Raw genomic sequence first — 72089 nt, 5'->3', positions numbered from 1 at the left:
GCTTATCTCAGCGATACTCAAAGATTACGGCGCAGAGGAGGTGTGGTGAGTGGGAATTGAGGGGGTTAGAATTGGCAGAGTCTCTGCTTTCCATGGCAGGGTGAAGTTAGGATGGCAGTGTTGCCACCTTCGTAAGTGGATGATTCTGTTCAGATTATGATATTAAAATATCCCCCTCCACCTGAAGGATTCAACACTCCCCTTGGAACATTACCGCAGAAACTGCCTAAATGTCACCTTTGTTTACCTGCATAACACCGCACTTGCTAGGTCAAAAACCGGCTCAACTCTCGGTACCGGTGGTCTGTCAAAATGTCAATTTATATCCTCTCCACTGTATAAATATTCACTTCTAAATATCTATATTCAAGATTTTTGTTGTATTTGATGATGATCTCGATGACAAATAAAATAGATTGGTTAATCAGATGAGGGATTAGCATACGTATGAGAGGAGATCCAACAATCTTCTACAATCATTGCCCACTAAACTTTCAACATTCCTCCACCTCTAATAAAGGGTCGATTTTACATTTTTTCCACAATTTATATTTTTTTTCTTTTAAGAAATTGACAGAATGGAGCTCAATGAGAGAAGAGAAGATGGAATGAAGGGACATAGGTACCTAGGACTTGTTGTGCGTTGAGTCTCCTGGTGATGTCTCTGCAGAGAATCTTGCGTATGAAGTCTTTGGTAGAGTGAGAAATTGAGAGCCATGGATATCTTCAAAAGTGAAGGCATCCACAGAGTACTACCATGAAGAAACACCTTTCTTGTAAAAATATTGATTTTTTTTTTTTTTCTGTTTTTTTTTTTTACACAGTGGGAAAACCTATCATAACTTAGTAGTCAAACTAGCAGTGAGAACAACCATCTCTCGATGCTAATCGCGAATTCAGGCTAACTCATCACCATTATTCAAGGAAAATCACCTCACCTAGAATACCCTGGTGGTTCGTAAGGGGGCAGACTTTCACTGTTGCCAAAGGCCTCTGGGTCTTGGGTCGTTAACTTGTTTCGTTATGTCTGAGGAAGATAACTAGTTTTAGGGCATACTCCACACCCTAAGTGTAAAAATATTGATAATGTATATATTTTGTTCAAAATAATTTTTATATTTAAATATTTAATTTGAGTAGTGATTTTATTATTAAAATTTATGTTGGTTTACATACTCTATCTTTTATTTCTATTGTGTTTTAAGAGAAAACATATATTTTTAATTATTAGGCCTACTCCATGTTATTGTGTCGAGAGGCACATTCTACAACGTAGTATGAGGGCGATGTCTAACACCATCTATGCTCATTGTGTCAAGAGGGAAATGTGTAATTTTGTATATGCTAAACGTTAAGTTGACACATGTCCCTTTCAAAATAAAAATTAAACATGAAGGAGACATGGTAAAAACATTTCACTTTCACTATAACAATCACAAATAAAATATTTCTGTAAGTGTTTAGAGAGTGAAAGTAATTTTCTTTTCTTTTCTTATATTTTGTTTCTAAATATTTCAATGCAAAATTAAATTGTTTAACTATCCATGTTACTTAATATATTTCAATATGAACTTCATTGAAATCGATAGACAACATTTCAATATCCGATAGACGCCTTGGTCTTAGTGGACTTTAGTCATCATCATCATCATCATGTGTGTGTGTGTGTGTTTTTGCTGATCATAGCAAAAATATTTGAATGCCTAGAAGGAAGAAGTAATAAAAAGTAAATTAAGTCATACTTCCTAATAAAACAAAGATGTGAAGTTCATTCAATTATTAATATAAAATTGATATGTGGTATTTAAATAATAATAATATTCAATGTAGGTCATAAATAAAATAATTCACTATGCATTATTACATAATATTGATATGTATTTAAAACTATATTGATAATAAAAAAACATTTTAATATGGACAACGTATTCCATAAATAGAATATATTGATGTCCATATAAAGTAAAATATTTCAATATCTCGGTATTTTGGATGTATTTATCTTGGATTCCTAAGGGGATCTTTAATTATGTTCACAAAAGTTGTTACAAATTTCTTTGGTTGGGTTCAAAGGAGGAACATGTTTTCCCATGGGTGAAATGGGACATAATTACCCTCCCTAAGAAGTGGGGTGGACGAGGTTTAAATAATTTGGTTGCTTTCCCCAAGTCATTTGCTGTCAAGGTTGGATGAAAGCTAATATCTTCAGAAAGTTTATGGACAAAAGTGGTCCACAGGAAGTACATTTATCCATACTCTGTTGAATATTGGATTAGATCCCCAATAAGCGCAAAAAAAATGTTTTTATAATTTGGAAAGCGATAATCGATTCTTTTAATATAATTGAACAAAGGATAGCTTGGAAGGTGGGGTCTGGAGAAAGAGTAAGAATTGGACAGGAATCATGGATTGGCTAGGGAAAATAATATTTTTTCGTAGGAGATAGTGGAGTTCCTCAATGCAAATGGGAGAAGAACCCTAAACCAAGTGGAAGATCCAGATAACACGTATATATAGGCTCAGGGATGGTTGGATGCAAACCTTTTAAATTTGGTCCCTTGGGCCCAAAAAGGAGTAAAACAATACCAAGGAGAAACTTTTAGTCATGTTTGACTAAAGTATTCATTTTTCATAAATAGTCAACTGACTCCGTGAAAGGGGTAAACTTACACTGGACATACGCCCTTTCATTTATTTTAATGAGTGCGAAAAAGACAAGTGCTTGATGATCTATTCATGTTTTGGGAGTCTGAAAAGAGCTTAAAGAAGACTGTAGGGGGTCCCTTTTTCGTAAATTTTAACGAGCCTGAAAAATGATAAAAGTGTGCTCATCTGCCAAAATGACCTGTAGTAAAAATTTTGATCCATGACCTGCACCATATCCTTCATATGTTATTGAACATGCTGAAAAGACAGTAAAATAATTAAAAATATATAAAAAAATGACATTAAATAGGTAAAAAAATATTAAAAAATGACCTATTTTTGACACAAAAAGGGATAAATGTAATTTTATTTTTACCATTTGTCATTTTACCATTTTGAGAGCTCTGAAAGGGGTTTTTTCCTTAAATCTTCAGGAGTTGATTGTGGCCATTCTTGTGGACGATTTTCAGTGCTGCTTGTTCCAGGTAAGAGATTTTTTTTCCTCTACATTTCCACTATTTCCATTTTTTATTTCATGCATTTTTCATAGATTTTAAATAAAATTTAGGGAGGAGATTTTGCCCTCGACCCATCGTAGGTTCCCTGTATCAGGAGGTGCGTTGTGAAATTTTGATTAGTACTGGAAAGTGTGAGTCATCACACATGTCGAGAAATATAACTGCGATGGGACACATAGCCTTTAAAATTAAGCGCGATGAGTGCAAAAGGGCTTGAAAATTTCGAAATTTTAGCTATCTTTTCCCCAATTTTTTCACACTTGCAATCTAATGCACTTCTCCTTTTTTGTAGGTGTTTAGAAAATAAAAAATGATGCTATCTTGGAGAGAAAGAGAACATGAAATTGAATATGTGATTGTAGAAAATAACCCACAGATAGTACAAGCACTTAGAAACTGTGTTTTGTTGAAATATTTCTAGATCCTAGGCATGAGAGCCCAGATGGATTTGCTGCAATATTTAGTGAGGGCCTAGGACGTACAAGGATAGTATTTTAGAATTGGTGAACACAATGTAGAGACCATAGGTGTTAAAAATATCTATTTTTTTACAGATCTCTCATGGAGGGGTGCCCATATCACGATATTGAAGGGGCAGAGAGTCAATGAAGTACTATGTTGTTACTTATTGTGATAACTCTGAACCCAACAACGATGGGAATATTGAGATCAAAGACATTTATGAGCTTCCTCTCAAAACTATCATGTTCACTATCACATGTTTGGTCGGTAGCGTTGCTCCTTGTCCGGCCGCTAAATCCTAGGTGCAATATGCATTAGAGTGTTTGGCACCTACAATTTTTAACTGACGTGGAGGATTATTGGCCAACTTGAAAGAACAGTTAAATAGGGTAAAAAATGAATAGTTAAACAACTTTCGATATGGTTCGATTGTGGTCTCATTCTCCCTAGAGAGGATTCCTCTACTACGACCCCATAGGATATCACTAGAGTTGCCTGGACTTAGAGAACCTCACATGAGGCAATAGGTAGACATGATGGCTTGCCATGGAGGAGGACCTATGATGAGTTTCACTCCTACATTCCTCAGATGGTTGGGATAGAATTTGATCATGATCGAGGACTATCTTTACGTTGAAGAAAATTTAACGGGTGATCTATAACATATTCTACTTAAGAGTGAATAGTGGGATGATGCAGGTAAAAAACACTATCATTTTGGGTTTTTAAGTTTTAAAATATTTATTTTGGTGTTTATGTGTGAAATACCAATGATTGATTTTTCATGCAGGCATTGGACAAGTGCGACTAGTGGGTATGTCACCACTCCATCGATAAGCACAACCACAACTTGGACATGGTGGAGTTGGTGGAGTAGAGATGGAAGATCTAGATATAGCAGAGACATTGGCCTTGTTCAAGCATAAAATAAAGGGTCTGACCCACAACGTTCCAGATGTAGGGATAGATGATACCTTGATCCATTTACAGAGATATACCATAATGGTGCCAACCCAAATTGGCAGATTGTTGCGATGAGTTTCCTATGCGATCATTTTTTAGCGTTATCATCATCACGATTATTCTCCTAGGGCTTTGAGCCACATTTGGTTTTTTTCATGTAATGGATATTATAGGCTATGAGCTATATGTGTCTCAAACACAATTTTTGGTAAAACCAAAACATTATTTATATTATCTATCTATGGATATTTTCTACTCAATTCACTATCTTGTGCTAGGTATAAATAATGTTCCTCCTCGGTAGAGGTAGCAGGAAGAAGTTTGACGACTAGTTTTAATGACGAAATTTCACACTTAATAGCGAGAACATGTTGCAGGCCATAAATAAATTGGAAAGGTGTGAATCTCGTTGCAGTGCGAATGAAGGTACGATATGCCTACAATGCCGAAAAATGATGGTGTTCCAATTCGATTTGTGAATTTCTACCAAACATTGAAACATTATTTTTAGAACTTTATTGACAACTTCCACCTAGACGCTAGCTTGCATGTAGTAGGGAGTTGAGATGTCATGACGCAAACCCAACTTGGTAGTCAATTCAGACATCATGTAATTACGAAAATGTTTTCAATAGTCCGTGACAATGGCTTACGGTGCACCAAATTTGACAATATCATGATTGAATAGGAAAAGTGTTGCAGTTTTTCCGCTGTTGTTGAATGTAGGCATCACCTCGAATCACTTAGTGAAATAATCAACCGTAACGATAATATAACCATGCCCCCCGACCGAGTGAGGTTACATGTCACAAAGTAGATACCCCGTTTAGTGAATGGTCCAACAACAACCATTATTGGCCAACTTGAAAGAACAATTAAAAGGGGAAACAAATGTTGGGGTCCAAGTATGAACAAATTATTCAATCCCATTTCCTACATTAATTCATCAATCTGGGTGTGTACACTTTTCAAGGTAACACACAAGGTATATGCAGGAGCAAGGTTACAATCTTACATTGACCAAGGGTTCATGAATAAGAAATTAAAGCATCGATGTAACATTAATGGAAATTAAATTGCAGAAAGAAAAGAATTCACAACAATCTATGGAAATCTGTAACAGCAATAAAGAAAATACAATAAGTAAAACAATATACATAAAAAGGACACACGCACAGCACCTGATCAGAAGAGTGGGCCCAAATCCTTGGTCAGGGCTGTGCTTAACTCACATATTGAGAAAAATATCAGAAGGCTGGAAATTTCATTAACAAGAGTGTCATTGTTACAAGGCTCAATTCTTACATCAAATAGCTCCCTTTCTCTTTGAATTGTGTCTTTTATATATACAAACATCCAAAGGAAACTTATAACAAACTGATATCAATATTCAAGATGAGATCTGAGAGATCTATCCATCATGATTCATCTAGAACACGTCGAATTTGGTTATTACAATTGGGCAATTCTGGAAAATGACCACAACAGCAAATTTGCAAATATGTCTTCCGAAGAACCTCGATTTTATCCCAATAAAAACCGAATTTCTGAAAATTGCTCAATAGGAAACTGATTTGGTCCATTCTGAACAAAACCTATGTCTCAGATTTTCCATATTCGCTTTCATTTGCCCAAAAACTCCAACGCAAAACTGTCACTTCTTATGCCAGCGAATTCCTAAGTTGGAATATCTAATTATTTGTTGAAGACCAAATTTGCAATCTAGAAGAGATCTTGGAGGCTAAAATCATGAGTGATGTTATAACGAATGAATAAACCAAAATCATGCATAATAATAATTAATTATTAAAAATAAATGAGATCAGATATTATTTATCCACAAGAGCATAAATGATTATGAAATGGAATTATATAATAAATTATGTTAAATAATGTAATGAAAGAATAGTGGAAATAGATGAAATGAATGTTAAGAAGTGGTAATAATAATGACAAATTAAGAGCCCAACATTCCCCCAAACTGAATATGTTGCATGCCCACATGCAACCCAATGCCTCTGTATAAAGTAGGGGGAATAATGGTTTGAAAAATATGATTGAATAATGCTCAGTGGTTTTTTTTTTTTTTTTTTTAATGACATTCTCCTAAACTTTTAATAAATCAAACATTCATGTTATTTTACCTCAATTGTTGCTTTCAACAAAATGACGTGGAATGACATCTATGGATTAACATTTGTTGAAGATAATATAGGTTGAGCTTGTGTAAGTGATGTGAAAGGTGGAAGCCATGCAAGCTCAAAGAAAGTAATCAAAAAGTGTAGCAGGATTTCCTTCCCCCAAACTGATTAGTTTCCATGTCATCAAGATTTCTATAGCACATCTCATGAGTATCCTCAATTAGTAATTCATTAGGATTCAAAATCAGAATTAGGCCTCTTCATCCTTCCCCAAAATAATAGTAGTGTTGTTAAGCTAGGATTAAATAGAGATTGATTGGGTAAAGCAACTATCTTTGGTTAAAGATATGAAACTTGTAGAATAAAGGAATGATAGATTAGATGATACAAAATGTCAAATATCAAATATCCTAAAAGTTTCATCCCTAACATGTAAAGTAAATATTTATAACTCAATAATAGATATAAACCATAACCATCATTATCTAGGAACTGATTAAATATTACCCCATGAACCATGAGTTCTAGCAAACCTTATATATGCAACAGTGGCATTATCGGCAGTTAGTTTTGAGAAAACAAAGTAACCAAGTAGATCATAGTATTGAATTAACTTCTATACCATAGGCATGGCCATTACTACTGCCAGCAGGCGTCCATAGTCTCGACAGGGATGCCTTTTTAACCCATTGAGATGCCAATGTCCCATCTATTAGAAATAAGTACATAGTTACAAAATCATTTCAATTTACTTAGATGTCTACTGAAGATCATTGTTTTGGCTTGGTAACTAGTTAATAACAATGCCATTCACGGGAACTAACAAAAGTGAACAAGTCGTCTCGTGATGAGACCTCTTGTCCTTCAGTTTTATGACCAAAGGCCATTACCCTGACTTGGTGACCAGTAGTGGTAATGTCACTCTATTAGGACCTATGATCATGGTAGGTCGGCTCGTGATGAGACCTCCTAACCTCCAGTTAACTATTTATGTTTAAAATTTAACTATGGTTATTGCTAATCAACAAAAGATCACTTAATAGATGGGGTGGTAAGCTAGCTCCTCAAGAGCTAGGGATGGCGTAAAACGCTTTACAGTAACTATTTTCAACTTGGGTAATTTTGCTTCTCAAATACTAATAACCTTCAAATGACTGTTGATAAATATATTTTGCTTTGTTAAGATTGGGGTTTGAGGAATAATTCATTAGATAGTGATGGAAAGATTTAAGTACAATTTTTTGGTAATCATCATAAATTTTACAAGATCAGGGACTTGACAAATTAGGAAAGTTGAAAGTTGCCATGATGAAATCATCTTTTCATAATTATTCCTTAAAAAATAAAATTATGTTTATAGATAAACAAAGATAAATTGACTACCCAATCATTATGTCAAAGAAGACCTAGACAATTAAATGTATTTCCCCATTCATCAAGTTAATGTCATCGTGCATGATTCAAGTTCCAATGTGTGTGGATAAGTGGGAGTTACGGATTGTTATGGATTATGGTGGTAATAATTGTGAGATGTATGAGTTAACATGAAATTTTAATAACAATGATGACATGACATCATTGATATTAAATATAATAAATTTTCTATCAAATGCAACACCTCCCCCCAACTAAGATATGACCGTCCTCGGTCATAATTGAAACATCAATCAAATACATGGAGTTGATTAGCGACATACCTGAAGACTTACCTTGGCAGAGTATCAACATGTGTAGAGTAACAGCACTGGGTACTTAGAAAAAATTTCACCACGGAGTAGCAGCACCGGAGGATTAACATCACTGAAAGAGTAACAGCTCCGAAGGAATAACAACACCGGGTACTTAGAAAAATTTCGGGAGTAATAGCATCAATGGAGTAACAGCACCGACGGAGTACCAGCACTGGCAGAATAACAACACCGGCGGAGTAATAGCAGTGATGGAGTAACAACAGTGATGGAGTAACAGCACCGACGGAGTAATAGCACTGGCGGAATAACAACACCGAACCGATGGAGTAACAACATCCAAGGAGTAACAACATCCAACACTTAGAAAATTTTCGAGAGTAACAACAGTGGCAGAGTAACAACACCCAATGGATCTGAGGAAACCATATACTGATAAGACTCAGGAACAAATGGATAAATATGGAGAGACATCATGAAACTTGAGAACTTCCTTCATTTATTTTGAGAAAAAAAACAACATCATAAAATAAATCAGAAAAGAAACAAAAATTTTATTGAAAAATAGTAAATAAATAAATAGTTCAAGTTGTAACGACTATGATTTTAATTACAGCAATGTTGTTCCTAAGAGAATATCAATCTATTTCAAGAAACAACAATATTTCAATGGTAAATGAATAGAAAAATGTTTTGGTGGAAATGACTTGGATCTTCAAATGAAAATCAATTCTCCATTTCTCCTGTTATGAATCCATTAGGTAATGAAAAAGTCTTCATGTTGTTGGTGAGAAATAACAGGAATAATTTGTAACAAACTCTTATGATCAATTTCCATGGCACCTCGAAAGAATCAAAATTATATGATATTATATTTCTTAATAGATGCTGGGATGAAAATCTATTATTTCATTATCATTGCCTTCAATAATCACTTGTTCAAAAACAAATTGACCTCCTTTATTCTCCTCGGACTTGCAAAAAAACGAGCGTCTACCTGTAATAAAACATGTAATCATGGAAGAAGAGAGGTGATCGGGCTCTCTAAATCCAATAAATATGAAAAAAATTAACAAGTAGTTACTCTGTAAAACTAATTCATCGAAAAGAAATAACAAAGTAGAGTTAATTTATTACCTGCGGAACAACGGTGGCCAACCATACTAACCAACAATGTTTTAATCATACCTTCTTTGTTTTTCGTCCGATTTGCGTGATTCCAAAGCCAAATGAAAGTGAATTAATAGGGATATCTCCAATTGAAACAGATTTTAAAAATTCCATGATATGATATGTCAAATTTACTTAGAACAACCTGCATAACAGAGTCATTTTTTATTTCCCAACTTAGACCAACAGTTGATATTTTAAGCATAACTTTTTCGTTTGATGACGGATTGAACCGATTCAAATTGGAGATTAAAGTAGATTCATGTAAATATATCCAATAGAAACAATTTTTGAAATCATGAAGAATTGATGGGTCAAATGTGCGAAGGAACAGTTGGAAAAACAAAGTTTTAAAGGTGTTGATTTACGATAGACAGTTAGTATTTTGGTCATAACTTTCTCATGCGATATCAAAATTAGGTGATTAAAATTGCATTGTAAACTAGATTAATAGGGTGATATACCATAGAAATAGGTTTCAAAACTCTAGTCATTTAGGCCTCCAAAAGCGGACTGTTCCAACTCTGTTCCTGAGCTGCCTACTCGACATACTGTCAATGTTTTGGTCATAACTTTTTCGTTTCAAATCCAAATTGAGTGATTCAAATTGGATTAGAAAGTATAAATAAAGGATTACTTAGGATAGAAACAAGTTTTGAAAATATTTCCATTTTGTTCCTCAAAACATGACTCTACCAACTGTGATTTCAGTAGTTTTATCAAGCCCACACGCCCTAAGATATGATATATTTTTTTTTTTTTCAAAATGATGACGAGTGTTTGTAGAAATCCGTTTTTAAATATAACACATCTACATACACAATTAAATTGAAATATTTACCATTGATATTGATATACTCAGCGAGTTGCAACAAACACAACTCATTCTACATATAACAAAAATTATTTATATACTTATTTATTCTATTTTCTACACTAACCTATTCTACCTTGACAAGTAAATCATATTTACGTATAAGAGTATTTCCAATGGAGCCATTTTAGAAATAAGGCCTCAAGTGTATACACACCTGAATTTGAGAAACGTCTGTCAATAAATACTAGGGTATAAGAGACCAACTTCCCTTGAAAATATGGTGTCAAAAATTGTTGAAGTATGGAATGACACTGTGAACAACTGATGGAGTGAAACCAATCTTCAATATATCCTTTACTTTCTTGATTTCCCATAGTTGTCATATCATGAAGTTATTGAGTTTCTAAAACAACTTGTTGAAGCAGACTAGAAGAAACCTCCTTTTCTTCCATAACTTCTACAATTTTTGGATTTGAAACATTTCCAATCTCGATATAAGTTTTCTGCAATTGTGTATGCGAGATAGATTGGGTGGGAAGGGTAGCTAATTTTTTCAATTCAACACTATAAGCATGTTGTACTGGTTTATTATGGTGAGGGTGCGGAATGAGTTGAGTAGGATATTGTGTAGGGCATGGAGGATTTTGATGATGTAGTTGATTGGGATGTGTGGATGATTTTGATACGCAAGCAAGGTGTTCTTGAAAAGATGGAAAAGAATATGGATGCTATTTTTGTGCTACAAGATGAGGGACAATAGTCATGTAATCATAGGATGAACCATGCCAAACTTGTGGACAATATTGATGGGGGTTATATTGAGATTGGCATGGCTTCCCTAACACATGAGTATTCCATAATAGATTATGCAAGTAAGACAATGGAGAGGAAGTGTTTTGAAACATACATGTAGGCCAAGGTTTCCATGGTTGTGAAATTGTTGCAACTTCTCCATCTCTTGGAAATGTTGTTTTCATCCCAGGTGAGAAAGAGAAACTATCCATGGGATGCTCCTTTTGGCATCGAGGAAAAATCACTTCTTCAAATTCTGCTTGACTTTTCTTAACTTGCAAAACATGCAATTGTGAATTTAGAGAGCTAATAAGATGAACTTTAAAATGTTCAAATAAATCATTGATTTCTTCTCTTATATCTCATGTTCTTGTAGCAGATTTGGAAAGGAAAGAAGAAAATTCTGTAGAATTCTTACCAGCCTTGGATATTCCTCTTGAATACCTTATGCATAAATCACAAACATCATCATATGATAGCTGAAAAACGTCACATTTTCCTATCAGATTTAAGATTTCTAAAATTTCATCTTTGATCCCTTTAAGAATGAGTATTTTTAAGATCTCTTTTTCCACATGCTTATGCTTTGATTTTTGAAGGTTGCATTTAAATCGCTCCAAATAGTCCTCCAAACTTTCATCTTCCCCTTGTATCATACTGAAAATATCTTCATTTTCCTTGCAATAGTCTTGGTACTTCTCCAAAAATACATTCTTCACGTCCTCCCATGTTTTGATGCAGTTCCCACCAAGGCTCATGAACCATCAGAGAGCTGCTCCTTTTACAGTAAGAGGAAACAATTTCAACCTTTGATCATTAGTAAAATAATCATATCCTCTACAAAGTACTTCAAACTCAAATAAGAATGTATCTGGGTCCTCATTATCCAAACCATGAAAATTTGGTAGAGAAGATGGAGGAATTATGTGCATTTGTGTCACTCCTCCTAGATCGCTGATAGGGAATTCAAAAGTAACAATGTGAGCCATTTCTTACCATAATAGAAGATGTTCTTCATGTGCTTCTTTGAGGTTCCTCCTTCAGATATTCCTGTCAATTTGTTAGTGGAATGGGTGGTGCTTACATCACCACTTGAGTGAAATGATAAGATTTCTTCAAATTTCTACCTTTTTCTTCCTAGTTATTCAAAAAAACAATTTGAAAGGAAATATAAAGCTCAAGACCTGGAGCAAGGTGTCAAAAGACCCTTCCCTCCCCAGGACAAGAAACCAAACAAGAAAAGAATGCACACAAGGAAATCTAAAGCTCGGGACCTGAAGTAGGGTGTCAAAGGACCATTCCCTCCCCAGGATGAGAGATTAGTTTTTCCAAAATCAAAAAAAACAGAAATGCAGGAAAAATTCTAAGCTCAGGACTTGGAGCAGGGTGAGAGAACTCTTTCCCTCCCCAAGACGAGAGAGTGGATCCTATAAAATAAAAACAAGCAAAAATGCAGGAAAAATAACTACGCTCAGGACCTGGAGCAGGGTGTCAAAGGACGATTCCCTCCCCAGGACGAGAGATTGACCCTCTGGTCGATACAGATCATGTCTTGCACCTTGTTAGCCTTCCCCGACAACGACGCCAAAATGTTGGTGTCCGAGTATGAACAAATTATTCAATCCCATTTCCTACATTAATTCATCAATCTGGGTGCATACACTTTTCAAGGTAACACGCAAGGTATATGCAGGAGCAAGGTTACAATCTTACATTGACCAAGTGTTCATGAATGAGAAATTAAAGCATCGATGTAACATTAATGGAAATTAAATTGTAAAAAGAAAAGCATTCACAACAATCTATGGAAATCTGTAACAGTAATAAAGAAAATACAACAAGTAAATAGTGTACATAAAAATGACACACACAGCACCTGATTAGAAGAGTGGGCCCAACTCCCTGGTTAGGGCTGTGCTTAACTCACATATTGAGAAAAATATCAGAAGGCTGGAAATTTCATTAACAAGAGTTCCATTGTTACAAGGCTCAATTCTTACATCAGCTAGCTCCCCTTTCTCTCTGAATTGTGTCTTTTAAATATATAAAAATCCAAAGGAAACTTACAACAAACTGATCTCAATATTCAAGATGAAATATGAGAGCTCTGTCCATCATGATTTAGCTGGAACACGTCGAATTTGGTTATTACAATTGGACAATTCTGGAAAATGGCCACAACAACAAATCTGCAAATATGTCCTTCGAAGAACCTTGATTTTCTCCTAATACAAACCGAATTTCTGAAAACTACTCATCACGAAACTAATTTGGTCCTGTTTAAACAAAACCCATGTCTCAGATTTTCCAGATTCGCTTGCATTTGCCCAAAACGTCCCACGAAAAACTGTCACTTCTTATGCTAGCAAATTCCTGAGTTGAAATATCTAATTATTTGTTGAAGACCAAATTTGCAATCTGGAAGAGATCTTGGAGGAAAAAATCATGAGTGAGGTTATAACGAATGAATAAACCAAAATCATGCATAATAATCATTAATTATTAAAAATAAATGAGATCAGATATTATTTATCCACAAGAGCATAAATGATTATGAAATGGAATTATATAATAAATTATGTTAAATAATGTGATGAAAGAATAGTGGAAATAGATGAAATGAATGTTAAGAAGTGGTAATAAAAATTATGAATTAAGAGCCCAACAACGACCAGATGATTAAACAACTTTGGATAAGGTTCAATTGTGGCCTCGTTCACCCTAGAGAGGACTCCACTGCTATGACCCCAGAGGATATCACGAGAGTTGCCTGGATCTAGAGAGACTGGCATGCAGAAATGGGTAGACATGATGACTCACCATGGAGGAGGACCTATGATGAGGTTCACTCCTAAATTCCCCAGTATCATCATTATGTGGACATAAGCGATCTCCCTAGGTTTAGTGACTTAACCTAGAAATGAATAGACAAAATATAATTTCTTTCCCTATTTGAAACATAAGAAGCATACTTACTTGGAGTCCAATGCAAGCTTCCTTCTCCTCTTCACTTGTTCCCTCAATCCCCAAATTTTCCTTCCAAAAGTGGAACATGTAAATCAACCAAAACAAGCAAAAAGACTCAAATAGACAAGACAATATGATATATTCAAATAACTCTAAATAAGAGATCAAGGAATCTTATGCTGCACATGTAAAAGTAAAGACATAATGTATGGGAAAAGCAATGCACTTTGTATTAATAGTAATAGACAAAGATTAAAACCCTTTCTAAGCCTTGCTATTGTGAATCTCTCCCAACTTTCTTGTCCTTCCTTTGCCACAATGATAAGCCTCCAATCTCATCAATATCTAAGGATGGACTATAGACCTCCAAAGTTAAACTGACAACATGACGGAAAAATCAGAGTCTCCAAAAACCAACCAAGACTTTATAGTAGGTAGTGTTGTTATAAGAAAAATGAAGAAGGTTTAGATCCAACATATTGGGACTAGATCCACTTTGAAAGGAGATAAGGTCCATGGGATAAGAGATAAATCTTTACTAGTAGGAATTCAAGATCCTCTTCAATAGTAAATGGAAAAATCGACTCCCGAAGCATCGAGAAAGGGAAGCTTCAAAAGTTTATTTTATTTGTGCTAATTTCCAGGTGTCATCGCACTTGTAGTAAAGGAAAACTACACTGACCAGTGGAAGTTGCATGTGTGCAACCTGCACCATCACAATTTTTCAAGAGAGTAAGTGCGATGGAGTCTTAAACTAGGGTTTCCAGACAATGTAATCTAGGATTCTTATATCTTTTGGAAATAGTTTTGTTTTTTTCCTTGCATGGGATTGATGCAAAGTGTAATGGATGGCGATAGATCTAGGTTTGGGGCCTGTTAACTGGGTGTGAAAAAATGGCCCGTAACAAGAAGGCTGAGGAAAGAGATAGTTTTATAGCCAAAACCCCCAACAAAAATAAAGAAATCCAACAACATCGACAAGTGATGGAGGACAGTGTCTAAACAGATGCAACAAACATGAACAGTGGAAGAAGGGAGAGTAAAAAGAGCTAATTGTGGATTCCGATAGATAAAGTAAAGAAAGAGTGAGAGCGAGGTCTTGCAAGTAGGGGGTTGGACACAGAAAGAGGAAGAGGTGTGCAAGAGAGGATGTGCAGAGTAGAGAAGTAGATTAGGGAGCAACCTACAATTCAGAATTGAGAGGAGGATTTGGATTTCACAACAACAACACAAGTGAGCATGGATGTCTGCGTGCAGCTAGCTCGAGGCGAGCCAATATTTTGTGTCGGGCTCCTGTCGGATCCCAAGTGTTAATAAAAAGATTAAACGTAAAATTTGAATGTAAAATGAGATGAAAATTAAATGAAATGAACTGTAAGTGTCGTGTAGGGTGCATTCCATGTGGAGGGAAAGGTAGTAGTAGATATTTTCATGGAAAATATTAAATATTCCCTCTAGGGTTATGGGTGTTGAGGAGGAATTAAGTGGGGATTCAAATCAATCTTTGGGGTCTCTCTCGTTGGAATTAGGAGAAGGTTGTTGTGAGCTGCGTGAAAGGAGTTGGGGAGGTTGGGCAACCTCCTTGTCGCCATAGCAGGGAGGTATGCGTCTTATGCAAATTGTTGTTTCAGTTAATAGAAGAATCCGAATTCAATATTGTGTTCTAATTTGCAGCAACCTGGTTCTTATGTGCTTTGTGTTTCATTTACAACAATTCATGTACACCAAATTTGTTATGAAATGTGGTGTAACGTGATGGTATATTTTGTTGTTGGTTTGCTTTGCTTATGTTCTACTTGTAGCAATTACTGGTTGTGTTTCCTTTTGCAAGGAGTTTTACCTTTCAGTTTGTTTCAATTTTTCTTTTGTTGGCGCTCCTGGCCAGAGTGTGGTCCAACAGAAAGCATGTACCAATTTCACCCATACAATGGAGTAACAAGAAACAAATCACCCTTAAGCTAGCTTTAGCATTAATTGTAGATAAATATCAAGGAATGACCTTGACAAGGTCTACCATTGATAATAGGTAACACTTAACATTAAGGCTTAACCTTCACACCAATGTGACGCACTAGAAGAAATGTGAATAGCACCATCATTCTCCTTAAAATACTATGAAAAATGAATGAAATTTCATATATATCACTAAAACACACACACACTTTTATGCTTTACCGCTCTCATAATTACAACACCCAAACTAACCGATACCATTTCTTGCTGCCATACTATGGACACAAAAACCTAAATTCATGTAAGTTGTAATTATAGTTCATAGAATGTTGGTCTATTATTCTACATTTAATAATACTTGGCTATGTTATTAATATGATTTTTATTATTAGACATACTTTTCCCTACATATTTTACCTATGTTCACTATTCCTTTTCTCCTTTAGATGTTACCTTTCCCAGTTTGGAAATATGCTATTTTATATAACAAATTATATATATTTAAGTCTTTAATAGATTATTTAAATTCAACCATAAATTTTAAAATTATTTCAATTTATTATATCAATGGTCAAAACTGAATTTAAGTAAAAGAAAATAATAATTACTTCTCATTATTAACCCAAAAAAAAATTCAATTAACTTGATTAATTTTAAAACTCATTAGTTATAATTTTATAATTCCAAAAATAAAATAAAATTATAAAAATTGAAATTTTAAATTATTAAACTTATAGAATTTAAAACAAAAAAAATGACAATATTAAGAGTAATGTTTAAAGTTTGAAACTACCAAGATCTCCCCCGACTCCCAACGAAAATCACAATTCCGTTCATAGCAACGTCACGTCACATCACATCAATCTCTTTGGTTTTCAAACTAGAAAGGAACTCACTTTTGTCTCAATGAAGGAGTAAGGAACGAACTAACTTTTAAAGGAGGAAGGAACTAGCTTTCGTAAGAATGAAGAATGGAACCAGCTTTAGTACGAAAGAGAGCAGGAAGCAACTCGCTTTTAAATTAGGAAGGAACTGCCTTTCGTCTCAAAGAAGATGGAAAACCGAACACATGACTCGTTCCTTAAATCTGAAGCGATGCCTTATCAATTCGGAACATTGAAATCCGCAACGCAAGTAGATAAAAAACCTTTGTTAAGGAGAAGAAGAAGAACAAGAAATTAGGATGGAGGAACTGTATCGTTTAATGGCAGCCTTCGAGATAATCAAGAAGCAAGCTCATGATGCCTCCGCGAGATTCGATAAACGAGCACTCCTGCAAATCCACGATGATCTCGCCCGTCGGAAAAGGGAATTTGCAGGAGAAGGAAATTTTCAAATATGCTGGTCTGTCACGGACCCAATTGGCAGCGCCGCCGCAGCTTCTTCGGTTCCGCTGGAAAGGCTGAAGCCCATTTCCTTCAACGAGTTGAAGGTCGGGGAAGTCCACCGCGGCCGGGTGGTGTACGGGACGCTGTGCGCGGAGGCCAACAGGATATGCGGTATCATGACCTTGCTTGAGGACGATAATGGACTCGCCGTCAGGCTGGCAATCTACAACGCCGCCGCTCCCACGCAGGCGGACATCAATAGGCTTTACCCCAAGGGTGCCAAGATGGGCGTCAAGGAGCCCTATTTCAAGATCGCCAGTGACGGCGTCCTTCTCATCCGCGTCGACAACCCCGCCAACGTTGTGAAGCTCATGACTGAGAAGAGAAAGCGGGCGGAGAGCCTGCTGCATGTCGATGTAGAGGAGGTCAGAAAAAAGGGCAATAGTTGCTTCAAAGAGCAAAACTGGGACGCAGCAGCCAAGCATTACACGAAATGCATTGATGCCGCTCTGCTTCAGCTCGAGGAGGGTTTCTCCGAGGGTAATAATAATATCACTAACGGCCTTCTGAATGCGTATTCTAACAGGGCGGAGACGTTGCTGCAGATGAAGGAATTCAAGCGGGCGTTGGAGGATTCCAACGACGCCCTTCGGATCGATGCCAGCCATCTCAAATCTCTATACAGGAAAGGTCGCGCCCTGCTCGGGTTGAGGCATTATAGGGCGGCATGCGAATGTTTGAAGAAAGCGGACAAGACCAGCCCCGGGCGCAGTGAAATACAAGGAGTGCTAGGCCAGGCCAAGATTTTGTACGCCCAGAGCCTGAAAGGTAAGTATGATATCTCTGACTACCTGCTCGGATTACCTAAATCTTTTCCCCCTGAAGTGGCCGACTACATAGGCCCTGTGGAGATCAAGATGACCGAGGACGGCCGAAGTCGGGGGCTCTTCTCTACCAGAGAAATTGAGACCGGGGAGCTTTTTCTGGTAAGCAACGCTGTCGCAATTGTTTATGAGGACGAGAAGAGCGCTTCCCCCATCTTGTCGTCTCTAGAAGATCTTGTCACCGTGGTTGTCCGTGATGCCAGAAATTCGCAGAGATTGCTCCGCCAAATTTATAGTTTACACAATTCCTCCACGCCTGGCAGCCTGGATGTTCCAGCCATTGATCTGTTTAAGACAGACGACCAAGAAGAGCAAAATGGAAATCTGCAGGTGGACGTTAGTCGCATTCGGGATATTGTGAGTTTGAATGCATTTGGTGGAGCCGTGCAGACGTTTGTTTCCAAAGCTAAATTACATGACTCCATACTTGCTCAGCGAGGCCAGGATTTTAGCGGTCTCTGGCTGCTGCCTTCCTTCATTAACCATTCCTGCTTGCCGAACTCGAAATGGTTGGAAGTGGGAAGCGCCATGTTTATTCATGCCTCCAAGCCCATCAAGAGAGGAGAAGAGATTACCTTTTCTTACTTTGATACCCTCGTTCCCTTGCCTCAGCGCCGAGCCATGTGCAGTGGCTGGGGCTTCAAGTGCAAGTGCAGGAGATGCATTCTGGAGCACTCTCTAGCGAAATCATTGGAGCCTATCATTAACACATGCTATGAGCAATTACATGACAAAGCCAAGGAAGAATTGGTTGCTGCGAGGTCTCGTCAACAGCATTTCGATGCGGATCTTCCAGCATGCGCAGAGTTCGCAAGGCTTTCGGCAGATGCAGAGGCGATCATCCGGAGTTCCCCCGTCTTAAAAACGGAAGAAGAGAAGAACTGGATTCGCGCATCTTTTGTGTCAGCCTATCTGGCAGCAGCAGAGTCTAGAAACTTCCTTTTGATCATGTTGAACGGTTGCTTTCCTTCCTGGCAGAAAGTCATGGAGGCCATTCAAAGCACTGTGCCCGGTGACATTCGGAACCTTGTCATGGCAGCCCGGCAGCTAAAAAGTTTGCAGACCTGGATGGGCGATGAAAATGCTGAATCTAATACACGATATGCATCAAACAAGGCGAGGGAGGCATGCATCAGTGTCTTTGGCAAACACACTGAAGATGTTCTCAGAGCGCTTGTGTTCAAGAATTCAAACCGATCTTCGTTTTAGTAATAGTACACCAGTCATTGCTTACCACTACCACTATAGGATCATATTCACTGGAGAACGTACGTCATAAGAACATTTTGTTTTAAGAATTGGATTGATTTAGTTGAATTATTTTGATATGAGATGCATTTGACAAAGATTCGTGTAGCTCTTTGGTGGTACTAATATGAAAACTGCGTAAATGATTAAGAAAAGGCGGGATTGAAGACAACTATAATGGTTTTGAAGCGTTTTATTCGTTACTGGGCACTGATGCCTATCTGATATTGGAAGTGTTTTATTCATTGCTTGACATTGATGCATATCTTATATTGGAATTGTATGGCATTGGTGGATACACATATTGAGATATTTAACTGCAATCAGAATTGTATGGCATTGATGGATACAGATATGGAGATATTTAATTGCAATCTGTGACAAGATTTTATTTACCAAATAAAATTTATATAGAAATTCTTTTAGTGCAGTGATACTCTCGCTCATCTACACTCTCAAACACACCAGAGTCTAATTTCTATCATTTTTTTTTTATATGTGGTCAATTTTAGAATGAATTTTAATTTGAGTTAAGATCGTATGAAAATATAATTAACACTGGGATTTAATGTATTGTATTGAGTTTCAAAACCACATCATTGATACACCTTTTATGCATAATGCATACGATTAGTAAATATGGCTGATATGTAAATATGGCATAAGATTAATAAATATGGCTGATATATTATATTAGCTATATTAATAATTATTAGTTGTATGGTAAAAAATTAATTTTAAAGTCATCTTTGCACATGATCAAATTATATTTACTAATATAATTGAGTATTTGTAATTATTAATAATTATTATGTCTAGAAACACTCTTTATAGCCCAGTGTAGAGGTAGAGACACTCTCTATAGCCCAATGTAGAGGTAGATGTGTAGGCTTAAATATTTGACATTTAACATAAACATAGCTCAATTAAAAAATAATAACAAGTTAAAAGTACTATAGAGCTGAGTATGGTAGAGATGTTGTAGTGTAAACATTTAAATCTTGGCTCAATTAATAATAAGAAGTTAAAAGTAATAACAATAATAAACAATTTGTTACATTGTAATTTTGTTTTGCATGGAAGTTTAGCCCCTTCAACTCAAATTATGCTTCGGAAAATTTGCATAAATAATTACAAGTTTGCATAAATAATTATAAGTTAGATTGGTCAACGCTAAATTAATAATGGTTGTTACACAAATCATCCTATAGTTTTGCCTTTGCAGTAACTAATAACTAATAACTTGTATAAATTTTGGCACTAGTAAGTCTACACATCAATTTTACTCCTACATAAGTGCCCAAAAAAACATAAATAATGGTGGGAAGTAACTACATATATTGTTTACATCTTATTCCTATTCATTTTAAAATCACTACACTAATATTGCAATGATATCCATAAATTATGACATAAAATATGTAGGGAAATTGTCCACATGGCATTAAAACCTTCAAGATATGGTCCAATGAAATGTTGAATTTTTTTAATAATATGAAAAACAAAATTTATTTTTCAAAATTAAACAATATAATTTGGTAATGCTTTAGAAACTAATAGTGATCAATAGTCAAATGAAATGTTGATTTTTTTTAATAATATGAAAAACCAAAATTTATTTTTCAAAATTAAACAATATAATTTGGTAATGCTTTTAGAAACTAATAGTGATCAATAGTCAAATCGATTATTAAGTTCTGCTTTGACATGGACTAATGTTGATTTCATAACTTGTAACACCCCTATGACACCCCTATGTTGATTTCATAACTTGTAACACCACCTTTTAAACATTTCAGGAATCGATTCCTGAAGGCAAGAAAGTCCGAGCTCCGGGGAACTGACGAGTACAGTTAACGGTTGGTGGAACGTGCTCGGCTCTTGAATATGTCGCAAGTGATGACTACATTCTGTAAATACATGGATTAGTTCTTTGCTCCAACCAACTAATTTATGTTGAATTATATATTTCTATCAATGTTATTATTGTTGTGAATTTCCGCGGAATGTTGTTGAAATTCTATAGCTTGTATAGAGAATTGTTATGATGGTTGGATAAAATAAATTATTATAAACAAAATTGTGCATGTGTAAATATAATAGTCATTATGAATAAATTTTACATGTATCAATTTACAAATATTATAGTTAATCAACGTGGATCCTGACACATCTAAGTTAGTTGAGATCTGCCTCACTACCACTTTTTTCTGTTTTGAAGGTGTGTTCTATGAACAAACATGTGGGGTTGCCATGGGTTCCCGCTGTCCCCTATCATTGCTAAATTTTTCATGGAAGATTTTGAATCCAAGGCTTTATCCTCAGTTTTATTTAAACCCAAGCTTTGGAAAAGATTTGTTGATGACCCCTGCACCATTTGGCAGCACGGGCCTGAAAAATTAGATCTTTTTTTCCAACATCTCAATAGTTAGTCTAACTCCATCCAGTTTACGATGGAGCATGAGGTTAATGGTTGCCTTCCTTTTCTCGATGTCCTCATTTCTAGGAAAGATGATGGATCTTTCTCCCATGAGGTATATCGAAAGAAGACTCACACTGAGCAGTATCTTCATGCCAGTTCCCATCATTTTCCTGCTTAAAAGATAGGCGTTCTCAGCACGTTAGCCACTCGTGCTTTGCGAATTTCTAATGAAGGCTACTTTTCTAAAGAAAAGTCCCATCTCCTTAATGTTTTCGTCCAGAATGGCTATAGTAGGCAGCAGGGTGTCAAAGCCTTCTTCAAAGCGAGCAAAGGTCCCAAGGTCAAGAAAAAACCCATCGACCGTAGTTCAGGAGTCCACCTACCCTTCATCCAAGGGACGACTGACAAGATTGCGAGAATCCTGAAGAAGCATAATATTCCCTCGACCTTTAGACCCCTCAGCACCATTAGAAGTTCCATTAAGTTTGTTAAATACCAAGTTAACCCTATGGATATGAAAGGTGTTTATATCATCCCTTGTTCCTGTGGAACCTCATACATAGGTGAAACTGGTCGTTCTATAAACCAGAGGATTATGGAACACACTGCTGATATTAAACACAGGAGGACCAAATCCTCAGCTTTATCCGAACATGCAGAGAAGACTAAGCATCATATATGCATTGAGGAGGCTAGGGTTATCGCTAAGATTCCTCATTTTCATCATCGTAAGTTTAGGGAAGCCATTGAAATTGAGAGGTCCTCTAGTAATATTAATAGGGATGACGACTGAAAAATTAGTCGCTGTTGGATTCCAGCTCTCTCTTCTTAATTCTCTTCATCCATTTGTTCTTCCCTCTTTTTTTTGGTTATCTATATATATTGATATATAAACAATATGTATTATCATTCGGATAGAATTAGTACTTGCATTATAAATATTTTTGTGGAAATATTATAGATTCATTATTGTTTTTAATCTTGATTATATATACAAAATAAAATAAAAAGAATGGAATTTTATTAAGACCCTAATCAGATAGTCGTTAAGTTGATTAATATAATATATAAATACTAGTAATTCTAATATTAATATGAATGTTTAGTTTCTAATATATATATATATATATATATATATATATAGTTATTATATATATTCAGTTTAATATTAATATTATTTATTAGTATGGGTATGTGTTTTACTAAGAACTCTTTATATATATATATATATATATATATATATATATATATATATATATATTATATTTAATCTTTATTATCAGTTTTAATCTTTAGTTATTGATATATATATTGATAAAGTAAAAAAGAATTGAATTTATTAACCCTAATCAGATATAGTCGTTAACTAGTTAACTAATAAAATATATATATATATATATATATATATCTTTCTTAATTTAAATATTATTAAACCTGTCCCCTCTCCCTCAGAGTCAAACATAGCCATTTTCTAAGTCTTTACTAAGAACTCTTATATATATATATATATATATATATATATATATATATATATATATATATATATATTATATTTAATCTTTATTATCAGTTTTAATCTTTAGTTATTGATATATATATTGATAAAGTAAAAAAGAATTGAATATTATTAACCCTAATCAGATATAGTCGTTAACTAGTTAACTAATAAAATTTATATATATATATATATATCTTTCTTAATTTAAATATTATTAAACCTGTCCCCTCTCCCTCAGAGTCAAACATAGCCATTTTCTTCTAGCTATTAGGTTGACTGTCTTCCTATTTAACCATCTTCCTAGATCTGTTTCTTCATCGTGTCCTGAAGATGAACCACACTTGTTGGTTCGAAACGCGTCGACCCAAATCTTCAATGTGACTTCTTCCGAAAAGCTCTTTATACATTATGGTTAAAAATGTTATATATATATATATATATATATATATATATATATATATATATATATATATTAAGTTAGTCTGAGGCTTGGAGTAGACTTTGATTTTTAACTCAAATAGTTAGAGTTTGAGGGTAACTGGCACAAAGAGTTAACAGGTTAAGGTGCAATGCAAAAATTATCAAGATGCAAGGCTTTATTGTATACACTAGAAGTACGAGTAAATCTAAATTAAATAAAATCATGCTCCAAAAAGAAAAAAGAAAATATTACTGAGTTGGGAGTTGAGAGTACTTAGAAAGTTGTTGGAAGAGGAATGAGATTTCTTAAAAAGTCTTGAAAATTGCATGCAAATGGAATTGAGAGATAAATTCCTACATAGTTTTACATTTCACTATTAACTCAAATAAAGAATTTGAATTTTATGATACGAGTGTAAAATAATTCCAACTATAATAAAGAATTTGAATTTTACCATACACCTGTAAAATAATTCCAATGATAAATCCAGATTTACTATTGTTGTTGGATATCTAAGAAAGGAAGAACTAATGTTTATAAAAAGTTCAAAAATGTAATCTAAGAGTAAACCATAACTATTTTGAAAAATTGAGTTAGTGGATATATGTCACATACCCCCTTGGTACTACACCACTAACTACCTACTATGCTTCACTGGATCCACGATGTGGACATTTAGTATTCATTAATAGACTTAATGACTACAACCAGAATCAACCCCTCAACATTTCCTATGCATACATTATGACTCAGAGGAAAGAATTAATCATGGGCATTCAACATGATGAGATGATGAATTCAGATCTTCAGTACTTTGATGACTTCGCACAAGCATTAAAGGAAACATTAGCATAAATAAATTGTATCTAGAATTGCCATATATCATGGTCATAATCCTACGGTCATAGTCGAAACAATACTGACATATATCTTATGCAATACGAGTCATAGTTGAACGAGCCCCAGTGGATGCAATTCACTCCATAAGTATAAATCATAACATAGATAACCTGAACCATAGTCTATACAATTTCAAGCCTGATAACATAATTATAGACATAGTGTCTCATGCATAATTATTCACCATCTTAAAAAAAACGAGATAGCACATAAGTTTAAAGATGTGACAACATAACAATTATGGCATAAAAACCACATAATATGCTCCTTCACCAAGTTTAACTTGGATTAATTTTTATATGCAATAGTTGCCACATTTGTTTATAAACAAAGTTAACACAGACAATTTCACTCATGCATGATGGTCACATGCAACCTATTCAATCATCTCATAAGCAAAGACAACCCAAGCTATTTCTCTCATATGCTTACAGAATTTACAACATAGAGAGTAAGGAGCCAACATACATAACATCTCATACAAACCAGATTATCTGAAAGAATGTCACTTGGAAAACCGAGCACCAACACCCAACCTAGAATTGGCTTCCTTCAGTTACCCCCAAGCCAAGAGTTCTTGCCATGGATCAATTGCATCTTGTTGATCTCTTCCATGGGTATTTAATACCCTCTTTCATGATATGGTTTCCATTAGTGGCATCCCACTTTTATTGATCCTTTTTATCCATTTTTGTAGGTTTTTCCCAGAAAAGCTTGTCTTTATCTCCTGCGAGGCTTTTCCTCATAAAAGCTTGCCTTTATATCCCTCAAGGCTTTATGTTTTTCTTCTTAACTTAGCATATTTCTCCAACTAAGTATATTAATGTATATTTATCTCCAAATCCATTAAGCTTATCTAGATTTGGATCTAGAAGTCTTATCATGAAATAATTATCCATTCCCATTCACCAATGGGATTTGGCAAGAATCTCATCTCTTGGTGTCTCGCTTTTCCAAGTGATTAAATTATTTTATTTAATAATAAAGTATTTACTTTCATTGTTACATATCAGACCTAGCTTTTCTTAGCTTAGGTCAATAGAGTGTTACATACAACGGAGGGGTGTTACATATTTCCCCCCTTAAATTTACACCGTCCTCGGTGTATTACTACATCTTACAATTTATTTCCTTGTTCACGGGTAATTGTTTCTGAATTTTTCAAGTTCCCAAGGCCTTGCCATCTGAATTAGATCTTCTGATACATCAGTTACAAAGGAGTTCTACCAACAATCTCCTTCCATTGTTGCTTGTGCATTTGTTTCAATCAAATTTATGAGAGATTTTCATATGCAAAAACTCAATTTTTGTTCGTCACATGAGCAACTATGGGTTAACGTTGCCCGCTGTTTAGCTTTAATTCATCAATTCCATATTATTTAAATAATAGGAAGAAATTCTTATCCCTCCAATATATTTGTGTCCTTGTCGAACAATTGCTTCCTGCAATTTCCCTGCATTAGTCACAACAAGTCAAACTAGCACATTTGACCAATCAACATGTACAAAATATCATATCAGGTTATCTCACACATAACCATCAAAAGCATATGTACCCATCAATTATAGATCACTTGTAATCCTCATAGATCATAATCATAATCACCTGCATACAAAACTGACATAAAACACTGATACTTATCCTTATTTTCCAATACCAATCCTTAGTTTCCACCTTTGACTTGCCTCTGTACGCACTCTGGATCAGTTGCCTTACCAGGCAATCTCCCAGTGCCTTCTCTTCTACCATGTGCACCTGCACACAGTGTGCATCACACACACACACACTATACATGAAATACATGCATCCATACCAGTACCATATGTACCAATTGTACATAGTACCATCTGTACATGTGTACTCAATATCAATGTCCATAGCATCACCTACATGCCATATGCTTCATCCACATGTTTTTGACCATGTTAGTATTATGCCAAAAATTGGTTCATTTATTTATATTACCTTTAGGTAAGTCGATCAAACCATGCTCAGTTTATCGATAGGAGAATGAGGAATTTCATGGACATGTTCAATTTATGCAACCAGTGAATAATGTTATGTCAAAGTATTCAAGTGCTTTTATTTAGCAAATCATTTTCATGTGTCTTGCGGTTGCAGTACAATGTCAGCAAAATAGTATCATATAAGTAATGATGCATACTACAACTTTATCATACCCATAACTTTGAGTTTTGGGATTAAATCTGTCACTTAGACAATGTTTTAACAACAATGGAATACGACCTCCTCTTAATCATAGACTATTGACTATGATAGTTAGTCTAGCATGGACTTCAATGTTATATTTGAAGTCTAATAATAACCTTAACTTTGTCTTTAACCAAGAAAATAATTGTTTGGTACTCAAAAGTACTCCACTAAACTAATCGTGCCATATGATTTACTGTTGCTCTTTTCACACTTCTTGCAACACCTTGTTGACCATGAATAATTCAGTGTATGTCTAAAACAAATTTAACAATGAGTATGCAAATACATACATTTCCCATACATGAGTTATAAATGAAAGTTACAATGTTTTCAATTCCACACCCTCTAAGTTTTTAGGCACTATGTGTACCAGGGTGTGATCCTAGGGTGTTTACATGTTAACACCTCATTAAATATCCCCTAAAAACAAAGAGAATATAACTCATTTATCAATTATCCAATTCATTAACATGAATTCCCATTTATGCAATACTTGTTATGTTGTCCTATTCAGAACCAGACAACACTATTAATGCAATCAGACAGGCATACTTCTTCAAGATTTTTGGATAGGAAATAGTGTTACAATATGCATTTCATATTATACGGTTGTCCATTTATTAGATACCCAATATCTTTGGTGCACAACAATCCTGATTACCAGTGCCACCTTAGCCATCATCTTCTTAATTTAGCAACAAGTTGTTGCATGATTTTTTATCCTCTTTCTTCCCTGTTTAGAACATTTTATATGTTCCATTATTTTACTACCAACCTAATATCCTTTGATTATCATAGGCTGTATTAATGTGAAACTTATGATTTACCAAACATTGGTTTATTAATTTGGACCAGTCATGTTCCGAATCTAGTGTAGAATTCCTATTAGTCATTAGGCTACTTTGAATTTCTCTAATGCATCAAGCACCACCATATCTAATCTTCAAGTATACTTTATTCATTTAAAGTAGAAACACACTAACCATTTTTACCTTATCACTTTCCGTAAGAAGTACATTTGTAAGATCTTCAATTATTCTACTGAAAGCATCTTTTTGAAAGGTTCTTATTTGTGAGATATTAACAAAACCCCATCTATATATGAATGGATGTGTCCATTAAGGTTGTGGAGTTTGTGGTTGCTTTAAGTTGCAAAATTTCTTTCACATTAGACTTTGAGTGAGCCTTGGAGAATATTCTCTTTAAGCTTAGTACTGTCTTTTTTCTATTAACTGAGAAGCACCAGGAGTTTCTCTTACACTCACACTATGTATTTACACTAAATGTACTTTTGGTGTCAGTCCCGTTGACCTTCTAATTAGAGCCATAATTTATTAATGTATGATGTCTCCTCCCACATGCATACAGTGAGTTGTACTGCATTTGTGCATTTCCTTCATAACTCTGACCCTAGTTCCATCTAGATTGGAATATAATTTGTGCTTCTTATATACTTTAGTTATAATTTTTGAGATAGATTTACCCAATGAAACCTGTAGGTTCCAAACTATGCATGTCCAATTAATTTCGCATATTGAGAGTGAATATATGAATATAAGGTTTAGTTCCCTCCAATACTGTATATTTGGAGCATTTTTCTACTAAGGGTGAATTAAATGATTTATCCATTGACAAACCATATCAAAAAATGAATTGCATCATTATCTATAGGTGCATCAATCAACACAACAATATTAAATCAAAAGACAATAATAAAATTACATAGTCTCTTACTTCATACGAGGACTTGTCTTTCATGAGTAAAATCTTCAAAATTTGTTCTAGGATGGAACCTACTTAATTAACCATCAATTTCGACAAATTTATGCTTTTATTTTAATCTCTCTTTGTTTGACCATGATCTATGGAAATGACATTTGTCATTTTATCATTTTTGTTTTCCATTTACCTCATAGGAGTTCACCTTTCTTCCCTTAAGACCTCGTATAAGTATAATATTCATTATATTAAGCTATCTCCTTGATTATACTACGCATAGCAATCATGCAAGTCATAATTTAGTTTTAATATGAGTAAATTAATATGGCGATGGTATGGTAGAAGAGACTTACAATAAAACATAGTATTCAGCGCTTTTTTTTCATTACTCCTAATATTTACATGTATATGATGACCACACCACTAGAATTCCTCATCCAAATTTTTAATAAAATAGTCATACCTTTCAATGTGTTCATTCATCAAGCTCAAGTATGAACATTTAAAACAAGATCTATCATGTATAAGTATTTTAAACCACTTTTACATCATGGTCTAGAGTCCTTGCCCCCTCCCAAGAGCATTCAACAATAACTTAAGTTTTGGGGGATATATAATGAAATAAAAATTTACTTTCCACATAATTCCCAACACAATTTGTCCATTTCTACTTATGGAAACTAATCAACATATTGATTGTTGTTACTTCTTTATATTACTCTCAATTCCACCACATCACTGCTTGCACAATTATTTATTCCCATATAACTTTTCCAGCTTCTTTTTCCCACAAAGCTACTATAACTATCTACCATGGTGTATGAAAATACCATATTTGGACTCGAGAAACTCAAGTTAAAAAGAAAGGATTTATTCCAACCTTGCTTATTCCTTAAACTCGACTCTAAATATCTAAATTTTGGTTTATTATGGGTAAAGCATATATATTTTTACCTTACACATCATATCCTAGTCTCTTACCCAAATTACACAACTCATCTCGATCCATTTAGTGCAGTTTTACATCTTCTTAGTTCACATGGTAATTCTCCCACTCTGGCATATTCGGTCATTTCCAAATGTCATTACCCCAAAATATATATAATTCCCGGCGTGGTTGTGGCTTTGTAAGTCTCCCATCCCAATACTACATAGGATTTTCATATCATGCTAATAAAAAAAAGTGATTCAAACATTTTCATAGAGTTGATATTTGACCACCTTAAAGATGTCAATTGTGTGACAATTAAAACATATAACCTTTCGACCTCAGCTAGGTTAACCACATCCTAAATAGACAGCAATTAAAATTAAATCTAGCCATGAGTTAACCTTACTTGTCGTGAATTTCCAATCAATGCAATTCACTATGACCGCTAATATGCAGTACCCAAACCATAAGTTTGGTATACTATGACCGACTAATTGCTATGTTTGGTCTCCATATGCCAAAAAATCTCGAGATACGGATTTATTTCTTACTCGCCTTTATGTAACCTCCACACGATCATAAGGGTTACTTTATTGTGCACCCTTCCTCCAATCGCAGATTGATGGAACGGTTCGACATATAGTTGTGCTCACCTAAAATGGTCAAAAATACGTTATATCCATTCAAACAGAGAGGAAAAAAAACAATTGCATATGACACAAAGATTTCAGGCGAGTCTTAACAACATAATCTCGCAACAAAAATCCAGTCAGAGCTTTACCTTGACGAACAATTTCTAGTTACTCGAGAAAAGTAGTTTGCATGACCAGTAACTGAAACATAGACTCTGTGAGGTGTGCAAGCTCACAGGGTTTAACTTCATTGCGGCCAATGGAACTGATTAGTACGAGAAAGTCAGACACGACTTCTCTCATGGAAATTATGATGTCCACATTACCCGTGGAACTTGGCGAATGACCAGCAAGAGGAATTATGCCTTTGAATCAGTGGTATGTCTATAACCATTAAATTGATCGGTTTCTCAATAGTTGAACACATTTAGCCATCACAGAGCCGAGCAATCTTGAAGGTCTTGGAATCCTTAAGAAAATCGTTGTTGGGGATCTCTAGGTGTTTTAATCCTTACCTGCTTTCTCTTTTAAGCATCAACGTCCCTTATCATTACGCGCAGGGAAGAGATTATCATTATCCACTAACTTCTTCTATAAGTCTATCCATTAGGATAGCCATTATCCACATTAGGATAACCATTATCGATTTATTATTGAATTATCTCTAGGTATAAAAATATGGTTTGAAAGGGAAACAAAAGTGGACGAGGAGCTTTTCTCTATTAATTCCGAATAGAAAGGTGCAATTATGCTTTCAATCTACCAGTGATAATAACCGCTTCCTAAAGCTTTTTAGGGGTGTGTGAGTTTTGTTTGGTAAAAATAGTGAGTTGCATAACAACAAGAAAGCACTTAAACCCGACCTTTCTCTCTCAGTTTGAATACGAACTTTTATACCACTAGTGCATGAAATATCATGGTTTCCTTTATTAGTCGGTACATGAGTTCCAAATCTAGCACTTATTCCAACCACGCTTGAATGAAATCATTTCAGTAATTCTCTTTTTCATTTTCATCCCCAGATTATCTATTTTCAATTATGAGCGGCTTAGCCTCTGCTTGCCGAGAGGATGAAATTATCCTATATACCGTTTTGGTTGGCGATGATGCTTCTCGTTTGTTCGATAATCAACAGAGCTAAGCAGGGATGAATGATTTTACTAAAATTGACTGGGGGATTTTTTTTTCGTTTCAGAGAGACTCAAATCGGTCAAATTAATTTGTCGAATCATTCGGTCATTTTTTTTTCAACGCAGGAACTTTGGAGAAGGTTATTAATTGATGTTTATAGGTAACTCAGTCATGGGGGATGATTATGATTACCTTAATCTTCACAATCGAGAGACGGTTAACGATTTTGCGAGCAGCTGATTACCTGGGGTTGAAAAACCTCAAGGATTTATTGTTCGACACTGTAATGTGACGCATGTTTGCCACAACATCAATTTTTAATTATGATTCTACAAGCAACAACTATTTTTAAATGAAATTCAATTTCATTTACAAAGAATGTTTTATCCATTGTAACATTCTGAATTTGGAATAGTGAACCAGGTTGCATGAAAATGATGTGCCTAAAACAATTTAAGAAGTCGCATGCAGCTTATTGTTAGTAGTACTTATCTGAGTGCAAAATTTCGTTGATTGATCTTCTCGTTAGAGTTCTAATGGCTGTCCAACTTGATCGAAGTGCCACTCAATAGGAAAAGAATGCAGGTACTGTTATGGCATTATTATTTCTCCTTTATCTCGTTCATCATTATTTCTCCATATTGTGGAGGTATGTTGCTATTCCTCAGCCATATATACGACCATAGTCAACGATTTCATAGTTACATAATTTTTATAAATTGTTTCATTTCGATTATTTACATTTTAATGTTAATTTATGGTTTAAAATAGTATTAATTTATGGTTTATAAAGTTAATTTAATGTTAATTTTTTTATGAATATGTGTTTATATTTTTATTAAATATATTGTTTATAATAAATATTTATGAGATTAATATAATACAAATTAAAATCTAGATAAAAAAAATAATAAGCATTTTTTTTAATTAATAAAACCAAACTCAATTATTTATGTATATGATAATCATTCTTTAATCCCCAAGGGTTAGTTTAGTTGGTGAGTTCTCGTTGCTAATTATCTTGCTAGTTGGGAGGTCACGGAGTCAAATCTCCTCGACGCCCTTGGGGTTAGGCCTCGCTTGTTTGGTAGGTAGATCCCTTCAGGTTGATATTCCTAGATTTTCTCGTGGATGTAGTGGTGGATGCCTTCGGGTTGATCTGCCTCGACCCTAGATTTTCTCGTGGATGTAGTGGTCACCCACTTCAAGTGTATGTGTTTATAAAAATATTTACTTAAAGTAGACATTTAGGTATTTATAAATTTTTAAATATCACATGCATTCAAGAAATTACACATCCAACCATTAATATATAACCTATTTAACATAGGCAATATAAAAACTAGTAACTTAAGAAATAAACCAAGTTCACAATGCAACTCTATCCAAAATTAATATGACTACAATCAATGGTAACATGAACAAAGATAATAAATAATAAATTCATCAAAGGCTGACGCAGGAAAAACTGCAAACACCCACAATATGCACATAAAATGCATAATCTCGTTTATCCTAGGACTTTCAATGACCCGCTTGGTCAAACCGTCATAACATTAAGGTTTAGGGGGCCTTAACTAATCTCATGCAGAACAAGTTAACAACTAACTCTAGTCTGGCACTTTGGAAATCTTTTGCCGCGGAACCTTCTAACTCAACAAAACTGTTGTTCTTCAATCTCTGCCATTGATCAACTTCACGATCCAATGGTCGACGCTTCATCGCATTCTCGGCTCATTACACAACGCAGTTTCCATAATACGCTAGCACTTAATTCCTACAAAATGCGAGAGTTAACCTCCGCCGTTCAATCAACCCTTTGATCTGACGATCCATAGTCCATCGCAACATCGCAAATCTCAGCTCATCGCAATATCGCAAATTTGGGTCTATCGCTAACCAAAATCTTTTACCGAAAGCGATTTGCGATTAAATCTCACCGTCGATCTGGTTCTTGATCCGACGGTTGTTGCAACATCGCATGAGAAGGTTAGCCACCCTTTCGGAGCCAATAGGACTTTAGATTACGATTTATAAATGTTCAGGTCCGGGTTTAAGACTATCGTTCGATCAACTTAAAACCCGATATCCATTAGATAACAAAAGCCATCCAATCTTCCAGTCTGCGACCCTTCATCTAGCATATGGTTTAACCAACTCTCAACCCCCGTATTTGACTATGACGTAAGCATTGACTCTGGGATCGATGGTTAGGATTTATTGCAACACTTCAACCAGGCTCAAGGACTTCCGCTCTCTCCTACTCCCGCTAGTCTACTGATCACCGTCGATCCACCATGTCGATCTGATAGTCCAGATCGATTCTCGCCTTTCACCTTCTGCCAGTACTTATATTGAATCTCCGTCATTCATTTCTTAGCTCCATCTTATGCCATTTAATCCTGGCCACCCATCATGAAAAAATCTCGTCTATTGATCTTCTAGATACAATGGTTACTGTGCGTCGACACTTCACTTCTTCGCTCTTCTCTTCACTTGGTTTTCACACCAATTCTATAATGTTCTTCTGTGGTGTTGGGTTTCTTCAAGGTTTCTGTTCCTTCCACTATTCCGTTGTGCGACTCCCTCCCGAGCTTAACTCTGTGAGTTTTTAACACAGCCACTCCAGAATCTTGACTGTGATCCTTTGAATGGATTCAAATGATCCATTAGGATTCTTCATATTTTTCTTCCTTCTTTGTATCTTGCTGAACTCCACCTGCAACCTCTGTTACACAGAATACTCAAGTTCCACAGAGATTATCATTGAATTACTCCACACACACACGCAAACTCAGAATTGAGTTGTTTGTATTAATAAAAAAATATTTACACAGAGAATTCCTTCTTGACCTGATCTTCTATATCAGTGGCCTTTCTTCTCCTGCCCGTAGGCTTACAATCTGACTAACTGACTCACTAACTACTTCTCTAACTACTGACTGACTGTGCCTTTTAGGCTTACATTTATACAAAAGGTTCTGTTGAACTAATTCTGGTTCAGATCCTTGATTTGCTGAACTAACTCCTGAATATCCTCTAAGTCCACTTTTAACTCCAATTATCCCTAAGAATCCTCTCTAGTTCCTCGAATCATGAGACATATAAGAGTTACAATTAATTTCCAACTCTCTCATCATCATTCATCACTCATGTTCTCCTACATTCGAGAGAATTTACAAATATCCTCACACTAATCTAATTAATTCCTACTTTAACCACTCAAAACATTAATAATTACATACATAGGAATCCAACTTCCTTGAAAACACAAGACCCCTTAAGTCAACTAAAATATAATGATGTTTCTGAGCCAATGCTCCTGCATCAAACTCCCAAAGTAGAAAACATCCATGATCTCCTAATCATGTGTCTTCATATGTTGATAGGATTACCTCTAAGGTCCCAAACTTTAGTTTGTAACTGCCCAAATGCCTTGTACCTTTGCTGTTGCTATATGTCTGTTGTCTTTTGTTTCATCTTCCTCTCATTGTCAATCAGGTTCAAGTTCTGATTGATCATACTTCCTATTGCTATCAATATTCTCCATATGGATTGCTTCATCATTATTTTCAATAACGTTTCAATCTCCATCTCCAACACATCCTTGGGCTGGTACGCACTCTTCCACTTACTATTATCTCTTCCTCTTTTCTTTAGTTTGTTGTTGCTGTCCACTAGCTCTTCAAACTGATGTTTACTATATTCTATTTAAAGTTGTTGGATCCTTACTGCCACCCTTTCATCCTTACCCTCTTGTTGTTTTCCAAACAACCTCTGTTCAATATCTGTAAATTTACTTTCAAAAAGTAAATTGTCATTCAATGTCCTTTGTACTTGATTCCCCTCAAATACATCACTATGTTGTTCAGCAATTCCAACATATTTTCCTTCTTCTTCCTTGACAACCCTCAATATTTTTCCTTCACATTCTTGACTGATTCTAACAATCAATTTAACTTCTTCAAGCATAGTATCTTCATGCTTTTCTTTTTCCTCATCAGGATGTTTGTCCTGGAAACTTCCAGTCTTCTTCAGTTCTAAAACTGACTCCTCAATTTGAAACATGTCTGTCTCATTTTCAACAAATCCTGTAATCATAAAACAATTATCAGAATTAAAAATATAAGGCCTCATTACCTTTTCTTCCTTTAGAAACACATCAGTATGCTGCTATGATTCTTCCTCCTCTGTCAACACATCAGTATGTTGATTTGAATTCTCAAAAGAATTCATGAGACTGTCAGCTAGTCTCTCCTTCACACAATCTGCTTCAATGCTTTCTTCCTGCTCTTGTCCACTGTAGTGGACTTCTTCATTCACATTCAGTTCTGATTTTACAACCTGAACACTTACTTTTTGGGTTTCTAGCCTTTCCTCCAAAAGACTTAACTCATGCCATAAATTTTCCATCTCACTTGGAATTTCTCCCAAAAGCTCTGTACAATCCTCACTATCTTCTTCTTTTTCACAAGTATAGCTTCTTGTTGACACTACTTCTTCATTCTGATCCTTCATCTCTGTGATAGTTTTAGATGTTTGTCCATCACTCTTCCTTTGACCATTTAAGAAAATCAATTCCTCTTTGTCCTCCTCAATAGAAAATTCTTTATCATAAGACATAACTATCTCATCTCCACTGAAGATATTTCCTCCACCAAGCAAGGTATTTATGAACTCCTTCAACCGTAATAACTCAACTTGATCTTCATTTGAAAGACAGTCATCATCATACTTTACTTGGAAAATTTCAGCTTCATTCAAGACAGTTCCATAGAATGGTTTGTCTTCTGCAAAACCTGCATTCACACACAATTTGTTAGTTGTAAAACCACAAGACCTCATGATCTCATTTGATGATTCAATCACCAAGTGCTCCTATTGTTTCGAGTCCTCTACATGACTCATAAATATTTCAATGGTCTTCCCTTCAGTCTCATCAAGTCCTTCACTTGATTGCTTGATATCCTTCTCTACTTCTTATTTCTTTTGGCCGTCATCATGAGTCGAAATTCCTTTGCTTTCAGTCCTTGCAATATGCTGAAAAGTAAAACATGTTCCCAACTGTGTACAGGTATTTACATGAGACCTATCTATCTCATCTTCCTTCAGAATAGAATTTAGATTCTGCCTATCTTCTTCCTTCTTTACGACAATACAACAAATTTTCCTTCTTCACATGTTTCACTTGCAAACATACACAAATGATCAAATTTAGAATTATGTGACCCTTCAGTCTCACTTGAAGTTTCAGTCTTCAAGTCTTCATCTTCACCCAAAACTTCATCTTGATCTGGTTCACAAATGGACACTTCCATTTCCAACTCAGCCTCTCTGAGTTCTTCCACCAGGCTCTTCACTTGCCTCTGTTGTAGCCTTATTTGTAAATTATGCCACTTCACTGGATTTTTCTTCAAAACCCATCCTATTCTTTGGCTTCCCTCAAGTATCATCATTAATACACTGAGTTTTTCTTTCATCTCTGCAATTTACTTGTCAATTTCCTCTTAACTCATTCTCTTTCCATTTGCTTTGGCATCCTCCTTCTTCAATTTTCTTCTGTTGTGGTCTTCCTCAGAACCTCTGTTATCTCTGTTATGACTATTAGTAGTCATATTCTTCTCTATCTTCATGAGTTCCTCACTCACTCACTATGAGTTACATTAAAGCCTCTACAACAGCAAGTCCTCCCTGCTACCTCTTACCTCACCAAGCTTTCATCTGTACTTGGTCTTTTGGCAAACCCTTGGTTCTCTATCTCTGGAACCTCTTTGAGAACTTCTCTCTACTCCTTTAGGCTTCAACTCATTTGCACCTTCTAAGAACACACTGTCCTCTTGTACTTCAATCACAAATGAAATACTAGGTTTTGACCACCTCTTCTTTCACTCAAAAACTTTTACCAACTTTTTTCATCTCTTAGAAATTCTCCCCACATCCTTTGTGGAATTTTCCTTTGTGAGCTGCAACAATACCTCTGCAGTAACAAGTCTCCTTCTTGCTACATATGCTTCACTAAGATTCTCTCCTCTGATCTCAGTCTTTTAACATTTCCCTGGTTCTTTCCTGTGGAACCAATTGAGCACTCCTTGCTCTAGGTTGCTACGGTCTTCTCAGCTTCACTTGTTGTCTTCCTTTATCACCGCTCTTCAGGCTGTGATCTTGTTGCTGAGATGCTTCACTAACTGCTGTTAGCTTAAAATGCTTCTGCTCAGCTCCTTTCTTAGAACACTCTTATCCTCTCTGTCCAACCTTCAGTTGGATTCTTCAGGTTCACTGCCACTTTTCATTCACTTTGTTCTTTAGAACACATAAAACCTTCCTTGTCTATCTGCTTCTATCAATCCTTACTCTGTCTTTAACTTGCAAAACTCAAACCAGAGTTAAATAAACAATACCTGCATGGCTTCACAAGCAATCCCCATCCATTCTTCACATTTGAGTGAACCTCCACTTTCCTCAAGAAAACAAACATCATTGTGCTTTCCTTATGCTTCTGCAATCTCTTCTTAAGAGTATCACTTACTCTCATCTTATCTCATGCCTTCTACTTATCAGATTCAAATAACCTGATCTCCTCATGCTTGTATACACATCTTTAAAACATAACACATAATTTCCTGATTCTGCTTTAATACCAATTTGACGAAGGAAAAACCTGCAAACACCCACAGTATGCATATAAAATGCATAATCTTGTTTATCACAGGACTTTCAATGACCTGCCTCGTCAAACCTTCATAACATTAAGGTTTAAGGGGCCTTAACTAATCTCATGCAGGACGAGTTAACAACTAACTCTAGTTTGACCCTTTGGAAATCTTTTGCTGCGGAACCTTCTAACTCAACAAAACCATTGTTCTTCAATCTCTGCCATTGATCAACTTCATGATCCAACTGTAGATGCTTCATTGTATTCTTGGTTCATCGCACATCATATTTTCCACAATCTTCCAGCACTTAATTCCTATGAAATACGATAGTTAATCTCCGCCGATCGATCAACCCTTTGATCTGACGATCCATAGTCCATCGCAACATCGCAAATCTTGGCTCATCGCAATATCACAAATCTGGGTCTATCGCCGACCAAACTCTTTTACCAAACGCGCCTTGCGATTAAATCTTTGTCGTCTATCTGGTTCTTGATCCGACGATTGTCGCAACATCGCACAAGAAGCTTGTGCTACGTTTAGCCACCCTTTCGAAGCCGATAGGACTTTAGATTGCGATTTATAAATGTTCGGGTTCAAGTTTAAGACTATCGTCTGATCAACTTAAAACTTGATATCCATTGGATAACAGAAGCCATCCAATCTTCTGGTCTATGTCCCTTCATCTAGCATATGGTTTAACCAACTCTTAACCCCCGTAGTTGACTATGACGTAAGCATTGACTGTGGGATCGACAGTTAGGATTTACTGTGGCACTTCAACCAGGCTCAAGGACTTCCACTCTCTCCTACTCCCGCTAGTCTACTGATCACCATCGATCCACCATGTCAATCTGACGGTCCAGATCGATTATTTCCTTTCACCTTCCTCCAGTACTTAGACTGAATCTCCGCTGTTCATATCTTAGCTCCATCTTATGTGACTTAATCCTGGCCGCCCATCATGAACAAATCTCATCCGTTGATTTTCTAGATCCAACAGTTACTGTGCATTGACACTTCACTTCTTCGCTCTTCTCTTCACTTGGTTTTCACGCTAATTCTGTAATGTTCTTCTGTGGTGTTGGGTTTCTTCAGGGTTTCTGTTCCTTCCGCTATTCTATTGTGCGACTCCCTCCTGAGCTTAGCTCTATGAGTTTTTAACATAGCCACTCCAGAATCTTGACTATGATCCTTCGAATGGATTCAAATGATCCATTAGGATTCTTCTATTCGTTCTTCCTTTTCTGTATCTTGCCGAACTTCGCTTGCAACCTCTGTTACATAGAATACTCAAGTTCACACACAGATTATCATTGAATTACTCCACACACACACGGAAACTCAGAATTGAGTTGTTTGTATAAATAAACAAATATTTACACAGAGAATTCCTTCTCGACCTGATCTTCTATATCAGTGGCCTTTCTTCTCCTGCCCATAGGATTACAATCTAACTGACTGACTCACTAACTACTGACTGACTGTGCCTTTTAGGCTTACATTTATACAAAAGGTTCTGTTGAACTAATTCTGGTTCAGATCCTTGATTTGCTGAACTAACTCCTGAATATCCTCTAAGTCCACTTTTAACTCTAGTTATCCCTAAGAATCCTCTCTAGTTCCTCAAATCATGAGACCTATAAGAGTTACAATTGATTTCCAACTCTCTCATCATCATTAATCACTCATGTTCTCCTACATTCGAGAGCATTTACAAATATCCTCACACTTATCTAATTAATTCCTACTTTAACCACTCAAAACATTAATAATTACATACATAGGAATCCAACTTCCTTGAAAACACAAGACCCCTTAAGTCAACTAAAATACAATGATGTTTCTGAGCCAATGCTCCTGCATCGAAGGCTACTACATTTTCTTGCCTAAATTCAATTGTCTTGTTATTGACAAATTAGACATATGCAATTTTAATTCTTCATTGTTTTTTATTTCAGTTTAACTATATTTAAACTAAGCATCACATACTAGCACTACTACATGTAGGGGGGTTTTAAGACAATATTTGAGTCAATTGTCTTAACTTAAGACAAAAATAAGCTTGTGTATTGTCTTAAATATTGTCTTTAAGTGGGTGTCTCAAAATTTAATGTCTCAAAAATTTGTCTCTATAAAGACAATATAGAACACATATTATTATTGTCTCTATAAAGACAAGAATTATTGTCTATTAAGAGACAATTTCATTTGTCTCTCTAGAGACAATTTCATTTGTCTTTGTAGAGACACTTTCATTTTTGTCTCTTTAGAGACAATTACATTTTTGTGTTTTCAGAGATAATAACTAAGATTAAAAACATATTGTCTCTATAGAGACTATATGTCCATAATTCAAACTATTGTCTCTTTAGAGGCAATATAAAAAAATATTTTAAAAAAATAAATAAAATCATTTTAAATGTTCTTTTAAGGTGGTTTCAACATTCAAAGTTCCCAAATAGTGATTTTAATTACCTTAAATCTCTGTTTTTTATGGATACCAACAGAATAAAAAATAAATAAATCCAGTATTTTTAAAGCTAACAACAAAGTCAGTTTAAATCTAAATGAAAAAACAATTCTCGAAAGCAACGTTGAAAATAATAAGGCAACACACTTATATTTTCTAAAAATGCATTCATGTCATTTGAGCATGCAAGATCCTCAATTGGAACTTCATTTTAAGACATATTACGAGGAAAAAGAAAAATGTTATAGATTTCTCCATCCTACAAGAGGGTTTACTCTCTAACATATAAATTCAAAGCTTCAATCACATTAAATGGTGGAAATTAAATTCATATCCAGTTGTTAAACCACAATTTCAAGACCCTTGTATAATTGGAATTAGCTTCCTTGATAACAAAGAATTGTAATAATGTATATGCATTTGAATCTACAATTGATTGGCAATTCTGTCTTCATGAAGGTTTTACAAAAGATGGAAAATTGACACAGGTCCTAGCAACATGATATAGGCCAATTCTCAATCTATTGGTGACCTACAAAATTATCTTCTCCACTACTGGCTTTCACAATTCGAGTTGGCTCCATCTCTTGTTTGCAGCCCGAGAATTGCTGCAATTGGTATCCAAATTGGTGGTGATCTAGTTCCCAAGGAAGCTTCATATCCAATGAATCTAATTCAAGTAATGAACTATTATGATCGACTTCATAGCAAGCTGAAGTTGTAGAGAAGTCTCTATCACTAGCTTTTTTTTGGGTAGTTAATCGTTTCTTGGAGGCACACCAAACCACCCATCCTTCTTCCCGTTAAGAATAAAATAATAAATTCTTGTAAGACAAGTTTTATACCATTGCTCAACCATTTCCAAGAGAGCTACTTACTGAAATAAAATAAAATAAATGTAGTGCGTACCTGAAATAGAAATGTGTGCACTCTTAGTATTTCTTCATTATCACTTTCCTTGCCTTGCCTGATTCCCCGGAGCACCTGCAAATGCAATAGTAGAGTCATTTTACTTTATTTATAATAAAAACCCCTACCATCTTTATAATAATTAATAATTGAAATAAAATTAAAATTCTGCAAACTTATTAAACTCTCAATATAAAAATGGCTCAAAAACAAAATCAATCTACTCTTTAATATAAACATAATTTTTAATGATGATACCATCTCTATTTTTGGTTGGTAGCACTGTTTGTTCCCATTCAAAGCCCAAAAATGTCATGAATACTAGTGAAAATACAAGGTAAGTTTCAAACCATAAATCAAGTTCTCATAGGCTATTGTCATTCACACAGCCATGGCGAGTAGACTCGTTGTCATTGGGATAACATTGCACAACCTCATAATATCATCTCCATTTGATAATGTTCTTTTTTGTGGTACTTGTAATGTTTCTTTATACTATTAGTAATGATCATTTACTCACTATAAATGGTATAAATATGTATGGTGTTAGCTTATTGACTGGGTTTAATTGTTAAGAACATCTTTTTTCTCTTATCAAGAAAAGGAAATTAAAAAAATAGAATAATATGTATATATATATATATATATATATATATATATATATATATATATATATATATATATATATATATATATATAGATATATATATATATATATATCTATATTTATATATATATATATATATATATATATATATATATATATAGATATATATATATATATATCTATATTTATATATATATATATATATGTAATACTTTAACATTTTGGCAGTCAAATCACTGTATCAAAGTGGATCTCTTGTCCCATAAACAAATGAACATTAAGCAATGAAGTACACAATCATAATCTTCAAACCCAATCAAAGCTAAATAAAAAGAGAGCACTCAATACCCAGATATTTCTTATAGTGACTTACACATTGCTTTACTGTGAGAGAAAAATTAAAATGGCCCTTTTGGGGATCAGAATATCTATCTTTTGATCAAAGATTTTAAAGATAAACTGGGACAAGGACCTTCTGGAACAACTTGTGGATACTCAGAAATTTCATGGTTTTCTTCTGGGAAAAGAGAAAAAAGATGAATAAAGAGCAATTATAGAGACAACAGAGAGAAAAATGACTCTCACAATGATTTGGAAGCTCGCCAAAAGAACGGGAGAAAGTTTTGAACAACCTCAATTGTTGGCTATTTGAGTAGGGTGAAAAATAATTTATACTCGGGTTGTTGCTATCCCTCATCGAGATTTAAATTTCCAAAAGACATGTTCAACATACCCATGTATACGAGCTAGGCTATATGTTCCAGTTAGAGCCAAATACAGATCCTGTGGAAATAGATATCTGCAGTAACAATTGCTTAGCCAACACTGAATAGTTTTCAGAACATCACATTCACTCTTCTTACCTGAGAAGTAGTCCTTTACTCAACTGAAAAGAAAAAATGGTCAAATTATTCAATGCAATCCTTCACTACTATACCTAATACATGAACATGCTTTTGGTTGTTTAATATGCCCCTCTGTACAAACCTCTAAATAAACTAAATGAATTCATGAATGGTCAGAGAACTGGAATGAAAAGGAAAAACATATGTCATAAGCAATATAAACTTACAATATCTTCAATATAACATAAGTCCATGCCTATTTGAATTGCAAGGAATGTAACAATTTATTCCTACAACAAAATCACTATGGTACAGAGTATATTCGCTACTCTTACCTGAGAAGATTACCCTTTCCATGTCAGACTTGTACATGTCCAGAATGACATCTCCATGTACAAATCACAAACCTCTTGATACACTAAAAATGAATTCATGAATGGTTAGAGAAATGGTATAAAGAAGGAAAAACAATTATGTTAAACAAGATAGGCTTACAGTATCTTCTTTATTTATAATATTTTGAATGCAAGAAATTATTATTATACCACAGATAATACCCATGTGCTCATTCCTGAAGCGGAAAATATGCTTAACGAATCTGCTTGAAATACATGGTTAAAGCACCAGTCGCATCTTTAATCTTGGTCCTCTTTAAGGTATCAAGAGCTCCAAAGACTTACCAAATACAAAGGAAAGGCTGTCATTGTGTCAAAACAAAAACAAAGGAAAGACTGTCAGCACAAAATCAAAAACTTTCAACACAAAATCCATTTAGCGATAGATCAATAGAATGAATACCTTTGCCAGATGGAGCAATCTAGACATGTGACCTATAAAGCTCTCTTATCTTAACCATATATGGATATTTCCATAAGGTCAGCTGGTTCTGGCTAAATCCATGTGAGCAGATAATACCCCTATGCTCATTCCTAAAGGAGGAAAATCTACTTAACGGATATGCATGAGATACATGTTAAAAGCACCAACCGCATCTTTACTCTTGGTCTTCTTTAAGGTATCAAGAGCTCCAAAGACTTGCCAAAACATAAGAGTCTCATCTCCTACAGCCGATGCAACAGTGTACCCATCTGGACTCTGAAAATAAAAAACAAAGGAAATATTGTTAGCAAAAAGGCTAAGACTGTCAGCACAAACCCATTTAGCGATAGATCAATAGAATGAATACCTATGCCAGATGTAGTACTCTAGACGTGTGACTAGTAAGCTTTGCTATCTTAACCATAGATGGATATCTCCATAAGGTCAGTTGGTTTTGGCTAAATCCATGTGAACTCCATAGCTCACGCTCATGCTTATTCCATAATAATGAGAAAACTTGAGAGTCAGTGTCAACGGTATTTAGGCAAGCTCCTGTATGAGTATTCCAAAACTTAATGTAGTGGTCAGCACTACCTCCACCAGATGCCAAAAGATTTCTCTGGAAAGGGAACCATGCCAAGGCTTTTACTGTAGCACAATGCTCATCAAGCCGGTGAAGATACTGAGTTGCAGCATTAGAGGATGACATGCTCTTGTCCCATACATGAAGTAAATTGTCATTCCCCCCACTTGCAAGTTGTTGGCTAGACATAGACCATTTCAAACCACACACTTCTTGCACATGTCCTCTGTATGTTTGAACAATGGAATCATAGATGCAGACATCATGATTAAATATTAAACCATCAAGGCCACCAGTTTTAAAAATATGACCATTCCAAACAAGCACACCTACACGGGATTGGTGACCTTTCAAGGCTCTGAGCTGTGTTCATTGAAAAACATTACCAAGTGAATGAGATTGCATCTAGAAACAAATAATGAAATTGAAAATATGAGAACAAAAATTAATTTAATCTACATGTCTATTAGATGTAGAATCCCATAGCTGTACAACAGAATTAGTCAAGCCAACACCAATATGTCTTCCATCAGGTGCCCATTTAACACTGGTTATTTGACCAACATCATCATCGACTGTCAGGAGCTCAGAAGTTGTGCTCTTGGAGGCATCCCATAAATACACCGTATTGCTGAGGGTTATCGATAAAACGTTATTGGCACTCCAGTCCAACAGATTCAAGTAATAATCATCCACAAGCTCAGGGGCATCCAAAGTTCACTCCGCAGACTGTAAATAAGGATATGAAAGTTAAAAATAAAATACAAATGTTAAAATCAGCAACTGTCAATTTTTAATTATCTAGGTAACATCCTAACATCCCACAGGAGTGTGGTCCTAGGGCAAGCAGTGAGGTACTCAAGGCTTGGGCTTGAATTAAGGTAGAGACCAATGTTCCATGGTTGAGGCCAGTTGCAAGTCGTAAGTGATTGACGACATAGATACATCCTAGGGTAGCAACTTTTCTATAAGCAGTATTTCTTAAAAGAAAAATTATCTAGGTGAAAAAAAGGCAGAACCCCTACAGAGATAGATATAGCAGTGGATCTCAATCATCTTGACTCCAAGAGAAACCCATTCAGAGACAAGGGAGGATTTGTAACTTGTCCAATTCTCAATCCCAACCTGGGTCGTTTGCTCAAATATCAAAATCTATCCATTACAAGCATTAAGAGACAAAAAACCCAAAACGAAACATGAAACTAACATGGAAGTGTAACATTGTAAGTTCAATATATAAAGAAAAAGTTGTAAACTGGGGTTGGATGAAGGATTTATCCAACACTGAACAGTTTTCGGAACATCACATTCACTCTTCTTACTTGATAAGTAGTCCTTTACTCAACTGAAAAGAAAAAATGGTCAAATTCTTCAATGCAATCCTTCACTACTATACCTAATACATGAACATGATTTTGGTTGTTTAATATGTCTCTCTGTACAAACCTCTAAATAAATTAAATGAATTCATGAATGGTCAGGGAACTGGATTAAAAGGAAAAATAGATATGATAAGCAAGATAGACTTACAACATCTTCAATATAACATAAGTCCATGCCTATTTGAATTGCAAGGAATGTAACAATTTATTCCTACAACAAAATCACTATGGTACAGAGTATATTCACTACTCTTACATCAGAAGATTACCCTTTCCATGTCAGACTTTTACATGTCCAGAACAACATCTCCCTGTACAAATCACAAACCTCTTGATACACTAAAAATGAATTCATAAATGGTTAGAAAATTGGTATAAAGAAGGAAAAACAGTTATTTTAAACAAGATAGGCTTACAATATATTCTTTATTTATAATATTTTGAATGCAAGAAATTATTATTATACCGCAGATAATACCCATGTGCTCATTCCTGAAGCGGAAAATCTTCTTAACAAATCTGCTTGAAATACATGTTTAAAGCACCAACCGCATCTTTACTCTTGGTCCTCTTTAAGGTATCAAGAGCTCCAAAGACTTACCAAATACAAAGGAAATATTGTCATTGTGTCAACACAAAAACAAAGGAAAGACTGTCAGCACAAAAACAAAGACTTTCAACACAAAATCCATTTAGCGATAGATCAATAGAATGAATACCTCTCCCAGATGCAACACTCTAGACGTGTGACCTGTAAATCTCTCTTATCTTAACCATATATGGATATTTCCATAAGGTTAGTTGGTTCTGGCTAAATCCATGTGAGAAGATAATACCCTTGTGCCCATTCCTGAAGGAGGAAAATCTGCTTAACGGATATGCGTGAGATACATGTTAAAAGCACTAGCCGCATCTTTACTCTTGGTCCTGTTTAAGGTATCAGGAGCTCCAAATACTTGCCAAAAACTAAGAGTCTCATATCCTTCAGACGATGCAATAGTGTACCCATCTGGACTCTGAAAATACAAAACAAAGGAAAGACTATCAGCAAAAAGGCTAAGACTGTCAGCTGGTTCTGGCTAAATCCATTTGAGTAGATAATACCCCTGTGCCCATTCCTGAAGGAGGAAAATTTGCTTAACAGATATGCGTGAGATACATGTTAAAAGCACCAGTCACATCTTTACTCTTGGTCCTCTTTAAGGTATTAGGAGCTCCAAATACTTGCCAAAACCTAAGAGTCTCATCTCCTGTAGCCGATGCAATAGTGTACCCATCTAGACTCTAAAAATACAAAACAAAGGAAAGACTATCAGCAAAAAGGCTAAGACTATTAGCACAAACCCATTTAGTGATAGATCAATAGAATGAATACCTCTGCCAGATGTAGTACTCTAGAAGTGTGACCAGTAAGCTCTGCTATCTTAACCATAGATGGATATTTCCATAAGGTCAGTTGGTTCTGGCTAAATCCATGTGAACTCAATAGCTCATGCTCATGCTTATTCCATAATAATGAGAAAACTTGAGAGTGAGTGTCAATGGTATTTAGGCAAGCTCCTGTATGAGTATTCCAAAACTTAATGCAGCGGTCAGCGCTACCTCCACCAGATGCCAAAAGATTGCTCTGGAAAGGGCACCATGCCAGGGATTTTACTGCAGCACAATTCTCATCAAGCTGGTGAAGATACTGAGTTGCAACATTAGAGGATGACATGCTCTTGTCCCATACATGAAGTAAATTGCCATTCCCCCCTGTCACACGGAATGAGTCGATCTTGGGGACAAGATAGACCTTCCTAGAATCTAAAGAGACCTAATGACAAGCAAGCCAATCATAAACTATCTTTCTCTAAATATGCATTTATAAACAAAGGAAAACAAGTGTTTTAGGCATACCTTGGGTCCAATGCAAGTTTGTGGAATCCTTGCTCCTTAGATCCAAATGAGCTCCCTTGTTGCAAATCTGCAAACACAAACAAGCAAACAAATTAAATAGCACCTGAAAAGCCAATATCATAAAACATATTTAACATGAAAGTCAAGGAATTCATGAAACAAATGACATAAGACAATTTGTTGAGAAAAATGAATCTGATGTATTAATTCAAATCAAAGAAGAACTTTACAACCTGTGCCTTGACGCTGTACAAGCTCCTCCCAGGGTCCAACAAGAAGTCTCCTCTACTTTGACAAGTTTCACTCTCTTCCCAATGAAGCCAAAAAGGTATGTGATCTCTCCTCTCAAGCTTAACTAGGAAGTCTTAATTCCACCAGCGTTTACCCTAAAAAATGTTCAGCTTCTAACCTCCCTAGCAACCAGCCCAATGCCTTAATTTATAGTGCAATGGAGGGAAGTTACTAGGTCCTCCTTCAAAGGGATAAAGCCCTCCTTCAAAGGGATAGCTCCTCTCATCAAGGGATTAGCTCCTTCTCTTTTGGGATGCATGAACCACCTAAGAACGGCCAATCCACATCCAAATTCCTCCTAGAATCATCTAGAATTAACCCAAAGTGACTTTTTTAGAATAAACTTGTGCCTTTTTGACTTTGACAGGGGTCCGCACCCGCTCCTTTAGGGACAGAGCGGGCAGGTCCACAGTTTTTGTAAACAGGAGGTGCGGGACCACAGGCAACAGTGAGAGAAATTGCGGAACCAGAGCTTTGTTGATTTTCAATGTCTTTCTCTCATTTTCAAAGCTTGACTTGAAGAGCTGAGGTCTGAGACTTGCTTAGGAGGACAGTACAAGTGATGATAGACCCATACTGACTGCAAATAATCATGGTGACGATATTTTTGTGTAACAGATTTCCCCCTAAAGTGTGAAGTCTGTAGTAGATGAGGATTTCATTTATCATTTAGGAAGAGTGAAGTACTTTATCATTTCGAGGATCATCTTGTGGAGAGCCCGGTCGGAACCTGTAAAAATATTCAATGCAAGATATAAATATGAGATCATATCATCGCTAAGGTAGGCATTCCCATACTCAGATCAAAACTGACTTAGAAAACTAACTACTGCTCTGATACAGGAATGATGTTGTAAGACATCACAAATATAGACTCCTGTGGACACAGTATGGACGCAACCATCTGTTTATGAATAGTCCATTATATAATTAATACAAAATTCCTCGCAGCCTGGATTGTGGAAACTAGATCCAGGGTCTTCATTTCTACTTCCCAAAAAAGTACGATTCTATCCATGCGAATGAATGTGTTGAAGTCGAACATGCTAGAAACCACTTGATTACCAGTCAATGATGTAAACTGTTAACAAGTGTGAGAGAAACCACCAGTGATGTCAATGGCTCTCAAAGTACCCAGTACAATCCATGAGATGTGAATAAATGTGTTGATGTCGAACATGTCACGGAATCCTTTGATCGAAGGTCAATGATGCAACTTGTCATCAAAGGCGAGAAACTTGCCATTGAGGCATGCAGATACCAAGGTACTGACGATTTCTGGATCATCTTTCTAGATAATGAGCTGAAGTCGATAGAAAGTGATCCGTCGCAGGCAAGCCTACAACACGAAATCATAGATCAAGTTGAAGAAATTTAGTTGCAAGGACTGGCTCAGGGATGGTCAAGATGGATGACAGATATTTTGCAGATGAATGGCTTATTGGCAGTGACCTCTTGAACACATAACGACACAATAGATGGCTTGGTGACAATTGACCCAAAGTTAATACCCAAAAACCGGCTGAAGACTTTCAAGGTGGTTTGATCAACTGTTAGGCAAAGGATTTCCCAACCCAGGTGAATAAAAGTGTCTTGTTCAAGATTGGTTACAAAGTATGACAAACAGGCTCATTTTTCTCTCTTTTCCCCCACCATTTCTGGCAAGTACCTCTTTATTTTTGACAAGCTTGAGGAGGATAACATTTTCTTGATTATAAGCTCATCCTTCGGATGAGTCCAACTTAGTTTAAATTCGAACCCTAAGAAGGAGTGGTTCGTTCCTGTTTGTAATTGAACAGGTCCTTTACTGTGAAATTTTAACGAGTCCAGTATAGGAGAAAGTCGGCGTTTTTCAATTTTAGAGAGTCTGAAAAACTTAAGAAGACTCCAGGGTTGACCTTTTTCGTAAATTTGTGTCTCCCAAGCCCGAAAAATTATAAAATAATACTTGAGAGAACCACTTGATCTTTATGACCAAGGAGTACTTTTTGTAATTAGTGCCCTTGATCCGAAAAAGTAAAAAAGCGATCAACGACACCTCGTTTTATAACCAATATTGAATTTGAAATGACAAAAATCCGGCAATCTTTTCATGTTTTTACGGTCAGAAAAGAGTTGTAAGTGGACCATCTTTTTAGTTCCGTTTTAACGAGTTTAAAAAGAAAAACTCGGTGATCTTTTCATGTTTTAGGAGTCAGAAAAGAGCTTAAAGGTGACTCTAAATGTTTTTTCGTCGAAAATGATAGATTTCGCCTGAATAACCGTTATCCTGAACAAAAATGCAAACATTACTCATACCTATTTGAAATGGATAAAAATGCTGCAAAAATTACCTTTCCAAAGTGAAACATAAACAAATTTGCAATTTATTTACTCAAAAAACTTATAAAAAGGGCTTTCGTCAATTCATTTTTACCATTTGATATTTGGGTGAGAAAATAGTGCTTTTGTTCAGAAAACTTCCTGTGAAGATTGCGGAAAATCCAACTGTCGGAATCGAATGTCGTCTTCTCCAGGTAATACACATCATCCTACTCTTCATTTTTAACCGTTTCATTTTTTGTTTTAGGCTTTTATTTCATTTTTGGAGGGTTTTTAGGCTAAAAACCTGCGTGCGGGGGCCCGCAGGCGTAACACTGGTAGCCCGCGGATGTCGACTTTTTCTCAATGGGGAAAAAGTCAGAGGTCCGCATCTTCCATGTAGGCAAGGTGCGGACCCACGCACTGTCTCTAACACAGAGGGTGCAGTCCCCACAACAAGGGTTTTTAACACAAAAATTCTCAAATTTGACCCAAACAAATTAATTTCTAGCATTCTAATTTGTCTTTTTATTGGATGTAGAGGGTACATCATGCTAGATTGGCGTGAACGAGAGCATGAGGACGTGGATCTTGCCGCGTTGAATCACCAACCTTCGATCGATGCATTGAAGGCATGCGACTTGTACAAATTCTGGGCCATACTTGGCATGAGGGCCCAAGAGGATTTCTTACAGTGGCTGGTTGACAGATGGAGCATACAGGACCAATGCTTCTTCATTGGTGGCCACCAGCTCGAAATCGAGCCGGCAGACATATATTTCTTGACCGGTTTGCCTAAGAGAGGCGAAGACTTGACTCTATTCGAGACTAGGCCAGGTGGCCAGTCTGTCGATAGCCTCCGGCTAGAGTTCTGCAACAGCTAGGCTAGAGACAAAGGGATAGACATTAAAACCATATCCCTTCCTGAAGTCATGGTGATTGCGTTTACTGTCACCAGATTTTGCGGGAGTGCCGCATTACATATTTCCACCGGATCCCAGATGCGGATGGCAGTTGACTGCTTTCGAGGCACCATCTTCAACTGGTGCGATGCTATGTTGGCCAATGTAAAAGGCCAACTGACCAGAGCCAAGAATGGACAACTGAAGACCTTTGGTTATGGGGCTTTGGTTGTGAGCTTTGGTCTGGAGAGGGTTCCCATGTTGATTCCCCGTAGCACCTTACTGTTGGAGCTGGGCTTCCTCGAGAGCCCAAATTGATGCGATGGGTCGCAGTTATGGTCCGTCATCCGGACGAGGGGACAGAGGTTGTTCGATTCAAACCTGAGTATTTCCAATGGTTGGAAAACCAGGTTTTTTCTATTCAGGACTTCCCTTACGCTGGGGTAGATTTTCGTGGTGACCCATACATGGCTCTTCCACTAGGAGAGCTATGGGATGACTCAGGTAAAATCATTTTCAACATTTTCCTATTTTAATTTTTTTATTATTTTTCTATCGTCCCAAAACTGATAGTAAAAGTTTCAAATGCAGATGTGGGTCCACAACGACCAACTGCTCTCCGGCCTTACGAGAGAAAACAACCAGTTGTAGCCGCACTAGCCCCACAGGACGAATCAGCAGAGGTTTTGGCCGAGTTGGAGAGTAATCTAGAGCGCTTGACAGGAGATATTCCAGAGACCAGTATAGATGACATTCCTCGTCGACTTTAGCGCTATGTGATTGGGGTCCCAGGACCTTTTAGGAGGTTCCTTTGCAAGGTGGCCCGTGAAGTGGTTTCTTATCGAGATCATCACTAGTGATAGGATGATCGCCTATTGTGGGCAGATATGACATTTTTGCTTTTTGTACTTATCATTTTTGCCGATCATAAGGTGTTTTTCAACCTATGATCGAGGACGATGTATTTTTTTGACACACTCCTATATATATATCACTATTACCGGCTTATCTTGTAAATCATGTTATGGAATGGTTTTAAATTTACATGTATGATTATTGCAAATGTCTACTTAACATTCGAGAAGCAATTGCATCTGCTAATGTATTTAAAGATCTTGGAATATGTTGATATTCAATGTAATCAAATTCACGTTCCAAGAGATGCACTCTCAAAAATAACTTCAATAACACTGGATTTCTAATGGCATACACTCTATTAAGCTGTAATACAACGATTTCAGAATCTAACCTCACTATCAAACTCCGAATCCCAAATGAAATAGATTCAGATAATAACTCATTCACTGCACTATACTCGGCAATGTTGTTCATTGTTTGACCGAGGCTTACCCCATGCATAGATACCAACTCGTCAGAGGGTGAATATATAACCCAAGCTGCGGAAGAAATGTTCCATGTATTACGACAAGCACCATCAACGAAACCAATGTATGTTTGGAGAGGCATCGACATCTGCAATACCAAGAGTAAAACCAAGATAAGCAGGAATGATGACGAAAAACACTCTCTAAGCTAAGCACACTTTTTAAACTAAAACACACCAGCTAGAAAGAAAAACTATCCCAACTAAAAATTCTCCATACCCATTCTTTAAGCATAATACCTTTTCAGGTAAAGACCATTTTTGGGTTTACCTAAAGAGTCCCCGTCAAAGTCTACCAATTCATAGGCCCCTTTTGCTAGCTTTCGCTTGACAACATAGGGACCATGCCACATAGGAACGAATTTTCCAGCGCCTAACTTATCATTAGCTTGATCGTAAACTAAGATTACATCTCCTTCCGAAAAATTTCGAGGGGTCACATTTCGATCATACTGAGCTTTCATACGTTTTGCGTGAGTCTCGATCGCTAATGCAGCATCATGTCGATTCTCATCTAATTGAGCCAAGTATAACAAACGTTTTTCCTCTTCGGAAGTGGCTAGAAGTAACTCAATGGCCATTTGCAATGACGGGATTTTGCATTCAATGGGTAACACATCTTCCAGACCATAAACTAGTTGGAAAGGAGTGAACCTTGTTGATGTTTTTACTGAGGTACGATACGCCCAAAGCACTGAAAATAGCATGTTATGCCAATTCGACCGATGAATCCCAATGATTCGTCGGATCATGATGACTAAAACTTTGTTGATGGATTCAACCAGACCATTAGCTTGTGGATAATAAGGAGTTGAACTATCGTGACGCAAACCAATCTGGCCTGTAAGTTTGGTCATCATAACGTTTCGAAAATGACACCCATGATCAGTGATAATCGCTTGTGGGACACCAAACCTAGCAATTATATGATTGAACACAAAAATTGCAGTTGTCTTGCCGTCTGCCTCAAATGTAGGCATCGCCTCGGCCCACTTGGTAAAATAATCTACCGCAAGGATGATATATGCATGCCCCCCAGCCGAGTGAGGGTTACATGTAATAAAATCGATACCCCATTTGGAAAAATGACCAACGGCAATTATAGGGTGGAGAGGAGCAGGTGGAGCGCGCATCTTTCGATAAAAAATTTGGTAGTTGTGGCATTTTTCAGACCGCGTTAATACAATCTTTAAACAAAGACGGCCAGAAGTAACCAGCGCGCAATATCTTTTGGGCTGTGGCATACCTAGACATATGATTGCCACACGCTCCAGAGTGACAGTCATTTAGAACCCTTTAAGCTTCCTCATGAGTTAAACAACGTCGAAAAACAGAGTTTGCCCCACGGCGATAAAGAGTATCTCCAATAATCCTGAATTGTTGGGACTGGAATCGTATTTTCCGACGTTCTGACCTTGAAATTTCCGACCGAAATGATTGGGTGTGGAGATAAATGATGATATCCCCATACCATGGATCTAAAGTGCTGATTAGAAACAAGGATTCATCCGCAATGGGCTCCTCCCCCACAGTTTCCGTGTCAGCATGCGGGAAGTCACACATTAACTCCGCAAAAACTAAAGATTTCTTACACTTAGATTTCTCAAATTCCAAGTCGAACTCCTGCAAGATAACAATCCATATAGAGTACTTGCCCCCTTGCAATTGCTTGGTCAAAATGTAGATCATAGGGTTGCAATCAGAAATTACTGTAGTTTTACGTAGTAAAATGTAGTGACGAAAACGTTGGACAACTTGAACAGCTGCCAATGCCAATTTCTCCACATGTGAGTATTTTAGCTCAGTTGGATTTAAAGTTCGACTAAGGTAATATATCACATGTTCAGTACCGAATTCATCTTCCTGAACTAAGACCATTCCAATGGTGGAATGAGAGGCGGCAAGATACAAGAAGTAGTCCTGGTTGTAGTTGGGAGGATGAAATAACGGTGCATGGGTCAACGCGCGTTTTAGTGCATCAAAAGATTTTTGAGCTATCTCATCCAAATAGAATGGAGTCTTCTGTTTCAACAACTGGGTAAAACCCTTTGTAACCTCGGCGTAGTTAGGAATGAATCGTCGTAAAAAGTTTGCTTTCCCTTGCAAACTCTAGAGTTGGCGAAGACTCGAAGGAGGAGGAAATTTGACAATAGCTTCGACTTTCGAGGGATCGACACGAATGTCGGCTTTCGAAACAACAAACCCCAACAATCGACCCGTTTCTATAAAGAAAACACACTTGTGTGGATTCAACCGAATCCGATAATGCCTACACGTCATAAAGATTGCTCGTAAATGGATGAGGTGATCAGCTCGATGTAATAAATGAGCAGGAAAATCATCGAGATAAGGTTGCACAATGTGCTTGATGTCATGAAACGCATAAGACATGGCCCTTTGAAAAGTTGCTCCGGAATTTTTGAGCCCAAAAGGTAATTTGCAATAAGCAAATGTCCCCCATGGACAAATGAAAGCCGTTTTTGGTTGATCGGTAGGTAGAATATTGATTTGATTGTATCCGGAAAAACCATCCATGAAGGAGAATATTTCACTGCTGGCACAATCATCAATGATTTGATCGATATAGGGAGTTGGGTAATTGTCCTTTGGACAGGCTTGATTAATGTCCCTATAATCGATACATATTCTTATTGTCCCTTGCTTTTTGTTAACCGAAACAATATTCGATACCCAATCCGTTAATGGGATCGGATAAATGAAACCTGCTTTGAGTAATTTTTCAACTTCTGCTTTAATAGCAACAGCTTTTCTTGGGTGAATCTGATGCAAACGTTGCCGGACGGGTTTAGCGTCCAGGTAAGTCTTGATTTCATGAACAACAATCGCGGGATCAATTCCTGGCATTTCCTCATAGGACCAGGGAAACACGTCACAGAATTCTTGAAATAGGGCCTTATATATTCGAATTTCATCTTTTGTACACGAGGCACCTATATGAATGTTCTCAACAATTCCAGGCTTCACCCAAATGTCAATAGGAATAGTTCGAGAGATGTTTCCCAAATTTAACTCTAAATCAGGATGTTTCATTGGATTCTGAGGTTACTTGACATATTCAGTCGTAAAAATTGATGAAAAATCATTTTCAAAACGATCATTCTCGAGTAAAAATGAAGATCTATGATGGAGATCTTCCCATGGTAAATCATCTACAGATAGGATTTCACGAATTTGCTCATCAGAGTGAACAAGTTGAGAAAACATGATTGAATCCGAGCTTGATGTGAAAAGTGATTCCTCACAGACCAAATTCATTGAGTCAATTTTGGTTGAAGATGAGTCGGTAAACAATTGCATGGCCTCATACGCAATTTCATATGAACTCAAAGGCATGACATCACCAAATGAGTCTATCTCAGATTCAGAAGGAACGATCCAAGGATTATCATAAACAACGGTGTCTGACGAAATCATATGAATGGTTGCAAATGAAGATGATGCGTTGATCGGAGGAAAAGGAAAAGTTCCCAGTAAACCGAAATCTTTAACTAGTCCTACTCCAACATCCTTATACGGGATAGTCGTTTTACCGGCATGCTGAATACTTTCAGAAGAGGCTTGGTCAGATGAAAAGTAAGCTAGCTGGTCTATTGTTACGATCTTTCCATTATGAGGAAACTTTATAACCAGAAAGACCGATGAAACGAAAACTGTCATAGCGTAAGACCAACTACGACCCAAGAGAAGGTTGTAATCTAGAGGGGCATCAACCACCTCCACATCTAGATTAACGGTTTTTCCTTCAACCCCTATAGGTAAATCCTGTAAGATGCCAAAAGGATGAAACCCACGGCCATCAAAGGCCTTTAGAATCGTCGGGGATTAATTTAGTGAAGGATAACCAAGCGATCTCCAACACTGTATCGACATAATACATGTTGAGGCTCCCTCATCAATCACATTCCTATGAATAGGTCTGTTTTTGACTATCACTGGAATCTGGAAAGCCATTTGATGAGGTAAGCGCGGTGTACTATTTTCTATATCGAAAATTATTAGGTTCGAGTCCTGAACGTCAACAGCTCCTATAGCCGACAAAAGTAATTTACGTTGTGTTGGACATGATGCACTTCCAAAGTTAACATTGCTGAGGGTGAAACAGCTAAATCCTCAACAATGTTATAGTTCTGAGCCGCTCTCGCATGTGGATTGAAAGCTGACTTTCGAAGTATACCCTTGGCGGGTGGTTTGATTACCAAGTCTGGATTAGGTTTCTCGATTTGTAGTGGATCGGAACCGGGAGCTGAGGTTGATGGGTTAGAATGAGAAGATTCTACTTCTTTACCATCAATAGGACTTTTACTACCATAATCATACGATCGAGTCGCAATCCTAACATGGGACATCATCAGTATGGGTTCTTCATTGGCACTCGAGGAAGAACCTATCATCTTACTGTCTTGACTTGGAAAAGGATCCTTCAAAACAACAGGCGTTTGGGAACCTTTGACAATCTTCGCAACCTCTACATGATGAGGGCAGTCTCTTGTAAAATGTTCTTCGTAAAAAATGAGACAAGGATAACGAGGTTTGCGTTTTTCATCATTGGATTCCGATTTTTTAGGTTTCTCTTTTGAATTTTTGTCCGTTGTATTCTTCTTCTTCCCTTTCTTCTTGCCACCAGATTTTGATTTGGCTTTAGATGACTCTATAACGTGAATATCAGTGGAAATCTCCACGGAAGAATCTCCTGTCGGGGAATCAGGCAAGGTTATGATAGGAGAAGAATTCTTGGAAGACTTCTTCTTACTTTTAGTGTTAACTGTACCAATCATACCATCAGCAACATGAGACCCTGAAGGAGTTGCAGCGATTTGATTTTGCTTGGGAAGATCGGGGATTTTCTCGTGTAACGTGCCTGACTGAGTATAGACCAAGTCAAGGTACTGTGCTTGAGCAATTACTTTCTCCTCAGTAACAACTCCGGCCTTAGCTACATCTTCAGTGATCTTTGGCAACAAAGATTTTACAAACCATTCAGCTAAGATCTGATCCGGAATAAAAACCTTCACTAAACGTCGTCGACGTCTCCATTCATGAATATGATCTGAAATGTAAGTGGACGTCGATTGCTTTAACAAAGTTAGTAATTCCGTGCCATTGTCATATCTGACTGGAAACTGAAAATGAGTTAAAAACGAGGTAGCTAACTGACTAAGATTATAAAAAGTGCCTTGCGGTAACTCAATGTACCACTTGGCCACGAGACCAATTAGAGTGCGCTGGAAAAGCCTTAGACGGATTGAATCATCTGAAATGGAGTTAGACGTACACCAGAGGTGATAAGTCATCACATGGTTCGACGGGTCCTCTCCTGATTTTCCTTCTAACTTAGGAATATCACTAGGCAACTTATTCGGCATTGGCGGCCAAAACGAAAGATAATTAATGGGATCGTTCGTTAGGCGTGACAAGTCAGGCAAGTCCAAAGTTGCGATAAACGGTAATTGACGATTAGGGTCCTTAAAACTCTGGGTCATGAGACCAGCCCCAGGAGGAGGATATCCAGGATAACTAGGAATAGGAATTGCATTTGGGATATTGTATCCTCCCGGAAGACCAGGATTAACCGGACCGTACTGGGGTTGATGAGGTTGTTGATATGTGTACCCAGGGTACGGTTGATACTAATAGATTGGTTGCTGCATAGCAGGACCGAATTGGGATTGTCCCTGGTACGGTTGATAAGTAAATTGTGGTTGACTTGTGACAACCGTACTTGAACCAGGTTGTCCTACAGGCATCTGAACCGAAGTTTGAATCGTGGATCTAGACAGAGGTAAAGATGTCTTAGGAGTAGATACAAGAACAGTAGAAACCGGAGCTGTCGATACTCCAGAAGTAGGTGGGGTAGATTGAACAGATGTTGCGGCAGTTGCAGCAGTCATTTGAGGCAGAGTACGAGGCATACTAGGCCCAGGCTGAGAAACTACCGAAGGTATAGAAGTTTGAATAGAAGACTGGATAGGTTGCTGGGGTGTACCAGAAACTAAGGGTTGCCCAATTTGAGATGACAGTTGTACATTCGGTTGCAAGACCTGTTGAGTTTGCGATGGATCCCACACTAAATTCATTCCGGGGTACGGACCCATAACAGGTTGAGAATATTGAGGACCATAACGGGGTTGAGGATAGGATTGATAATTCAAAGGCACATTTCCCATCCTTTGAACATATGATTGACCGGAGGGTGGTTGGAAACCTTGGTTCGAGTACTGACCTTGGGGTTGATACCCTTGAGGCACGTACTTATACTGGGGTTGACCTTGGGGTACATATTGAGTCTGGGGTTGACCTTGAGGAACGTACTGTCCTTGAGGTTGCCCCCCAGGCACAAATTGGGTACCTTGAGGTTGCCCCTCAGGTGATAATTGAGGATTTTGAGGCTGCCCCCCAGGCGGTAACTGGCCACCTTGAGGTTGAGGATTAGGAATAGTACCTGACATCATGAGAATATCTTCTACGCTCAATGGCTTAGTACCATTGCTTCCAGTTAATAACCCTTGTTCAATGGGTTGAGGAGATGCTCCCGAAAAAGTACCAGAAAGTGACTGATACCAAGAGGGAACAGAAGGACCGCCGTACAAAAAGGATTCAGGCGATTGAGTAAACATGGACGACTGTGTTGACATATTTAACGGAGGATAGTAACCTCTAGGTTCTGGGTGATAAGGAACACGAGGTGGTGAAAAACTTAACCCTGGGTTTTCTAAGAAATTAGTCAAAGAAAGATACCAAGCACTGCTCCTAGGTGGACTGTAAAAAATTGATTCACGCTCCCTTAGTTAAATAGCAGGTTGATTTTCAGGGATAGGGATGCCTACTTTTTCTTCCAGAGTAGCAAGTTCTTCGATAGCTATAAGTCCAGAAGGAAGATTTTGGGTAATTATTCTTTCTACCCTAGGTGAACCAGGACCACTAGAAGTTGGAGAAGCAAACCCCGATGTTGGAGTAGCAGCAAATTCACTTTCAGGTTCGGATATTTTAGGTTCCTCACCTATATCACTTGTAGATGAAAAGCTACTAGTAATTTCGGAAACGGACACTAATTGTGGATTATAATCTGCTACTAAAGCTTGAAAATCAGGATGTACCACCAAAGAAGACTCTCCTTCTTCAGGTGACTCAACTCTACTGTCTCTAGGAGTTACGAGGACTCTCAATCCTTCAGGCCGGCTCGGTGAAAACTCAGGAGGTTGGCCCCGAAGTCTACGGGACTTCCTCGGTAATTCAGCCACGATTAAAAAAATTTAACTACTTCACATGCAAACAAAGTAAAATCTCAATGAAAACCACCTAAAGCCTCTAAAGAACCAAACAAATTTGAATCACACGCCTAAAGAATCTAGGAGATCAAACACACACAAACAGTAACTTTCCGTACTGAAAACACTAGTTGGTGATGAAATCCAACGTCGCAGAGTTCAATACAGAAATGGTGGTTGGAACAGTTACCCCGAAAACCTGCTTAATGAATAGACTGGCACAAGTTCCTCCACTTAACCGTCTCGAGTGAAGAGAACCCCCCAGAAAATCCAAGTGAGTCTAGCCGACATCTGTTCCAGGTACAGTGGGATCTTCCCACCACTGCCACCTTAGGAAGAATCCTAAAGAATATGGTCACTAAGGTTACCAATCGAAACAAATATACCTGGGGGAACAGTCTACGATCTGATACGCACGCAAGGGCAGAGTAACAAGCTCAATCCCTTTCAAGGCTCCTTGACATAATCCAAGGTTTACCAACAAGTCACCCCAGGATCCTCGACAATGGTTAATCCGAGGTTTACCGTTTTTAATACGTGAATATCTGGCGTCGTTCCCAATGAGGAAGGATTGATTCCCACACTGGTTCGGACACGATCTCGTGCTTCTCCTTTAAGAGGAGCTTTCCTAGAGCATAAATGCAACAATTGGATTTCTTCCCTACCACAAGATACAGCTACTTGTTTGTTTTACTGTCTTGGAGAGTTAATTACTCTCCTACTCCAAGACACTAGCCTAAGCTATGTTGGTGTATCAGAGCCCTAGAAATAAAATATTACTAGATGAATTTTACTTTAAGCGTTATTTTTATTGGTTTTTGTTTAAGTCAAGAGGTGCGGAGATGAAACTCGTGGTATGAAGACTCGACTCAAAATCACTAAAAATGCACTTAAGATGATTAAACAATCTTTTCCCTTCAATGAACTTCTAGCTAGGAAAGAGTTTGAGAATGCAAATACTTGTAAACACAAATCTTTCTTAACAAACAAATTAAAAGAAGAGCTTTTGTCCTTTCCAATGCACTCAAAATGAGACAACTAGTTATTTTCACAAAAATTTCCCTTTTCTTTTTCAAAACACTCAACCACTACAAAAAATAAACTTTTTCCAGAAGAGATTTTTTTTATTTTTTATAAAACACTCAAAACTATGCAAATGACTAACTTTGAGATCTATAAATTATAAAAACCTATTTGAAGTCAAAGCTTACAAGATGTCTTTTTCAAGGATGTTTTACTTAGCTAGATGTAAACTAAGGACCAATTTATGTAGAATCACAAATCAGTCAAAAAACAACCAATTTTGTTTTCTTTTTTAAAAATGAAATCCAAACTTTCAAACACAAGTTTTTCGAAGTTTTGTAAAGAGAAAACACAAGGTGGATTCCTCAACAAAGGTATATTTCACAAATGGTCAGACCCATAAGAAGGCTGGTAGAAACCAAGGTGATCTGAGGTTCCTACAGCTTCTAAGCTCAGAGCTACTACAAGACCAAAATGAAAAACAAACCCAACAAGCAAAACTTCTAGGAATTTCACCTAAAACCCTAACACCAATGAAATCAACCTAGGGAAAGCTTCTGACAGGTTATATGCAGGCCTGGGCAAGAGATAATAACTTCTAAACAAAAACTAAGCTGACTAACAGATGAAATCTTAGGTTTTCCAAAATTTTGACAGGGTCCGCAGGCCCATAGTTAACACAGGTGCGGTACCGCTCTGTGCTAAAAGTAAAACTGCGGATAAGTACGCACTGTGTCAAAAGCCTAGGGTGCGGTCCTCTCCCAAAGTTATAAAAAACAAAAAATAACCCTGGATCTACTAATTCTACCGAATTCCACAAACAACAAGCCAAAAACAGAAACAAAAACACAGTTTCTCAGGTCAAAGTAAAAACAAAGAAAAAATCAAGTCCCCAGTGGAGTCGCCATTTTGTCACACGGAATGAGTCGATCTTGCGGACAAGGTAGAACTTCCTAGAATCTAAAGAGACCTAATGACAAGCAAGCCATACATAAACTATCTTTCTCTAAATATGCATTTATAAACAAAGGCAAACAAGTGTTTTAGGCCTACCTTGGGTCCAATGCAAGTTTGTGGAAGCCTCGCTCCTTCGATCCAAATGAGCTCCCTTGTTGCGAATCTGCAAACACAAACAAGCAAACAAATTAAATAGCACCTGAAAAGCCAATATCATAAAACATATTTAACATGAAAGTCAAGGAATTCATGAAACAAATGACATAAGACAATTTGTTGAGAAAAATGAATCTGATTGTATTAATTCAAATCAAAGAAGAACTTTACAACCTGTGCCTTGACGCTGTACAAGCTCCTCCCAGGGTCCAACAAGAAGTCTCCTCTACTTTGACAAGTTTCACTCTCTTCCCAATGAAGCCAAAAAGGTATGTGATCTCTCCTCTCAAGCTTAACTAGGAAGTCTTAATTCCACCAGCATTTACCCTCAAAAATGTTCAGCTTCTAACCTCCCTAGCAACCAGCCCAATGCCTTAATTTATAGTGCAATGGAGGGAAGTTACTAGGTCCTCCTTCAAAGGGATAGCTCCTCTCATCAAGGGATTAACTCCTTCTCTTTTGGGATGCATGAACCACCTAAGAGCGGCCAATCCACGTCAAAATTCTTTCTAGAATCATCTAGAATTAACCCAAAGTGAGTTTTTTAGAATAAACTTGCGCCTTTTTGACTTTCATAGGGGTCCACACCCACTCCTTTAGGGACAGAGCAGGCAGGTCCGCAGGCAACAGTGAGAGAAAGTGCGGAACCAAAGCTTTGTTGACTTTCAATGCCTTTCTCTCATTTTCAAAGCTTGACTTGAAGAGCTGAGGTCTGAGACTTGCTTAGGAGGACAGTACAAGTGATGATAGACCCATACTAACTGCAAATAATCATGGTGACGATATTTTTGTGTAACACCCCCCCTTGCAAGTTGTTGGCCAGACATAGACCATTTCAAACCACACACTTCTTGCACATGTCCTCTGTATGTTTGAACAATGGAATCACAGATGCAGACATCGTGATTAAATATTAAACCATCAAGGCCACCAGTTGTAAGAATATGACCATTCCAAGCAAGCGCACCTACACAGGATTGGTGACCTTTCAAGGCTCTCAGCTGTGTTCATTGAAAAACATTACCAAGTGAATGAGATTGCATCTAGAAACAAATAATGAAACTGAAAATATGAGAACAAAAATTAATTTAATCTACTTGTCTATTAGATGCAGAATCCCATATTTGTACAACAGAATTAGTCATTCCAACACCAATATGTCTTCCATTAGGTGCCCATTTAACATTGGTTATTTAACCAACATCATCATCGCCTTTTAGGAGCTCATAAGTTGAGCTCTTGGAGGAATCCCATAAATACATCGTATTGCTGAAGGCTATCGATAAAACATTATTGGCACTCCAGTCCAACAGATTCAAGTAATGATCCAAAATGGATCTAGAATAGACTTCTAAGTCTATAAATATTCCTCACAAAGGAAAATGAAATTCAAAGGATGCTCTTGGAAATAGTCTCATTGTGTAGATCTTTTCAATCTGAATCTACTGCAATTTGAATGGACTAAAATGGACTTCAGATGAAGAAGTTATGGCAAAAAGAAGATTGCCCATTGTCCTTTGAAAAGGAGGCATTTTCTTATTAAATGGGACTTAGGAGAAATAAAGGCTTTCTAAAGAAAATCGCATCGGAAGGTTTAAAGGGCGGAGCAACAGGCCTTAAGGACTCCCCGACAGTGATCTTCGATATATTGCATTGGAGGAAGGCCTTAGTGCGATATCAGGACCCTAGGCAGAGCCAATTGCGATATGCGACGACGATCGGCGATCGAAACAGTCAAAGGGAAGACCCCTGAGGCCGTTGCAACAACGATATTGCAATATGTCGATATAGTGATGGGACCAATAGCGATACACCAATATCGGCGATCAGTGATCCCCGATACAAAGGGCCAATGCACATCGCGATTACGACTTGCGATAAAGCGCAGACCCGATAAGGGTTATAGACGCGGTTTCATACTGTTTGAGATCCGGCTTGGCGCCCGATAGCGGATTTCCTTTGTATTTCCGTGTATTTGTCAAATTCATGGGTTTTAAGGATTTTTCCGTGTGACATGCGATATGCGATAAAGAACCCGGACCCAATAAGGATTATAAGCGTGGCTACATAATATTTGAAATCCAGAATTTCGGATTTTCTGTGTATTCCCATGTATTTGGGTTTTTGACCATGCGACAATGCGATTGCGATATTGCGACCAAAGGCGGACCCGATGGGAATATAAATGCAATTGCATATTATTTGAAGTCCAGCTAAAAGGCCCATGATGTGTTTTGCATGCGTTTTCCTGTGTATTTCGTTATTTGGCTATTTCAGCCAAAGGAAGGCAAAACGATCGGGTTTCCTGCCCGCCTGTTCTTTTCCATTTGTAAATGGATTCTTGTGATGAAACAGTTGGGTTCTTCAATGATGAAGGACTGTAACTGATGTGTTACAAGAGCACATGGAGCTCAATTGACAAAGGGCTGAAGGTTGCTGAGAATTCACGTAGAGGCCAAGAGATAACACAAAAAGGCAGAGTTATGCTCAGGAGAAGTGCAGAGAAGCCCAAGAGGCTCAGAGATGCTTGAATGCTAAGCGTAAGCCCAGAGGAGGCCGTCTGCGGAGTTGGAGTGACTCAGAAGTAGAGATTCGCTTGGAGGTCAAGCGAAACCAGAAGCTCGTGAGAGCCAGATCTGAGAGCCAAGAGCCAGAGCTAGAGCCAAAGTTATAACCAAGCGCCAAAGCCAGAGCCAGAGAGCTCACATCAGACTTCTAAGAGCCATGGAGTTGTAATGAAGCTGTAGAACAACAAAGATATCAAATGATATAGCTGTTGTTGGTGTCTAATGTGTGCTAAAGACAGAAGAAGGAGCTCTAGAGACATTAAGAGAATTCTGAGGGAGTTGGTGCAAGCTAAAGCTCAAGATAGCTTAGAGCGCTGATTGAAGGAATCTATTGGATCAATGACCAGAGAATCCACAGTTTTAACATTTTTGTACCAACGTTTCAAATCTCAAATGGGATCCATCATCAGGATATGAGAATGATGATGACAGAAGAGCAACAAAGAAGTAATAAATAGTGATGAGGATAAAACATGACAAACTGTCGGCTGAAATGATTTTTAATTAATTTTAATTTTAATTAATTTTATAAATTTTTTTTTAATTAATTTTATAAATTTTTTTTTAATTTTTATTAAATATTTAATTAATTTTAATTAATGTTATATAATCTAAAATTAATTTGCTTTTTAAGATTTTTAATATATTAGTTTGATTTATTAATATATTATATATATAATATAATTTTAATTTGTTTTAATATTAATTTGATTTAATATATAGTATTAATTTGATCTAATATTATTAATTTTCTTTATTAATTTGTTTTATTAATTTGTTATAATATAACTTTGCTTTATTAATTTTTACCTAGATCTAAATGAAATTAATGTTAACTCTAAAATGAAATTAATTTATACCTAGAACTAAATGAAACTAAAATTAACTCTACTATGAAAATAATTTAAACCTAGATCTAAATAATATTAACTTTAATATGAAATTAATTTAAACCTAGGGAAATATTAATTCTAGAATATTAACTTGATTTATTAATATTATGAATAATATTAATTTGTATTAATATTAATTTGATTTATTAATTTGTTATAATATTCTTAATTTGCTTTATTAATATTAACCTAGATCTAAATGAAATTAATAATAATTCTAAGATGAAATTAATTTTAACCTAGGAAAATAATAAACCTAATCTGAAAATGATTTTATACCTAGGGAATATTAATACTAAAATGAAATTAATTTTAATTAATATTAATTCCTAAATAATTTAATTAAATTATTATTATTAATATTAATTATATTATATTAACTATTATAAATAATTAATATTTATAATAAATTAATATAATGATTAATAAATTACTCAATAGCAATAAAGAAATTAATAAATCCTAGATTCTAATGGAAATTCTAAACCTAGACCTAAATGAAAAACAAAGACTGAAGACACAAGAAAGGAGAGGGATAACTTACCTGCTGAGGCCTTAACCAGGGGATGTGCTTGCGTTTGTGTTTTTTCTTTCCTTGATCAAGGGAAGCCAGCTCCCGCTAATCTCCACGCCATTATCTCTGTTCAGATTATGAGGATGTTTGATAATTTCAAGCGCTTCTCTGATCTTTCGTCTCTGATGTTGCTATTCCTTAGCGATAATTGATGCGCTTTCCAGACAGATATGGTGTTTAGTTTTTAAGGACTGCTCTGCCAGGGCTGAAGTACGAGATCTTCCGTTCTTAATATCCGTGCCATGTTCCTTGAGTCTTGTCTGGAGGGAGCGACCTCTTTCACCAATGTAGCTTTTTCCACAGGAACACTCTATTTTATAAACTCCTTTAAGCTGATGGTTGTCGATATCATCTTTAACAGACTTCAGACTTTGTCTGATAGTACCAGGAGCCGAGAAATGAGTGATAATGTTTTTCTTTTTTAGGATTTTAGCGATTTTGTCCATGATCCCATGGATATACGGTAGGAAAACAATACCACAATTAGGCTGGTCTTGAGCCTTAGGCTCATGAGAAAACAACTTCCTTTCAGCCTTCTCAATGGCCTTTTTGATTTCATGCTCCTTGTAGCCTATACTTTTAAAAGTTAAGATTAGATGCTTCTTCTCTTCCTCCAGGTGCTCTGAGTCGGAAATTCGAAGGGCTCTGATGGCCAGCGTGTTTAGAACACCAACCTTCTGTGCAGGGTGATGGTGGGAATCAGCATGTAGGTAACTCTTTGTGTGGGTTGATTTCCTGAAAACCTTATGGCCCAAAGAGCCATCCTCTTTTCTGATGATCAGGACGTCTAAAAACGGAATGCTCTTGTTTTCTTCAAGTTCCATTGTAAACTTTATATCTGGAGAGATCGAATTTAAGTGAGTGAAAAACTTTTCGAGTTCTGTCTTACCATGAGTCCATTTTATGAAGGAATCTAGTCGAGAGAAGCCTAGATCTGTTTGCAGAGTATGGATAGCCAGCGGGATAAGATGGCATTCTAAACCCATAGGTTTAGTTGTAAACCAATGGATTTGAGTGTGGAGCTTGTAAAAGAATTCATCCATAATCCCAAAGAGCCTAATCGAGTTGATTAGAGCTCAAGGAGACGTAGCCCAAGATATCGGGGTGAACTCCATATTATATTGTTGTCTTATGTGTTTGTTTATTTGCTGCATTTTACTGTTATGTGTGTTTATATATCAGTTTAAGCAAATAGACTTAAGGCAATTAAGCAGTTAAAGGCAAACATAAGCATACACCTATATAAAGCATTTTTTTTTCCGCAATTGGTTAATCATAAGCTAGATCTTGGAAATTAATAAGCTTTGGAGTGGGAGAGGTTCTTGTAAGCTGACAAGAAGCCTTTAGTAACCCATTTCAGATTAGGTGGTATCGAAGCCTCAGGTTGATTAACCCCACCTTCAAAGAAAGTTATACCAAAGTAGGTTGTATCATGAAGCAGGTTGCATCATGATGCAAGTGGTACCAATATATGCTTGTTTGACTTGAAAGGTGTTCAAACAATAGCAAGGATTTTGTTGTTTGATTGTTTGTAAACTAATTGTTGTTTGAGTTTGCAAAGGTTCAGGGAAAGCTATTGATAGCTAAGTCCAGGAGAGTACAAGAAGGAAGAAAGACTGAAGGCATTCTTCTTATCCCAAAGGACCTCAAGACAATCCTTGAAGAACAAGAGGTTTGTTGCAAAAGGTTGCTTGAATAAGCTCTTCGTTAATCTTGTTTGAAGTTCTTTTGTTCATTTTGATAATGACAACTTCTACAAGTGAGTCCTCAAATTATTCTTTCTTCACAAGAGTCTTTGATGAAGATATGAAGTAAGACTTGTTCATCATGATGGATATGGTGAGAGAAATGTATGAGGATGGAAGGAAGAGCATCATACTTCGAGAGCAGTTGAATTCCATGAAGGAAGAGAATCAGTTGCTTTCTAACAAATTGCAGGAAATGGAGAGGCAACTTCATATTGCAAGTATGAACTTGGAAAGGATGCATGAGTTGGAGACACAGCTCTTTGTTGCAAAAGAAGTCTTAGTCAAGTATCATCTTGAAGAAGAGGTAAATAATTCCAGTTTGTCTTTGAATTCCTCTAAGAATGTTTATATTGGTTCTTTTGAAAAACATACCAGAGGCATAGGTTCCAAGTTAATGTCCAAGATGGGCTATGAAGGAAGAGGCTTGATCAAACATGCACAAGGTATTGTTGAGCCAATAATGGTTGAGGAAAAGCCTAAGTATTTGGGTATTGGCTATGGACAGTCTTATGGAGAAAGTTCCAAAGCTGTCATGAAGGCCATTGAAACAGTTCCAAGAAGGAGTTTTATTTCAGGTCTTCTACCTCAAGAGTGTAAAGATTGTATTCATGGAGAATACAATAGCTTGAAACATCATTTGCAGGATGCAGGTGTTCATAAGCATACACTTGAACGAGAGAGTTGTGGAAACTATGAAACCATTGAAGAGGTTGATGGTGTTCCAAAGGGAGCCACTTCTTCATTTAATTCACCTCCTCATGAAGGTAATAAAGGTGAAAAATAAAGGTACAAATCTGGTTCTAATCATATTCCTTTTGATTATGTTTAGCATGGTAAATTTCCATATAAGCATGGGAAAAGAATTGCATGTTCCTTTTGTGGTTTGGTTAACCATAATGTTTCTAGATGTTGGAAGAGAATGGCTAGATATAGGAAACTTTTGAAGGAAAAGAAGTAAGAAGCCAAAGGTCCATTGGACAAGGCAAATCATGCTGTCAAGAGGATGCACATGTGTTGCACTTATTGCCATAAGCAAGGATACATTGCTGAAAAGTGTTGGACTTTGAATCCAACAATGCTTCCAGGAAACTTGAATAAGGTGGAAAGAGAAAATGGTAGGAATGGAAAGGAAGTTTCCATGAATGATGTGTTTCAAGATGATTCACATGTTGATGCTACTGTGCAAACAGAGGAAGGACCTTTGAAATGGATTGGTAAGAAATGGTTAGATTTCTTATCCAATTAATATTGCATGTCTATTGATATAATGCATCTATTTGCATTTCTTTGTTAATGGAATGCAAGTTGCAGGTTTTTACCAAGAAGGTGAATAGAAAAGTTGAGTAGGAGACTCGCTTTATTACTGCAACATTATATTTCATTTCAGCTTTGAAAGTACAATGTACTTAAGTAAAAGTTGAAAGATGAAATGCATGCATAAGCTTGATATGCATGAACATAGGGATGTTAATGATTTTCTTGTATTTAAACATGTATGTGTGATTAACTTGAAGGGTTGATTGCTTTATTTTAAGCATGCATGTAATATCGGGCTTGTTATCTAGTCCATCATTTGTAAATGCAGATGTAAAGACATGGAGGTGTTCACAAGATGTGAAATATGTTTCTTTTGTTGAAGCAAGAGTTTAGGCCATCCAGTTGTTGTCTGTAATCCTGTTGTTGTTAACAGTTGTTGTTGACAGTATGTCAAGCAGGTACAAATGAAAATTTTGTAAAGCAGATGTAACTTCACATTGGTTTGAGCCACCTTGGGTCAATGATCAAGGCAAAGAAGTTCAAACTACCTTCTGTGACCTTCTCAGCAGGAGTTTTGCATGATGTCAAGGAGGAACACAGTTCTTCCCAGGAGGACAAGCACATCCAGGAAGGGAGTGTTCAAAGGTTTTGGTTCAGAGGCACTAGCCATGCAGGCAAGTGTATGAAGGCTAAAAGAAGAGGGTGCAGTTACTCTCATTTACTGTTCAGATCAGTATATCAGTCTTTTGGAGACCAAAAGTTCTTTTTAGTGGGAAGGTGTGATCCAAAATGGATCTAGAATAGACTTCTAAGTATATAAATATTCCTCACATAGGAAAATAAAAGTCAAAGGATGCTCTTGGAAATAGTCTCATTACGTAGATCTTTTTAATCTGAATTTACTGCAATTTGAATGGACTAAAATGGACTTCGGATGAAGAAGTTATGGCAAAAAGAAGATTGCCCATTGTCCTTTGAAAAGGAGGAATTTTCTTATTAAATGGGACTTAGGAGAAATAAAGGCTTTCTAGAGAAAATCAAATCAGAAGGTTTAAAGGGCGGAGCAACAGGCCCTAAGGGCTCCCCGATAGCGATCTCTGATATATCGCATCGGAGGAAGGCCTTATTGCGATATCGGGAACCCAGCCGGAGCCGATTGCGATATGTGATGGTCGGCGATTGGCGATCAGCATAGTCAAAGGGAAGACCCCTGAGGCCGTTGTGACAACGATATTGCGATATGCTAATATAGTGATGGGGCTGATAGCGATACATCGATATCGATGATCGACGATCAGTAATCGGTGATCCCCGATACAAAGGGCCAATGCACATCACGATTACGACTTGCGATAAAGCGCGAACCCAATAAGGGTTATAGACGGGGTTTCATACCGTTTGAGATCTGGCTTGGCGCCCGATAGCATATTTCCTTTGTATTTCCATTATTTCTCAAATTCATGGGTTTTAAGCATTTCGCCGTGCGACATGCGATATGCGATAAAGAACCCAGACCCGATAAGGATTATAAGCGCGGCTACATAATATTTGAAATCCGGAATTTCATATTTTCTGTGTATTCCTGTGTATTTGGGTTTTTGACCATGCGACAATGCGATTGTAATATTGTGACCAAAGGCAGACCCGATGGGAATATAAATGCGATTGCATATTATTTGAAGTTCGGCTAAAAGGCCCATGATGTGTTTTGCATGCATTTTCCTGTGTATTCCGTTATTTGGCTATTTCGGCCAGAGGAAGGCAAAACGACCGAGTTTCCTGCCTGCCTATTCTTTTCCATTTGTAAACGGATTCTTGTGATGAAACAATTGGGTTCTTCAATGATGAAGGACTGTAACCGATGTGTTACAAGAGCACAGGGAGCTCAATTGACAAAGGGCTGAAGGTTGCTGAGAATTCGTGCAGAGGCCGAGAGATAACACAGAAAGGCAGAGTTATGCTCAGGAGAAGTGCAGAGAAGCCCAAGAGGCTCAGAGATGCTTGAATGCGGAGCGTAAGCCCAGAGGAGGCAGTATGCAGAGTCGGAGTGACTCAAAAGTAGAGATTCGCTTGGAGGTCAAGCGAAACCAGAAGCTCGTGAGAGCCAGAGCTGAGAGCCAAGAGCCAGAGCGAGAGCCAAGAGCCAGAGCCACAGTGAGAGCCAAGAGTGAGAGCTAGAGCCAGAGACAAGAGCCAGAGCCAGAGCCAGAGCCAAGAGTGAGATCCAGAGCCAGAGCCAGAGCCGACAGCCAAAGCCAGAGAGCTCACAACAGACTTCTAAGAGCCATGGAGCTGTAATGAAGCTGCAGAACAACAAAGAGATCAAATGATCCAGCTGTTGCTGGTGTCTAATGTGTGCTGAAGACAGAAGGAGTCCTAGAGACAGTAAGAGAATTCTGAGGAAGTTGGTGCAAGCTAGAGCTTAAGATAGCTTAGAGCGCTGATTGAAGGAATCTAGTCCAGAGAAGCCTAGATCTGTCTGCAGAGTATGGACAGCCAGCGGGATAAGATGGCATTCTAAACCTATAGGTTCAATTGTAAACCAGTGGAGTTGACTGTGGAGCTTGTAAAAGAATTCAGCCATAATCCCAAAGAGCCTAATCGAGTTGATTAGATCTCAAGGAGACGTAGCCCAAGTTATCAGGGTGAGTTCCATATTATATTGTTGTCTTATGTGTTTGTTTATTTGCTGCATTTTACTGTTATGTGTGTTTATATATCAGTTTAAGCAAATAGACTTCAGGCAATTAAGCAGGTTTTTTTTTGTTTTTGTTTTTGTTTTTTTTGTTTTTGTTTTTTTTTTTTTTAATCATAAGCTAGATCTTGGAAATTAATAAGCTTTGGAGTGGGAGAGGTTCTTGTAAGCTGACAAGAAGCCTTTAGTAACCCATTTCAGATCAAGTAATAATCATCCACAAGCTCAAGGGCATCCAAAGTTCACTCCGCAGACTATAAATAAGGATATCAAGGTTAAAAATAAAATACAAATGTTAAAATTAGCAACTGTCAATTTTTAATTATCTAGGTAACATCCTAACATCCCACAAGAGTGTGGCCCTGGGGAAAGCAGTGAGGTACTCAGGGCTTGGGCTTGAATTAAGGCGGAGACTAGTGTTCCATGGTTGAGGCCAGTT

General features: G+C 36.8%; 1 protein-coding gene and 1 pseudogene across 1 annotated transcript; one reads left to right on the top strand and one right to left on the bottom strand.

Annotated features, from left to right (window-relative positions):
* Nucleotides 1–17300: 17300 nt before the first annotated feature.
* On the top strand, nucleotides 17301–19538 carry LOC149196149 (methyltransferase FGSG_00040-like). The gene has a single exon (XM_089408194.1). The coding sequence runs from the start codon at nucleotides 17301–17303 to the stop codon at nucleotides 19536–19538; it is 2238 nt and encodes a 745-aa protein (XP_089264320.1).
* Nucleotides 19539–43881: 24343 nt separating this feature from the next.
* LOC149196148 (cell division cycle 20.2, cofactor of APC complex-like) lies at nucleotides 43882–47434 on the bottom strand (annotated as a pseudogene).
* Between the last annotated feature and the right edge of the window lie 24655 nt (nucleotides 47435–72089).

This window comes from Pinus tabuliformis, chromosome 2_2 (genome assembly GCF_031772625.1).
Source record: "Pinus tabuliformis cultivar Carrire ecotype Pingquan chromosome 2_2, CPIR1, whole genome shotgun sequence".
NCBI lineage: Eukaryota > Viridiplantae > Streptophyta > Pinopsida > Pinales > Pinaceae > Pinus > Pinus tabuliformis.
The sequence above is the reverse complement of the archived record's forward strand: the minus strand, read 5'-3'. Positions and strand labels throughout refer to the sequence as shown.

Coding starts and splice junctions, on each gene's coding strand:
- LOC149196149 (XM_089408194.1), top strand. CDS start 17,301: ATGGAGGAACTGTATCGTTTAATGGCAGCCTTCGAGATAATCAAGAAG.